The 72,089-nt window shown below is 41.2% G+C and overlaps 4 protein-coding genes across 7 annotated transcripts in view; 1 reads left to right on the plus strand and 3 right to left on the minus strand.

Moving 5' to 3' along the window:
* Positions 1 to 5,457: 5,457 nt before the first annotated feature.
* htr5ab (5-hydroxytryptamine (serotonin) receptor 5A, genome duplicate b) lies at positions 5,458 to 18,279 on the minus strand. The gene is made up of 3 exons (XM_035619810.2): positions 18,157 to 18,279; positions 10,814 to 11,595; positions 5,458 to 8,288 (listed from the first exon to the last, which is right to left on the minus strand). The coding sequence occupies exons 2-3, from the start codon at positions 11,519 to 11,521 to the stop codon at positions 7,956 to 7,958; spliced, it is 1,041 nt and encodes a 346-aa protein (XP_035475703.1). The 5' UTR covers positions 11,522 to 11,595; positions 18,157 to 18,279; the 3' UTR covers positions 5,458 to 7,955.
* Positions 18,280 to 27,667: 9,388 nt separating this feature from the next.
* LOC118291456 lies at positions 27,668 to 31,169 on the minus strand. Its single transcript, XM_035619738.2, has 7 exons — positions 30,771 to 31,169; positions 29,518 to 29,662; positions 29,103 to 29,216; positions 28,862 to 29,006; positions 28,563 to 28,711; positions 28,310 to 28,449; positions 27,668 to 28,229 (listed from the first exon to the last, which is right to left on the minus strand). Exons 1-7 carry the CDS (start codon positions 31,135 to 31,137, stop codon positions 28,060 to 28,062), a joined length of 1,230 nt encoding a protein of 409 aa, XP_035475631.1. The 5' UTR covers positions 31,138 to 31,169; the 3' UTR covers positions 27,668 to 28,059.
* Positions 31,170 to 31,311: 142 nt separating this feature from the next.
* Positions 31,312 to 34,975, minus strand: LOC118291457. Its single transcript, XM_035619739.2, has 7 exons — positions 34,647 to 34,975; positions 34,409 to 34,553; positions 33,988 to 34,101; positions 33,695 to 33,839; positions 32,437 to 32,585; positions 32,218 to 32,351; positions 31,312 to 32,108 (listed from the first exon to the last, which is right to left on the minus strand). The coding sequence occupies exons 1-7, from the start codon at positions 34,750 to 34,752 to the stop codon at positions 31,960 to 31,962; spliced, it is 942 nt and encodes a 313-aa protein (XP_035475632.1). The 5' UTR covers positions 34,753 to 34,975; the 3' UTR covers positions 31,312 to 31,959.
* A 10,361-nt stretch (positions 34,976 to 45,336) lies between these two features.
* The window catches only part of dlgap1b (discs, large (Drosophila) homolog-associated protein 1b), a 93,501-nt gene continuing 66,748 nt past the window's right edge, over positions 45,337 to 72,089 (plus strand). For 2 of the 4 annotated variants that reach the window (XM_035619575.2, XM_035619577.2), the window contains exon 1: positions 45,339 to 45,549. The gene's annotated coding sequence lies outside the window, so the exon portion shown is untranslated. Of the gene's footprint in view, positions 45,550 to 72,089 lie in introns of all 4 variants that reach the window. The other 2 variants (XM_035619578.1, XM_035619576.2) reach the window with 2 other exon arrangements.

Genomic DNA, 72,089 nt, shown 5'->3' on the forward strand with positions numbered 1-72,089 from the left:
TATACTGTATATAACACCTTAATTGAAAAGAAAATCACCAATAATCCTCTTCACAGGCTAATTGAGAAAAGAGAATTAAGTGTGTGTTTTACCTGCATTTGATTGTTCTGTTTTTAAGCCACACTATTGGCATTGCTCAAGACATGGCAATGTTGATCTGTTGGTTTGTACATTTGCAAGCTCCATTGTCTATTTTACTCTAAATGAGACCAGAATTTACTAAATGAACATCACGGAGTATTGGAGAAGACTTGAAACTAGTGATTGAACCACAAACTCCTCAGGAAAATTTGTACTGACAAAATAAATCAAGGTAGAAGTAAAGTCATTTTCTCATCAATTTCTAGACTTCTTTTTGAAACCAGGGAGTCGCCCTCTATTGTTGATTGCAGAGAATACAGGCTTCAGGCATATGCGGATTGGCTTAAAATGAAGACATTAGCATTAAACTTAAACCGCCACCTGTCCATCCAATTCTTGTTAATGCGATATTTCAGGAATGCCTGGAGGGTATTTCATTATCATAACATTGTGCAAAGACATTATTAGCCATAAATCAGGAATTTATACTTTTCAAAGTCTTCACTATGCCTGGACAGGAATGCATGAAAATTGCAACTTGACTAGTTGGCGGATCTGTACAACCACAAGGCTACGTTTTGAGGGGATTTTTAGTTTATTGTCTTTATTTATTATCACTGCAAATAAATGAGATATGCAGATCAAAATTATCAATGTATACCATAGTAATGGGTTTTATAGACAAAGTTTTGGGATAGCTTGTATTTAGAGAGAAAGACAGATACGGGTTAATATTCCCAAATACATTTCCTCTTTTCTGTTGCACCCATCAACAGAGCTCATGCATTAAAATATGAAAAAATAATCTTCAAACTCCAGCAAGACCTATCCATCCCATTTCTGTTTCAAGTCAAAGAAGGGCTTATCAGCTTGTATCTCCTCTGGAGCATTTTAGAATATCCAATTTTCCATTCTGCTACAATCACCTCTATTTTGCCTTGAGCTTGAATTAAAAGCAAGCAAGGAGTGGATGGTGAGAAATAGAGAGTGAGAGCTCATTCAGATCACACATATGCTCACTAGGATCCTCTTCTCCACAGTCCTGCTGTGCAGCTTCTATTTTGATGAAACTGAGCTGTCGCAGAATAACAAGTGGAACAACAGTAGAGTCACACCGTTGACATTGTCTCACACAGGAGGAGACTGAGCCCACTTTGTTGTGGAGATAGGACGAGGCAGTACAGGACACCTGGTCTTGTCTGGTCATTGCACTCTACACCACATGCACCTTACCTATTACTGTTCAAGTGATACCTGAGGCTATAGTGTTTGAAAACTTGGAATGTCTCTGTTGACATGTAAACTGGCAAATGTATTCCATTTCTTTGAAAGAAAAAATAACATATGTGCAGAAAGATTACAGACATGTAAATGATATTTGCTGTTCACAGTGTTAAAACATGAAATGAATATATTTCTACAGTCCTCACACGTTTCTGTATTTGGTCACATCCCAATGTAATCCAATCTGCTGTCAAATGTGTGTGAAAACACACATTTTTATATTCGACCACTGTGCCTGTGTCATGAGGTGGATTGTTGCATCTATTTCTGTAAAACTCTGTAGCTAAAGGTTTGCCTTGAAAAGGGCAGCTGGTTCTAATCCTACCTCAGGTCAGCCAAGCCACATTTTCATGCCCCGCTGTCTTCCCTGAAAACATGGATTGATGAGATTCTTTGAACAGCAGCAGGCTCTGAAATGTGCATACTGGCAGCGGCACTGCAGAGAGATAGGGCATGCCAATGCCTGCTAATAAAATGACCTCCAGTAGCTGGGAAATCATCTCATCTCATCTCCTCTTCAACCGCTTATCCGTGGTCGGGTCGCGGGGGCAGCAGCTTCAGTAGGGGGCCCCAAACTTCCCTTTCCCGGGCCACATTAACCAGGTCTGACTGGGGGATCCCGAGGCGTTCCCAGGCCAGTGTGGAGATATAATCTCTCCACCTAGTCCTGGGTCTACCCCGAGGTCTCTTCCCAGCTGGACGTGCCTGGAACACCTCCCAGGGGAGGCGCCCAGGGGGCATCCTTACCAGATGCCCGAACCACCTTAACTGGCTCCTTTCTACGCAAAGGAGCAGCGGCTCTACTCCGAGCTCCTCACGGATGACTGAGCTTCTCACCCTATCTCTAAGGGAGACCCCAGCCACCTTTCTAAGGAAACCCATTTCGGCCGCTTGTACTCGCGATCTCGTTTTTTCGGTAACGACCCATCCTTCATGACCATAGGTGAGGGTAGGAACAAAGATTGACCGGTAGATCGAGAGCTTTGCCTTCCGGCTCAGCTCCCTTTTTGTCACAACGGTGCGGCAAAGCGAGTGCAATACCGCCCCCGCTGCTCCAATTCTACGGCCAATCTCACGCTCCATTGTCCCCTCACTCGCAAACAAGACCCCGAGGTACTTAAACTCCTTTACTTGAGGTAAGGGCTCATTCCCTACCCAGAGTAGACAATCCACCGGTTTCCTGCTGAGAACCATGGCCTCAGATTTTGAGGTGCTGATTCTCATCCCAACCGCTCCACACTCGGCTGCGAACTGATCCAGTGAGTGCTGAAGATCACAGACCGATGGTGCCATCAGGACCACATCATCTGCAAAAAGCAGTGATGAGATCCCCAGGCCACCGAGCTGCAACCCCACCCCACCACGACTACGCCTCGATATCCTGTCCATGAATATCACAAACAGGATTGGTGACAAAGCGCACCCCTGGCGGAGACCAACCCCCACCGGGAACGAATCCGACTTACTGCCGAGAACCCGGACACAGCTATTGCTTTGAGTATACAGGGATTGGATGGCCCCAAGAAGTGACCCCCTCACCCCATACTCCCTCAGCACCTCCCACAGTATCTCCCGGGGGACCCGGTCATACGCCTTCTCCAAATCCACAAAGCACATGTAGACTGGATGGGCATACTCCCAGGCCCCCTCCAGGATCCTTGCAAGGGTAAAGAGCTGGTCCGTTGTTCCACGTCCAGGACGGAATCCACATTGTTCCTCTTCAATCTGAGGTTCGACTATTGGCCGAACCCTCCTTTCCAGCACCTTGGAGTAGACTTTACCCGGGAGGCTGAGAAGTGTGATACCCCTGTAATTGGCACACACTCTCTGGTCCCCCTTTTTGAACAGGGGAACCACCACCCCGGTCTGCCACTCGTTTGGCACTGTACCCGACGTCCACGCAATGTTGCAGAGACGTGTCAACCAAGACAGCCCCTCCACACCCAAAGCTTTCAACATTTCTGGGCGGATCTCATCAACCCCTGGGGCTTTGCCACTGTGAAGTTGTTTGACTACCACAGTGACCTCCGCCAGGGAAATTGACGATGATCCTCCATCAGCCTCCAGCTCTGCCTCTACCATAGAGGGCGTGTTAGTCGGATTCAGGAGTTCCTCAAAATGCTCCTTCCACCGCCCGATTACCTCCTCAGTTGAGGTCAACAGTGTCCCATCCTTACTGTACACAGCTTGGATGGTTCCCCGTTTCCCCCTCCTGAGATGTCGAATGGTTTTCCAGAAGCATCTTGGTGCCGACCTAAAGTCCTTCTCCATGACTTCTCCGAACTTCTCCCACATCCGCTGTTTTGCCTCTGACACGGCAGAGGCTGCAGCCCTTCGGGCCCGTCGGTACCTTGCAACTGCTTCCGGAGTCCTCTGGGATAACATATCCCTAAAGGACTCTTTCTTCAGTTGGACAGCTTCCCTGACCACCGGTGTCCACCACGGAGTTCGAGGGTTACCGCCCCTTGAGGCACCTAAGACCTTGAGACCACAGCTCACCGCCGCAGCTTCAGCAATGGAAGCTTTGAACATTTCCCACTCGGGTTCAATGCCCCCAACCTCCACAGGAATGCCAGAAAAGCTCCGCCGGAGGTGTGAGTTGAAAATCTCCTGGATGGGGGCCTCCTCCAGACGTTCCCAGTTCACCCGCACTACACGTTTGGGCTTACCAGGTCTATCCAGAGTCTTCCCCCACCCCCGGATCCAACTCACCACCAGATGATGATCAGTTGACAGCTCCGCCCCTCTCTTCACCCGAGTGTCCAAAACATGCGGCCTCAGATCAGATGAAACGATCACAAAATCGATCATCGACCTTTGGCCTAGGGTGCTCTGGTACCATGTACACTTATGAGCATCCTTATGTTCGAACATGGTGTTCATTATAGACAAGCCATGGCTAGCACAGAAGTCTAATAACAAACAACCACTTGGGTTCCGATCAGGGAGGCCGTTCTTCCCAATCACGCCTCTCCAGGTGTCTCCATCATTGCCCACGTGGGCGTTGAAGTCTCCCAGCAGAACAACGGAGTCCCCTACTGGGGTCCTTTGCAGGACTCCATTCAGGGTCTCCAAAAAGGCCGAATACTCTGAACTCCTGTTTGGTGCATATGCACAAACAACAGTCAGAGTTTTCCCCCCTACCACCCGAAGGCGTAGGGAGGCGACCCTTTTGTCCACCGGGGTAAACTCCAACACAGCGGCGCTCAGCCGGGGGTTTGTGAGTATCCCCACACCCGCCCGTCGCCTCTCCCCCTGGGCAACTCCAGAGAAAAAAAGAGTCCAACCCCTATCCAGGAGTACAGTTCCAGAACCGAAACTGTGCGTAGAGGTAAGCCCCACGAGATCCAACTGGTAGCGCTCCACCTCCCGCACAAGCTCCGGCTCCTTCCCCCACAGAGATGTGACGTTCCACGTCCCCAGAGCCAGCTTCTGCAGCCCAGGTCCGGTTCGTCGAGGTCCCCGACCTCCACTGCCACCCGTGTGGCAGCGCACCCGACACCAGCGGTTCTTCCTATGAGTGGTGGGCCCACAGGATGGAGAGGAGGTAGGTGCCACGTAGCTTTTTCGGGCTGTGCCCGGCCGGGCTCCGTGGCAAACCCGGCCACTAGGCGCTCGCCGACGAGCCCGCCGCCTGGGCCTAGCTCCAGACGGGGGCCCCGGGCTTCCTCCGGGCTGGGTCCCTTTTCCTCTTCCTCTGCTGTCCATGGTGTCTTTGTTGAACCATACTTAGTCTGGCCCCTCGCCTGAGACCACTCTGCCATGGGAAACCCTACCAGGAGCACTAGGCTCCAGACAACACAGCCCTCAGGTTCATAGGGACACACAAACCCCTCCACCACGGTAAGGTGATGGTTCCCGGAGAGCTGGGAAATCATAAAAATGAATACTTATTAAAACTAAAATGCTCTCCCCGAAATTCTCTCTTCACCCCTCTCTAGCCTGCATGCAGGCTTGTGTGTTTGTAAAAGTGTCTATGTCTGACTGTAGCCGACCGTCACCCAATATCTAGCAGTATGCCTGCTGGCTAATCCTCAATACATGTTACTTTCATAAGCTGTCTTGTCAAAGTGTCAAGCTTGACGCCGTGCATCAAAAATTAAGAGCTCATTTATTTTCATCTTTTATCATCCAAGGATTATGTGGAAGAAAGAATGCACACACTGAAAAAAAAACAACAGACACGGTTACACACGATGGACCATTCTAGATTCCACAACTGTTATTTTGTTTCTCAAGTTTAAATACAAGTGTGAATTTCTGAGTGCCTCTGGTGAACGTGATGGTCCACATTTATAACTCTTTTGAACATTTAAAAAAAAATGGAAACAAGGGTAAACAGCACATTTTTTCAACACTTTACATTTCCTGAGATGGGTCGTCACATTGAACAAAACCTACTGTAAGACGGTTGAAGGGTGAATAATACACTATCCTTGGGCAAGTTATAGAGCAGTAAGAAGTCATTAAATAAGTCAATCCTGCACAATGGCTCTTGTCAAACAGCAAGTCATGCGATAAATACACAATAGAGGGGCCAAGTCAATTGTTTTAACCATTTCTGACAGAGTGAGGTAACAATAATTATTGTTTCTGTCTATATTCCATGCTTTTCATTATTAACCACAAAATATTGCTAATATTCAAACAACCATTACAAAAAGTGGCCTTAATTTTCTTTTCATTTTCCTTCATTGTGATACATTACTCTTTTCAGCAGCTGAGTCTCAATTATTAATTTTCCAATTATTGAGGCAATCTCTTCCTGTACTATACATGGCAAACTCAAAAATATCAACATACAGTTAAACATCATGTAAAAGTACAAATTAAAGAAAGAGGCTGAAGTTAGGTAAAGACAATATGCAGGTTGATTATTCATTAAGCCTGAATTGGAAAATCTTGATGCATCTGTAAAGCATCAAATTCCATGAGCTACGTCAAACGCATGGCTAAACCTTTTTTTTTTTCAGATAATCGCATGTTTTTTTTTGTGCAGGGCTTTAGTGATGGCAATGTTGGTCGGTTGGTTTACTGTCAGGTATGGCAACTTGCAGTGCAGCCGATGTTGTACCCAAAATGCAGTGGGAGAAATGAACGAGTTACATTCACCTTTTTATAGCGTTGACTATTTTACTTTGCTACATTTAAAGTTGAAATTGTTATAGACTAATAACCAACGTCACATGATGAAATTATTGTTGCGTCTGGAATTGGATAATTCAGTCTGTGCACTCACATGTATTGTGGTTAGTGAAAAAAAATGAAATACAGAAACTTAAACATTCATTTTTAAGTGAATAAAGCAGCCAGCAGATATTTTGGCCGTGGTGACAATTGGTAACATTTTGCGGCCGTCATATCCTGTGAGTGCACAACGGTTGTGTTGAATTTGGGAAAACACTACCCTGTTGGAATTCATGCACTATGCCAGTGTGTATACTGACCTCACAGTGCACTGACTGAAGTGTCACTTTCGAGACACAGCATTAATCTTGTTAAATGATTTGGGATAGGATCAATAACTTGAACAATTTTTTGTTGCTTGTTTCTTCTACACCGGGTTCCCTACCTAAGACACTCTTGGATTGGGGGAGTCAGGGACCAAACCACCAACCCTGGGCACAGTGGCCACCATGCTCTATCACCACAGCCGCGGCCAGCCACAGGATTTTCTTATACAACTAGAATGTCACTTACCTGCGCCAAGGCCCAACAGTCCCCTTAAATTCAAACATGCAGCAATATGATCAGTAGTTTTTGCATAATCCTGCAGACAAACAACAAAAAAATAACTCCGGTGGCAGAGGTAATCAGTAGACGTAATCCTTCAGTTAGCTGAAGCATTCAGATTCACCAAATTTTTCACTGGAAAGCAATGATAGTTGGTTTGAACAGTTGCACAGCGGCCTCTTCTGCCTTTCAAATTCAGAAATTTTATATTTTAAGAGATTTGGGCAAAAAACTTTGATGTTGCTATGCAACTGGAACTCACTTACATATAAAACAACTATTTGCTGAGGAACCATTCCTCATGCTTGAGACTTAATGTATGAAACAAAATGATATAAGGCTCACTCACTGATTCTATGGGGGTGAAAACTTTCAGTCAAGGTTTGCAATTAGTGCAGGGAATAGGAGAGTCCACAGCTTGTTCTTAGTTTATTATATGTTAGGTTAATTTTTGTTCAGTTCTAAAATATTTTCTTCTACTTTAAAATGATTCCCAGCAGCTTCACATACGATGATGAAACTGTTTATGAGGGAGTTAACATGCTTTTCTCCCTAATAAGCCTGAAACGACAGAGAGAAAACCAACATAGACGACGTTGTATCTACTCCTGCCACAACACAAGCAATTTGTTATTCTCTTCGTAGCTACAACATCCTCAGACAGTCATTTCAGTCCAGCTGTGAGGTTACCTACGCATGGTAATAAACAAAACACCGCCTAGATAAAAATGACAGTTTTTTCTTCAGACACAGTTTATGGGTATCATTCATTCCCATTATCAATCCTTTTCTGTCTGGAGGAGTAACACTGTAGAGTGCATGCTGGTGTAGTGTGTCCGCTGAGTGTGCTGAATGTCTCAGCGCTGTCGGGAGAAGAGGTTCCTCAGAGCATTGTTGTAGTTCTTGTTAAAGGCGGTGTATATGAGTGGGTTGAAGAAGGAGTTGGAGTAGCCCAGCCACAGGAAGATGCTCTTCCAGATGGGCGGGATGTCACAGGAGCACAGCGGCACGATGAGCTCGGTGATGAAGAAGGGAATCCAACAGAGCACAAACACACCAATCAAAATGCCGACCATCAGCGCAGCCTTTTTCTCCTTCTGCTCACGCCACGTGTCACCGTCCGTCTGGAAGGTCACGGTGGCGTGGCGCACAGTGAACACCATCTGGGGCTGCTGTGTTTCCGCCTTCACCTGGGAAGCAGCCGATCGGAGAATAAATCAGTTACTCTATTGATGCATCTGTCAAACCTGGTTGGCTCTGTGATTAGAAAAAATATAAACGTATAATAAACATGTTCAATAATATAGGCCAAAGAAAATCAGTCACTGAAGTGAAAATATTGTGGCTGCTCAACAAGAGATGGATTATAGGCTGCTGAACACAAGTGTGTTCTGACTGCTGTATTTCTTTTCTCTTGTTTGTGTCCTAGCACAGATCAGGGCTGATTTAATGTTTCATTTATCTGTTGCAGTCGCCCATGTCAGTATGCTCTTCTAAGATTTTCCTCTTTTTTTTTTTACATCTCTGAATGTGCCAGAAATAAAGCATGCAGACGAATACTCTTGTGTTGTGCTCAGTATTAAAACAAGAAGCTGCACCAGGATGAAATTCAGTGCGGGACAGCATAGTGCTGTTGGGAAGTTTTCAAATTCATCGGGTGGTTTCAGACACCTCAACACTCAACACTTGAATGGTCCAGTAGCTAAAATGGGCACTTAACGTCAAATCGTCCTTCACACAGCGGATCACTGAGGTTATGATGTGCCTTCGACCTAAGAAACGGGGACTCACCTTTAACGCCTTAAAGCTAAACCTGTGGAGATATCTTATCCTCTTCCACCTGATAATCTTCTAAAACATGGTGTCTTCTTTAGAGTCGATGTACCAACACACAGGTAAAACACCATCTCTGGTCATTATTTCTGTTTCTTAGAGTGCGACTGATATAGATTTTTGGAGGCCAAGGCCAATAATGACATTAAGGAGTAAAAAATATCTGATACCAATATTTTTTCTAATTCCTAATACAAAACTATTCTTAGTCTTAGTTGGTTGTACACAAATAGAAAAAATAAAATTATGAATATTATATTCCATTCTCCTCCAAACACACTGGACCTGTGAACAAGAAAGACAAGTGTACTTAATATGTTCTAGGTCAATTAAATCAGTCGGGAAAGGTGTAGTTTGTAGTTTTAGTGTATCTAAAACATAGAGATAGGAGATAATGCATCAGCCTCTTGACAGTTTTCACATTTGCAGTGACATGAGCCATTTTTTTGAAATGATCTGATTTGTGTAACTAGGCCCAGAGTCCAAGCATCATAACTGTCCAGTGTGGCATGAGTGTGCATGTGTATATGTCTTCATGTCTTTGAGCAGGGGTTGATTGTTGAATGAGTGCAGGAGGTTTATTAATTTGAATGTTGACGCCACCAATCACATCACTGCAGACACTGTGCGGGGCTCGCAACGTCAATTCAAAGTATGCTGGGAAATGATGAGAATATACTTTGGCTGGGTAATGAGACACATAATACAACCAAAAGCTGCAGATATGTCTGTGGGAAACAACATTACTAATAAAACATATTCCATTTAATTGCTTTAGTAACAAAAGTGATTGCCTGTGTAATGTAACTTGACAGAAAAGGGTAATTCGCCGAATGGGTTGTCCTTTGCTAATTCTTCCAAATTAAACTTCATATTTTATTGGTCATGTTCAGATAATTAATATTTATGACAAAAAAACCCTACTATGTTCACACAAGTTTAGCAGTGACAGGTGTGCAAGACACGTTGCTTCATAATAAAACATATTATACATGAATATCTTGCATGTAATGCCCTGGGGACACAAATGGCACCCATTCAGCACAATGGTTCAAAAGTAATTCTTCTTAAAGCAATAAAAGACAGGGAAAATTCATCTGTCAGTTGGTCCCCCTTGATCTTGTTCTCCTAATTTAGACCGATGGATGTGACACTTGCATGACTAAGAGGTGTCTTGAGAATTTGGGGGGAACTTCAAAGTATATGCATTACTTAAAGAAAACGAAAGCCCTTCTTCCTTCTGTGGACGTTTGCCAGGTTCTCAGGATGTTCAGACTCTGAGTGATTTTTCATAAGCAGCCTTTCACAGGTGAAAGAAAAACTGTCTGCTTGAAGATGTCTAAAAGTGGTTTAATCACTATCATTAATTTGTTTTGGGAGGGTTCTCAAATTACATTTCCCACCATCAAGGCAGGTGAAAAGTGGGTGCAACCTCAATTTTCACAGTGAAATTTTTCCCGAACAAAGGATTGTCAATGCTTGCAGAATAGAGCTAGACGTTCATGTCTGCTTATTAGAGAAGTATCAAAGCCAGGAAGGTGCAGTGGCCCAATAAAGATGCTGGAGGTGTATATTTATAGCATTCAACCTTCTGCCTACGCACAGCAACAAACTGGTAGTGATGAGCAGGGTGGGTTGAATAATTCGTCCCTATACTCATAGATCAGATGCTTGTGTTTCTCTGATTAATGCTGAACAGCTCATCATCCAAAATGAAGAATAATTGTCATGTTCGTGGGTCAGGTGTATCAGCCAGTTACAGGAGGAGAAATGTTTTGCATAGGAGGGGGAGGATAATGATATTGTGAATCACAAGAATAGGTGGTTACTAGAGATTTTCTTTAAAGGATTTAAAAAAAACTAAACGAAAATGAATAATCACCTCAGCCATGGGTGTGATTGTGTTGCCTTTGCGGGAGCCAATCCGAAATTTGGCAGCCTTGTAGATCTTCCAATAAACGAACAGCACCACACAAAGAGGGAGGTAAAATGCCCCGAAGGTGGAGAAGATCGTGTAGGACGGCTCCTGGCTCACCTGGCACTTCATCCCCTCTGAGTAGGTCTCCCCCCAGCCGAAGAGAGGCGACAGGGAGATGATGGAGGACAGCAGCCATGTGAGCGCAATCATCACATTGGAAATCTTTTTGCGAGTCTTCAGTGTATACTCCAGGTGCCTGGTGATGGACCAGTAGCGGTCCAGTGCGATGGCCGTCACATTCCAGATGCTGGCTGTGCAGCAGAGTACGTCAAAGGAGATCCACACCTGGCACAGCACGCGACCCAGTTTCCACAGCCGGCCATTCAGCTCATGGACGAGACTGAGAGGCATGACCAGGGCAGCCACCATCACGTCGGAGATGGCCATTGAAGCCACAAGGTTGTGGGGGACTCGGTGGAACGTCTTCACCCTGAGGATGGTCGCCAGCACCAGCAAGTTCCAGACAAAGGTGGCTACCACCAGCATCGCCAGTAACGTAAGAGTGAGAACACTGAAAACTGAGAAGGGCCGGTAAATGTTTCCGCCAGAGTCATGGCTGTCTAAAGTTCCACTGAAGTTGGCTGTCAGTATGCTGGTGTTGGGGTAAGTCATGGTAGCAGCTCACTGCCCCGCAGCCAAGGGCCAAGACCATTCAGAGACAGTTTCTGCAGACAAGTTGATGCATTCTGCAGAAGGGAGACAGAGAAGAATGGCATTATCTTAATGTGACTGTTATATGTACCATTTTCCAGACAAAACCCTTTGTATTTATACAAAGTTATGGAATTCAATGATATATGCTCAAGGTTATTGATGTAATTCGTGCAGAAAATAGTGTCTTTTACTGTGCTAGTGCAAATGCGCTAGTGTACTGTACATCACAGTGTCATTCACAAGAGAGGTAGTTTAGTGATTTGCTCACAATAGTAAAGAGCACTTGAGTTTCTTGTTTCAGCTGTCAAGCAACCCGCCCACAACTTTCAAGTGCAATTTCATCTGCTGTTAAAAAGGCTCAGCGGCACGCTGGGACATCTCTGGGTCTGGAGAAGACCATAAATATTCAGTTTCATCATCCCACTGCTGTTCTTCGATTTCCATCAAAGTCAGGCATACACTACGAAAACATAACTGTTTTAAGTGGAGTCTTTGTTATCCACTCATTTTGGGATATCTCATTTCATATCCAATCAAGAGATCCCCCTGTTCACCGTTGTTGAGTTAGATCATTTCAAGTGGTTACGAGGAGCGGCATCTATTTACTTTCATTTGGCGAGTCTGTTGGAGAGATGTGTATTACACTGGATTGTCACAGTTTCAGACTCAGAAGAGAGAAGATTTGACACGCCAGCTCTGTCGATACATTCACCAAAGAGGCTCAGCAAGTTCCAAAGTTCACAACGTCCAACAGTGCAGATAAAATAAATCTCAAATCCCTCTCTTCCAAAGTTTGTCAACTGGATGTTTTAAGGTTTGGGGTTGATCTTTACATATTACCACTGCTGTATAGCAGTAGTGGCAAGTGGCATCATCATCTATCATATGATTCCAGCTGCCACATTAACTAAAAACTTGAAATGAAAAATATGCAAAAGCACAGAATACATTGTTATGATAATTAAGACAGCATCTGAATCATAGAAGCCTCATTTTTAGCAGCATCACTGGGGGAATTAATTATTTCATGCATCATGTTTTGGAAGTTTAACTCAAAAGGATCATATTCTTGTAGCTGTTTGGCCCCTAATGACATTACTTTTTGCTTGTTAGTGAAGCATCATTCTACCAGATGACTAAATCAATCAAATGTTTGAATTCACAATGACACGTTGATTTTTCTGCTGGAAAATCAACAGAAAAATACAGCGGGATTTCCACATGAAATTATTTATTCATGTATGTTTTTGCACCCAGTGGGTTGTGTCAGATTGATCTGCTCGTTATCAATCACTGGGCTCAATCGATGAGTCCCGACGGTTAACAACAAAACGAGTCAAATACGATGTCCATGTCAGCCGCTGTATTTAAGTAACATGTGACACAGTCTCTAAGCATCACCAACTATAACCTCTAATCAAAGGGTCCAACAAGGCACAGAGACAGGCCCTCTGCTCTCTCTTCTCCCTGTGATTATTACAAGCCTAATAGCCTTGAAATTGGACAACCGTCGTGGGGGGAACAGGCAATCAAACGTGCAGCATTCAGCAAAGCAATCCTACATTTTCTCTGTTAACATCACAGGCCAGGTGTCTGAAACGGCGGCTGCCATTCACTCTGTGGGAAAGACAGACACAATGCAGAAAAATACAATACAAATGTACAGTACTGTATATATGTATGTGTGAGAGGAGGAAAGAGGAAGACACGCTAAGAGATGCTAACAGTAATATGTATATGAACACATACATACAACACATGAACACATTTAGAGTACCCAAACAGTGCCAGATCGATTACTTTTCTGATTAAAAAAAGAACAAATTGACAGTCGACGATAGGAATGGCTTTTTTTTGTGGTTTTCTGCCCTCTGTGACGCAACATGTTGTAGCGTCAGTAATCATATTACAGTTACTAATCAAACAGTTATCTTACTGGCAACTCCTCAGTAAGGAGAGTAGCTATTGGCTGTCCTAAAAGTCGCTCGAAGTTGCTAAATGACGGCATCACCTAATTTGCATAATTGGCCATGTGCCTGTACTTGTAATGGAAGCTGTAGGAAAGAGGAAGAACGTCGTGGGAGAGACAAAAGTGGGTAAAAAAAACACCCCAAATATGTTTAGAACTACAAATTACTTTCTTCTGTCAATTCTTGTATTTTTTTATGTCACAATAAATGCAGTGATTTATTTTAGTACAGTGATTTATTTTAGACAAAGAAAATTTTACAGTTCCATCCCACCCTGACTGTAAACCAGGGCCGGATCAGCCAGCGGCACCTTCGCGCAATCATTTGCAGTCTGGACGCGGAGGTGTGAACGTCATCTCCTGCTCTGACTGCAGCTGGGAGTGACTGCTGTGCCGCGCCCGGCGAGGACTTGGCCGTCTGTGAGTGCTTTGGGACGGGGGAGGGGCCCACGGCAGCCCCTGCTGCTCATTGAGAAAGAATAAGAACTATACGTGCTTTCACGTCAGAGTCTCCAAAAGTCTCAGATAACACCAGAAAAAGTCGCTAGATTTGTCACTAGTCGCTTTTTTGAAAATCAGGCGCTAGAGGGGTCTGAATACCCGCTAAATATAGCGACAAAGTCCCTAAGCTGGCAACACTGTTGGCACTGACGGCTCAAAAATGGCAGAGTGGTCCAGGACGTCTTTTTAGGGGGGGGAAATGCACTATACTTTGAATTTGTTGCACGAAAGGACAATAAGAAAACAAAAACGTGCCAAGGCCAGAAACAACTGTCCACTGCTGCGAGCATATCACGAATCAGAATTTTATTTTGAATCATGCATAGCGTGCTGCCAATGCTGTAGCCTTGTTCACAAGTCTCAACACATTTTTCTGTGAAGTGCTGTTTGGGCTGATTTTCCCAACTTTGCTGACGGCTTTGTTGTATTAAAGGGCATAAAGATATCTTGTGCCTGTCCTCCGTATTAGAACAGGTATTTGTGCTGATTTGGGCAGATGTAAGGTTTAACTTTATATTGTACAGTTTCATTTAAAGCTACTATCGGTAGGATTTGCAAAAAATAACTTTTTTTCATATTTGCTGAAACTGTCGCTATATGCTGGTAGTAATATGTGAGATAGATCGTCTGTGACAGACTCTGGGTCACTCAGCACCCTTTACTGCCTTTAATGCCATTTGGCAGAATCCACCACGCCCAAGCAAAAATGTCCAATCACAGCCAGGGGGCGTCTCTCGCTCTGTCAGTCATCCGAGTACGAGCGACGCAGCGCTGCAGTCCCAGTGCACAGCCTCACTCGCTCCTTCACGACCACGCTCACATCTTCGCAACGAGGAGCTTGCAGCAGAAGCGGAGTTAGTTTAAAAGCACAGCGGCAGAGAAACGCCAAGCATCGAAAAAACTGCCCGGCTCCTTTGCCAGAAACTGCATATACGACAAAGAAAACGAAACAAAAAAAACGAGCTAAAAAGAAGGAAACAGATCGAGCAGAGGTAAACATCAGAGCGGCTCCACAGAAGCAACGACACCGACAGGGTTCACAAACGATGCGTTCTGCTTGACCGGTAATTATCTCTGTTTCATTTATCTTTTATTTTCCATGCTATTGTCGCACTTGTGACTGTGTGCTACTGTCCTGTTGTAATCAGGCTGCTAGTTCTGATCAGGCTGCTAGTTGCTAGGCCCACAGTGCTACGGCTAGTGGTTAGCAGTGTTTGTAGCATAATAGCGGAAAATATGTTTGTGTCCAAGCGGTCTAATCTGTTTTGAGAGTTTTCCAGATGTTTGTGTCATTGTCTGTGCTCTCGCGACCAAATGCTCCCCCATCTGTGTCGGACTGTTTAGTGAGCTTCACTATTTGATCACCAACGTAGCATCCCGTGCTATGCTAAATGCTAAGTATGTGTTGCTATTCATGTTGCTTTTCTCTACAGATGCTGACTTTGCTGGGGGAACAGCTGAGGAAGGAATATTCAACACAACTACTGTATTTTATCATGTACAAAATAAAGCTTGTCAATATTACATCATTGTGTACTTTTTTATGCCTTTCTTTGAGCTACTGCTTCAGTAGTACTGAACCAGTGAATCTGATTACCCCAAATAAATATATTTGTAATGCCTTGAACTGATTCAAAAGGTATATTGATAGTAGTAAGTAATCTTCACATTGTTATATATTTATGCAATGAGAAACCAATCACTTTCAAAACACACTTTATTGCAAAGCAAATACTGAAGTTGCATAAATATTAAAATATAACTTTGAAATAAATAAATGAAATGAAAAAAAAATATTGCACAGTATTTACATATAGCACAGTCTGAAGCTAAACCATCTTGGGATGAAACCAGTGCAGGCAAGTGGCAAGGACCAACTAGCTTATCACATGAAGATCATCTGTGTCTTTCGCTCCCAGTCGTATGCGACTCCCTCTTCTCCTCGCTCGACTGCTCGTCGAAGCAGCCGCGCTCACTTCCTCATCGGAGTCCAGTGTACCAGTCTCAAAGCTCTAATAATGTTATAAAATATAGATGAAAGCGTCAGTCATTTTGCAAAGCAACAAATGATGTATGTGAAGATAAAGCTGTTCATTTACAGGCCTACCATGTAACACTTTCGTAGCTAACGTGCTAGCTAACGTGCTAGCTAACGCTAGGTACGTACACAAGCTTATATAAACTGATTTACGGTAGCCCACATTCAAAATCACTGACGATGTTGTTTTCACAAAAGGTCACAGGTAATAATGTGAGGCAACGATAACTAAACGTCTTAGAGCCTATCAATGTGGACAGTCGTCCGTGTTAGCTTCAGGTTAGCTTCTTACCGGTGGGAACGTCATGTTACATACCTTGCCTGGCTTCGGTTGCCATGGTAGCCTGCAAGGGAGGCACGGAGGGCTGGTAGGAGCTGTGGAGGAGGAACCGAAGTGTAGCGGAGAGGGAGGGGGTGGGAGCAGGAGTCCACACTTCTCTCAATCCTACCGACAGCAGCTTTAAGTTACATCTCAGGCCATGTTACGCAGTAATGCAAAAGTCATGTAACTAGTAGTGTTACGACTTAATTTCAGCAGTGAGTAATTAAGTAAAGTAAGGCATTATTTTTTTAAGTAACTTGTAATTTTTAATACATTACTTTTTTTGAGTAACTACCCCAACACTGGTTGCTACCAAAGTTAATTGTAATGTTAACGAGGGTAACTATTTCAGTAAATAGTTCAGGAACAGAAATGAGGCACCGAAATCTGTGTTGTGGTTTGGTTTGGTGTGCACCGCCCATGTAGGAACCGGTGCCAATGGATTTCCGTACCCAACCCTATAATTCAGAGGGGGTTTTTAATAAGTAAAGTGTCAATTCTGGTCAGTTGCTTTGTTGAGACTTGCAAGTGTCAGTTGGTTAACTCAAGAACCTTGAGGGGCTTTCAGTCACCTGTTGGAAATTAAACATGGGGCAGATGGTGATGTCAACTACTGTATCTGAATGTCTTTGAGGTGACGAAGGTGACGATGACAGCTCTAACAGAGAACAGTATTCCTGTTCCTGACAGAAGAGATGCTTCCAGGCCACATGAATTACATCATATTTTTCAAAAAGAATTAAGTAACTAAACTCTAAACTAAAAAAATAAGCCACGCTGCACCAGATGCCTCAGAAATTCAGTTTCACTATTTCACGGGTGGCCACAAACTGAAATGAATGTGTTTTGCATGTTTTGAAAATGAGTTTTCTTTGTTCAAATTATTTATTCTTCTGAAGCGGAAAAAAAAGAGTAATTTGCAAGAGCGATGAATATTTTCCTTATCTTCACCTTCTTCTGTTACAAATTTTTGATACCCCCGGCCCCCACCCACATCCTCTCCCATGCAAAGAGCCTGCTGATAAAGACGATTTCCAAGAAAGCACTGAAGGTTACCAGAGGCAGAATCAGGTGAAAAACAGGGGCTTTGACATCTTAATTCCATTTCACCGTTGTATCCAAACCCACTGTCACAGCCTCCTGATTAAAACAGCAAGAGAGTGAGTGGCATTCTATTCTGTAAAAACTCCCCATTGTGAAACAGGTGTTTGCTCATTTGCAACACAATTTTCTCCAAGAGTTTTTTTTTGTTTGTTTTTTCTTTTTTTCATGAGGCTGACGGTTGGAATGTGACCTCTAAATTGGCTGATATTAAAATCATAAGGCAGCATAACGCAAAAAAAAAAAAGATTAAAAGGAGTGGTTCAGCGGTGTATTTAACTTTATCTGGGGTTTGGTGCAACATGTTATGTATGATATTCAAACCATTCGACTTTCACTCATTTAAAAAACAAAACCGCATGCACGCATGCTTTATTTGTTGAAATTCAAAAAAGAGTTTCTCCTCAGAATAATAACTTTACCATTTTAATATTTATGGTTCCCCATGGCGCTCCCTTGTCCCACGAGGGTTCCTGTCTGCTTTATAGCCATTGGTTACAGAAGAGAATCATCCGAGACAATTGTTGCACAGCATCTAAGAAACACAAGTCTTCACTTTTAAAATCCCAATCTACAGAAGAAGAAGAACCCCCCCCCCCCCCCCCAGCTATGTCTCGTCTGCTAATTTAACTCGTTCGTCTCATCATCCGGAATGAACTCACCCCGGTAACGGCTGGAAGCGAAGCATGTCCTGCACCAGAAGATCACCTCTCCATCGCTGCTCTGCCAGTGACGGAGGCGCGGTGATGGGAGCAGAAACCCACAACGCACGGAGGATACCGAGGGGCTGGAATGAACCACACACCGGTCGGAAGGGAGGGGGGGGGCTGAGACCAATACAGACGATTCTATAAACACTGCGTTTTGTTTGCACGTGGGGATGCGTTGGCTTCGAGTTGTCTGTGCGTTATTTATTGCGTGAGCAGCAGTTCTCCCGCCGGAGGTGCGCAGCGGGGCAGCGGACGATGCCCCCTTGCCTCTACAGACTCCTCGTGTCGCTCAGGGAAACGTCGCCTTGTAACGAGTCTCATTCTGCAGTGATGATGAGGGGTTTGCTCGAGGAGGCACGGCGTGGTGGGTGATCCATCCACGCCACCACCTATATGAAACCCCCCTGGTATTCATCCCATCTCCCGCCAACGCAATTAACCCGTGTGTTTTTGCGCGAAAAGCCTCATTCAAGTCTCATTTGTTTTTCTTTAATATGCCCAACTTGTGATCGAGTTTCCTCCGAGATTGAATGGCCAGTGGGAGACCCCCTTTGTCATGAGAAAATCTCCCACGTGTGCAATCACTTGGATTAAACCATCATCTGCACCGTCCTGCAGTGTGACTGGAACACTCTGTGACTGCTTAGCAAACCTTCTGTCCATTAAGGATTGGCTTTAAATATGTTCTGATTTTGAAAAACAAAATGATCTAGCCTATGAATGTCAATTACCCTCACCGTCAACAGACTTGTTGCTGTATAAAGAGCAGGAATGGACTCAGTGGAGGCTTTATAATGCCAGGCACTTGCTGTGAAGGTAATGGCATCCTGTTGTCCTATAATACAGGCTAATGCAGCACCACTGCCCTGATTGATCACAGACGCACCATGAGTCCAGTGATTGTAAATGGGAACCCATGTACCAGTAGCTGTTTCAGCTCCACAGTCAACACCACAGGAGACTTGTTCTTTACCATTAGGAAACAATGAGAGGAAATCCTGTATGTGTTGGAGCACATCCTGCATTGAGTCCCATGTTAACGCCCTCTGCATGCACTTGGATTTCAGCCGCGACTGCAGTGTCAATGTCACAACACACACCAGCCAACCCCTTTACTTTGGCAACCTTGGAGATTGCCAGGAGTCTCTATCCAACTGTTGCAGGTGCTAATACTTACCTCCTCCTAATCCATGGGATTTGTTTGAAACGTCTGCATAAGGGCGCTGAGTGCAGCTTAGTGAGTTACCATGAAATATGCAGCTGCACGCATCTTTGAATTTATCACATCATCCGACCGCTCAAGAAAAGCGTTTGAGTAGCTGTTGTCCTCTTAACCTCTCTCCCAAACCCTCCCATGATTATTTCTCCTCCCCCTTCCTCAAACAGGTAATGCCCATGCACAGCATCATATTAGATTAGCAGTTGCCTGTGCAGTCGCTGCTGAATAACCTGCTTTGCAAAAACAGTTTCTCGCTAATTATACGGCTACAAAGGCATTAATGCATCCAAATTGAAGTGTCAGTGCTCCTGATTAAAACAGATGACATACTTGCACCTCCAGCTATACAGCAAGTCTTCAGCGCTGATGAAAATACACTGCAGCATGCTCAGATGAAAGCAATGGAATTGTGTAGGGGTGTGTGTGTGTGAGAGCACTATCAGGTTAGCGTTTAACTCCAGAAATATCACTCTGTGATGTTCTGAGCACATGCACCCTGCTCAAACTATATGTAAGCATCATACATCCTCCCCTCTGTTCCCTTTTCCTTGGCAAAGCGGTCTGTTATTCTCACTCTAACTCTACACATATCTGTAAATCCCATCTCTGACCTTGTCTCGCCAGACTGGTTTCATCCCCATAAATAGCCAGTCATCAATTATTCCTATTACAACCAGAATTTAACACTGTCAGCAACTATAACCTTACATCACGGGTCATAGAAAATGACCAGAGAGAAAACAAAAAGTGGTTCAGGGACGTCTGGCTGGTAAGCCTGCCACATAAATTCAGCGGCGTGCCTGTGGGTCTGGCTAGCAGTGATTTTGCAACAATTGGTCGATTATTGAACACAGAGAAACATGCTGTCGCACATTAGGGCACTTTCTGTTTGCTCTACGATCCCACAAGGTCCCACATGTGAGTCACATGTCTAAATGTGTGCAAATCATGATAAAAACCCGGACTTCCCCGGTGGAGCAGTGGCATGATTTGTTGACTCTTTCAGAGACTTGATCGGTCCACTTCTTCAGAATATAATATACAAGTGCAGCTTGCCACTACTTACTGTACTGTAGTGTTGTCGTCGCTGTTTATTGGCAGCTCATTATTATTTTCTAAACCACGTGTGTTTTTCTACACACGTGGTTTGGAAAATAATAATAATAAGAAGAAAACAAATAATATATAAATCAGCGAACTTAAACCACACATTATGTCTCTGTGCTGCAGATAAGTTTGACACTGTCAAGCTCTACTGTCACTTGTCCTTGAACGCTTATACCTCTCTGCACTGTACCAGCCACACCTAATTATAGCATCACACTGTGTCAAGGAAGGAGTATGTTCCAACAGGCAAGGTGCTAGGGTGTGATGTGCTGAGGCAAGCAGAACTGGCCCTGGACATGAAAGGAACGTGTAGTGATTCAATGACTTGTGAAGATGGAGAAGTGGAGGTCCTGCTTGACGGGAGTAAACAGGGGGCAGACATTCCTAAAAAAAGAACACTGCTCCAAAATTGTACAGTATGTGCAGAACAGATATATTCTTAAGGTTGAATCAAGGTGACAACATAATGCATGCCAAAGACTGCAGCACAGCTTCTACACCAAAAGCTTATTCTCGTACCTGCAAACACAACAGCCTTTATTTAGAATACTGGCATATGTGGGCGAACACCATAGACTGTATATAAACAGGCAGACACCTGACAATATGATGCATTCTAATAAATGTTTTTGTCCTGACTGTAGTACTATTTTCATATGCACACTGGAATTAATTATAGCGCTGAAAGAGTGAGTTATGACACCTATAACTCCCGTTTGGTGTGAACGCACCAAAGTTACCTCTTTATTTCCTCTCTTCAGTTGTTGCTGAAGCACCAACTGGATGTCTTTCCTTGCACCATGGCAATCTCCCCTGTAGCAGTCTGAAGAATCTCAAGGTTCTGTAAATGACAGAATCAGGTCTTTTTTTCAGAGAAATACAGGAAGGTTAAGTTGTTAAATTGTTTGTGCAAGGCCATATGATGTGTCGTTGTCAACACGACCGAGAGTATACAACACTTTTACTTCCAGCGTTTACTCCTCACACAAACTAACTGCCTGGATGAAACTGAGAGATGCATTTATCCTACAAAGTTTCAAGACATTTAACCTTCTCTTTAAGTGCTATTTTATAACAATTTATATGTGGATTTTAAAACCTAAAAATATATATTGTATATCATTCAGGGAAGGATTTTCTTGTCTCTTTCTTGAATTTTGAATAACCACAATGCAGATGAAATATTCAGTCTTATTCATACCTTTATACATTGAGTGCAAACCATTTTAAAACACAATGAGTCAGTGGATGAATTGGTCATTTAACTCTGGGAGTGAAAGGCATTGTAGATGTCATTCGAAGCAAGAATCCACATTTATTCTATCCTAAAATGAACAAAGTTCCAATCCTCTGATTTTGCCAGATAATTTTGTCATCTTCTTGGATAAGGCTTTTGATTCAAGTCGCTGATCTGTGTAACACACTTTTCAAAGCATTTCGTCGTCACCATTATACAAGGATTATTCTTCACGATCATATCCTCCATCTTCATTCATCACTTTGAAGTGTCCTTAAAGCTAAGCTTATATGTGGAACAGATGCAGTTATTTCCACTTTTAATGTTGAAATAATTCTGACGTGACTGAGCGTTAACCCAACCTCAACCCCTGTCACTTAATACCTTAAATAATTATAATTTTTTCGCATAATTGAAAAGAATAACCTACACAAACGCTAATTTGATCATTGTAATTTTAATTATTCTTCAACAAGAAATTATAATTGAAATAGTTAATGAACTGTTGAAGTCTTTTTAGCTGGAAATTGTCTAATTTCAGATCTTATGCCTCAAGTGATCCCCCAACTCATTTTTTTAGGTGAGTAGCCCGAGGTATTGCCCTAAAAAAGAAAGGAAATTAATAAAGCACTCAAGGTCATTTGCCAGGAAACTCCGAGAGGAGCCATCAATTTACTGCTCCGAGGGACCGGCCAAGGTAAAACAAGCTGAAGCTTCATATTTCTTTAAAATGAAATTAGCATTTTCAAGTGCAACAATGAAGAAGTGTCGCTTTGAATTGTAATAACTCATCCAACATGGCTCTGCTTGCAGCCAGGAAACTTTAACATTTACACCATGAGCTTGTTTGTCAACATCTGTGTACCAGTCGCTGACACGGGTGCGTGTGCAGTTTTTACTGTCATGTGTTTACCTCCTTTTCATGCGTCTGACAGCTTGGCTGATTTCCTCCGATCCTCATCTCGATTCTTGCCTCTTGCCTCATTCAATGAAAGGTAAAAAAGTGCAGGGAAGCAAAAGAGCCCACTGGCCCCACAGATAACACAAACGCACGCATGCAGGCACACACGTCACATGTCTTCTCAGACACCAGACAGTGTGTCGGGAGCACTTGTGCAACTGTATGAAGGGCCCTTTAATCTGTAATTTGCTGCAATCAGAGACCCTGGACCTTTGGGGTACAGTGAGTCAGATACTTGAAATTGAGCCCCTGCCGGACACCATTATATATAGTATATACTGTCGTATTTTCTGTGTCTGAGCTCCTCCGGTTGTCCTGTTGGAAGGCTTAATACGAAGTCACCAGTGACACGTCCAATTTAGAAAGGTTCCTCCTGAGTCTCACTCGTGGACTCAAGCTGAAGTATTGATCCTTGAAATGTCTACAAGTCTATAGTTGCTCTTCCTTCATTGTTATGCCCATTTGATGTTTTATGAACTACGGTCACCACCACACCAAACTGACACAAATTGCGGTGCTATTTCAAAACAACTTTCACTTATACAAAGTTAAATTTACCATATTATTCTGCCCAAAAACTGATTCCATGCCGTAGCAATATTTTCCTAAACATTGAAATTCATTTTAAACATGTAAATCTTATTGAGCATTCAGTGGAAGAGAATTTTTACTCAGTTCAAAATTCTCAAAATTCTTATCATGATTTAGTTACTCCGGTGTCTCTCTAAGGTGGTTTCCTTCACAACACATTAGACATTCAAAAACTGCCTGTGAACATAATTTGGGCATAATGCTGTTGTGATATTTATTAACAACAAACAGCATGGATAAGGAATTGGTATGTGGATTTGTGAGAACGGAATGAACAAGCTCATAAAGTACTGATTTTAATATTTTATTCTTTGATACTGAACAATAGTACATCGGTAGATAGATACACTTTTAATAGAGTCTGAAAACTCTTGATCATTCACCAGCTTTTCATCTCTTGAGACTGATTGTTAACATGTCGCATTTATATCTGTATCTTTTTGAAGTAATTTACAGATTGCTACAGAACCGTGTTCTCCGTAATTACCAATCTCTTAATTATAACTGTAAATTAAAGTCTGTTTCTTTTGATTAACATCAACAGGTTCCTTGTTGGTTTGTCTGTGTCGTAGAAAAATACATCTGGCAAGAAAAAAAAGTCCAACTAATTAGTCAGATCTAGTCTTTAAGAAATCATCCGTTTAAATTGATAATTATTCTCACGGATTTCGGTCTTTGGTGTCTGCTGTCCCCGTATCTGGACCGAGTGGGGTTTTCTTAAATATGGAGCAATAGGAGTTGGGGATTACTTGCTAATTAGTGTTCCTGTATCATGGGATTAATTAATTCAAAGCATTTACATATATTCTAATTGTCTTGCCAAGCTAATTCGCATCACTGTGCCACTGATGTATTATTTTAGGATTGGTGAAGTTTGTTGAAAGTCAGTATGTCACACGTCACCACATTGTTGTTGTTGTTGTCGTTGTTGGTGTCGGTGGTGGTGGTGCTGCTGCTATTTAATATGTTGAAGCAGTGAAATAGAAATTCATGTATTCAAAACTCATTTGTTATTTAAAGTAGTGCCTTGACTCTCCTATTACCTGTGTTGTATTATCTTACTGTTATATAAGTTGTGAGATTCTATACTGCTGAGAAACAAGAAAATCTATTGTCTTATTGTCATATCTGGTAGGATCACTTACAAATAAAACCTGACTCATTAGACACCTATTCTTAGCGAAAAATCTTTAAAATGTAATGTGTTTATTTAGAAATTAGGGTTAATTGAACAAGCTGTTACTTTCACAAGTAAAACAATTCATATAAGACAAGGTTGGTTCAAATTTTTGCAGTTCTAATTTAAGAAATATTTTTGCCAATTACGTTAGTTTTGTCATTTTATAAATTAATCCTGCAAACTGAGACTCTTGGCCAACAATCGGGTTCTAGCTTCAGCAAATGCATTCATTTTCATTTGTTTGCCAAGTTTTGAAATTCACTTCTAAATTTAAAGGAGCATAAAACCAAAACTTCCGCCAAAACAGAGTGAAAGAAAAAATAATAGAGAAGAATTGGCCTTGAGTGATTTCACAAGTTGAATAGTAGTTTCTTCGTGATGGTCGTAACAAGGCCGTCTCCCAGCAGAGCCGATGAAGCATAAATCATGCTTGGAGAACCCAACCAGCAATTAGCACAGTGAAATTCAATAACATAACTGTCAGTGCAAAGTTGTTTTTTGAATTAAAACATTAAATTAAACTCATTCATGTTTATGAATTTAGTCACTCCTTTAAACCTCTGCTTATTGATTACCACCATCAACTGACTGTTTGTTGATTTCAAAATGCTGAGGACCACTCATTAAAATGTTAGAGATAATTGATTCTCATCTGTGTAGCCGAGCATGCTTCGAAATTCCAAGTTAATTTAGCTGTACCCTGCAGAGTGAGGGGGCTTGAGTGGGAGGACGAGTTGGCACAAGGTAAGACTTATTTTCCAAACCAATCTCTTTCCTTTGCATAATTATATGAATTAAATTAATTGGGAATGCACATTTGCATATCTAGGTTATTTCTCTTATGGAGAAAAAAAGTCTTTGGAGAGTATAGAAACAATTACTAGGCTGCCAGACAGTAAAACACCCCAATTTCTTCCTTCGTGTTTGCCATTTGCCCCCCAGTGTTTCACTCCAGGGAGGATTTAGCCTCAGTACTCTGGAGGAATGATTTGATAACACCACAGTCCAATATGTGCAGGAGTCACACCCATGAAGCAATTTAATGGATTTTGCAGCTGCTTTTAAAACACAGAATCACCTGATATCTTTAAATTACTCTGAACACTTGAAGTTATTTATAATATATTGAGTAGGGAGGGGATTTTTCAAGGGAGGGAAAAGTAGAAATTAAATTCTAAAATAAATGTGATTAGACCTGTGTAATCTGATACAGGCTAATAAATGGTGTGGGGGAATCTCATTTTCTGCTCCTGTCAAAGACTTTTTTTCACTGCTGCATTGTAGGATTACTCTGCTTGATCGGTTATAAAGTCAGTTCTATTTTTGACCTACTAAGCTATAACATTACGTGGTCAACTCAACTGGAAGTTGCTTAATATAAGTAATTAGTAGTAGTTTATTTATTTTATTTTTCATTGAAAACTATTCCAGTTTAAGTCTAGGAAAATTGTTTTGAAATTTACTCTCAATATCAGCTGTAACATACACGTGTGCTCTTCCAGTTCATTACTATGTTGTCTTTTACAACAGTAAAGGTCTCCGAAGTGAGATAGAAAAATACTTTTATAAATGTTCATAAAACAACAATACCATAACCCCTGGTGACATGTTTTGGTTATGAAACCCAAAGATATTGAATTTGCTATCATAGACAACCAACAAAGCTAACAAATATTTCAAATTAAAAATATAACTGGAAACAGCTGTTTTTGTAGCTGATTTTATTTGCCAAGCTTGGGATATAAGGCAGGATATTTTGTTTAAGACTGAGTTTTACAGGTGGCTGTGGCTCACATAGTGGAGTGTCCTCTAACCACAAGGTTGGTGGTTGGATTCCCAGCTCCTCCAGTCTGCATGCCAAAGTGTCCTTGGGCAAGGTACTGAACCCCGGGAATTGTGTGTAATAGTAAAAATGCTGTGTATAGAAGCATGTGTAGTGTAAACCGCTTGGAGAGGTCAATATGACTAGAAAAGTGCTATGTAGATACAGTCCTTTTAGTTCTTTTTAATACAATCTGTAATTTTTTATTAAATTAAATTTGAACACTCAAACTGTACCTTTCGGTGTCTTGTAAACCCACAAGCATTGGGCAAAACTTTCTCACAGATATTCTTATGATTGCAAAAAGGTTTAAATTAAACTTAAATGGAAAATCCTCCTATTTGGGCCACACACTGCAGGCAGCTCTGTGATTTCTGCATTTGTAATATTACAAATAGTGTAATATTTTATCAAAATGGATATTTATGGAAGCAAAATTACTAACTCAAACATGCACATGAAACTAAATTACAGTGAGTGGATTCGTAATTAGTAATTTTCCACTCCCATGTGTTCTACGTTGACCTCGTTTGGGGATGACCCTGAAGGCAAATCAGTTCTGCATTATGAAGCTTGAGATAATAACATTTTGCAGAGTTTTCTCCAAATGAGGCAGTCAAATGAATTGCCGATGTGAGTTTAAAATCGTGGGTCACAGACATGCAATTTTTGCAATTTATTGTCTGTGAACACCAAAGTAACACTATATACCAACAGCAGGGAAAAGGGGGAAAAATAGGTTTTCATGTAGAGAGTTAAAATTAATCATGATTTCTGAAAATGTCTGAAGAACATGCTGGGTCTGAAAATGTGGAAATAACTAACCAGTTACCATTTAGCATTTCATTTCCTTAATTTGTGCTACAGATGGACACCAATTTGCCCAGATGCACAGTTAGCATGTCCATACAAGGACACATTAATTGCATCCCTATTTTAATTTTTTCCCACCGCTGCTTTCATCTGATATTCAGTTCCATTCAGCTCAGTGTCCTCATCAAAGGTCGCGCTGTGCTTTCTGCACAGCCAACAGGCTTGTTTGATATTCCATTCTTTAAGCCGCATCAAGAAAGAGGGCACTTATGAGCAGCAAGTGTAATAATCTCAGCGGCATCGGGAATGGGAGAGTGTATAGAGGTCAAGAAGCTTTTTAAGTTCATCAATAAAGACATTTTACTTTAAAAAAACACATTGATGCTATTGTTGTTGTTGTTTCTTTTCTTGTGCCCTTGATATGATTTTGGATTTTCATTTTTATTTAGCATGTTCTTTTGAAGAGAGATTAATTACACACAAAACACAAATAATATGAACCACACTGAATAATATTGTTTTTATCTGTTAAGGTCATTTTGGATTTTTTTTTTTTTAATGGATGAGATTCAGTTTTGAAATATCTGCTGTTCAATAATATGATTTGAGTAGTTTTCATATAGAATTGTTTTAATGCTGGATTTTCCATATGAATGCTTGAACCACTGCGTCATCTACTGGTGCTGCAGGGTTATCTTTTGTCACGTAACACTCTCAGTGTGAAGTGAGTATTTGCTGCCCCCTTTTGGTTTTTAATGTAACGTGTACACTTGCAAACACATTCACAATCCGATGTGGTAATTACGTCCCAAGGTCCTCTTGTTGTGAAATACATTTTTAAATCTTTGATACATGAATTCATTTAATTGATTGTGGGTTTTTTTCACCGGATCCATCTTGATTTTTGAGAGGGTTCTTGGTGATGTTAGTGCTGAAAGATTTGCTTGATCTTCCCTTCTGGTTGGCACACCGTCTTACATCCCTCAGCTTTCAGGCAGGGCTCCATTGCAAGAGGCTTTCCTGACTCATCCGTGTACAGACATGCGGAGATCAAATGGATCAGACTCATGATGGTCATCAGGAGCATGAGAAACCCTAAAGATCATAAAAATCTACAATAAAAGACAAATCTGGCTGTTATTTGTGCATTTTACCACTCCCTTATAGGATCTTACCGCAGTAGATTGTGTTTGCAGAGAGGTCATGGACACGATAGCTTCTGGTGAACATTGTCCCCAAGCCCAGAATGAGAATGGGGTAAACGCTGAACGTACAGCACAAGTACCTCCTTAACAGGAAGTTCTCAAGAATGAACCTGAGGGGAGCAACATGCATTTTCAGTCATATCATCACATAATTTTTCCTTACAACCACAAGGCAAAAAACAATGCAAGACATTCCTTTACATCTGTAGTATTTTGTCCTTACCAGGTTATAGTGCACAAGGAGACGATGGTGAGCACGATGGTGCTAGCCAGTGGGTCTGGCACACCTGCTTTGTACTTGAGCACTATGCCAAGACCCACCACGGCGTTTAAGAGAGACCACCAAGCAAACACTGCCAGCCCGTTCTGGGTCTGAAGATAAAGCATATGCATTGTTGTAGAGAAATTTTGAAATTCTCCAAATTAGTGATGATGGAACGGTAAATTTGATCAAGTATTCCAATACATTTTCCATATATTACCGGATGCAAATTAAATGTAGACGTTTTAGTTTAACCTCACCAGGTATCGTGTCCACAAGATCCCACTAGGGTTGTTAATGGCCAGCCAGGCTTTGTGTTTGTGGAGGATAGAGTAGGACATGTAGAGCATGTAGAAGCTGAGGACTGGTAGACTCCATCTGAGCACGACAACTCCAACTATATCGCTGTGGAAATGAACAGCATGTGAATATTGACGAACATATTTCTGTGTGATTTTTATTGTAGCCGTAGACGTGTGTGTGCTACAGTACATCACTTACTGTCTGTCCCACAGAGACATGCTGCATATTCTTGTAAAATGAATGATGGTCCACAGGAGGTAAAATACTGGAGGGTGGATTTCTGGATTGCAAGACTGAGGACCGAGGACATTTCTACAGATGAAACAAAAAAATTAGCAAATTACCTTTCTTTGTGACAGATTTCATCAGAAATTCCCACTTATGCATGCATATAATATGAGTTAGTTTGTTTTCACTGTTACACTAGTCATCATTTTGTTGTATTTATGACAAATTAGTTGCTAAGGTGTGTTTGCTGCCCACAGAATTGTAGTTACAAGTGCAGTGTGACCACAGGTGTTGTCCAATCAAACAGGACAGAAATCTTAAGGGTTTTAACTTAAATAGCCACAGAGGCCCTGTTAAACCATACCAAAAACAAAACCATTGCTACCTTTTAAAAAGTCTGACCACTGCTTCCACAAGCCAAGCCTTTGACCAAAGGTCAACCACGATCCAGTAAGTTTCTGACCACCAGTCCATAGTCACCTCTAGGGCGAAGGTCTCGGACACATCCCTGGATGAGGTCTGAAACAGAGCTGAAGGCCAAGAAGATAATGACTAATCCTTGGTTAGTGGGCATGATAAATGTCCAGAAAGTGACACAACTTAAATGGGCAGTAAGCAGTTTTGGAGAAAGATTGTTTTTTGTAAAAGTTTTGACTGCATTGGTCGGGACGGGAAATGAATGCACTTACCACTAGGCCAAAACCCCTAAGTCATAGCATGTGACGCTAGCACGTCTCTTAATGTGTCAGGGAGTGATGTTCACAAACTACACACAATCGCACCACTTTTATCACAGTTTTCAATTTACAGAGTCAGGGCTGCCCCTGTTTTTTTCGGTGCACGCACAGAACCGACAGCTAGGGAACATTTTACAAAAAGTGTATTGGATTAAAATAGTTTGCTGACCCTTTAACTGGGGTTTTAAGAGCACAATACATCTGCAATCAGTATTTTGATTTGTCCACTTAAAATATACACTCTCCATTTTATGTGACAGTCTAAGCTGCAAGAGTAGATGCTTGTTACCTCCACCAGGGGGATGTGTTTTCACCGCTTCAGTGTCAGACATTTAAGATTGCAACATTGAGCTTTTTTCCCCCATTTTCACCTTGATGAAAACAAAATCTGGCATATTTATGGGACTGATATCTATCAATTTGTGCAATTTGGTGCGGCTAAATTCAATTTAAGGTAAGTGTTGGGCCTTAGTGGAGGTAAAGTATGCATTCTGCCGAGTGCCATTCTAGGTTTTATGCGGCCTAGTTTCTTTGGCTTCCAACCAGATCGATTGCTTGCAGAAATGGCATGAAATGACTGTCAGGGCAAAGGTCTGTCGGTAAGAAGTGCAATAAAATTTCCTTTTTTATGAGTTTGAAACATGCTGTCCTCTGAAAACTTGGTATCAAGTCTCAGTATTTTTCTCTAACACTCAATATTCAAGGTATGCCCAAATCAAAGCTGGAAAATATTTTAGTTTAGTGTAGTATCTTTTTAAACACTTTCTGTTAAAAGGATTTCTTTTACACACATAAACATATCGACATGAAGACAAGAGCGTCTTAATAAAACCACCATATTCAGTCCTCTCAAGCTCTGTGTGCGACCTTCTGATTATTCAGTGGAAGTCGAGTCACTCACCATTGGGCACACTGTCGTCCATGGCCAGAACAAAGAAGATGTCAGAGGTCACCTGACTGATGACAGCCAGGGCAATGCTCCACGCATGTATCACAAAGTGGTTTGTCACTGAGAGGAGAAACATCTTGCATCTCTCCAGGGCGTCTGACTGCAGCTCAGAGGGCTGCAAGACACAACTTTTGTCTAGTACGTTGGACTTTGATTCGTTGTATATCACTTTGATTAACCTTTTGATAAGCCCTTTAATTGCTGTCATTATGATAATTAGCAAGAGCTGTGTGTGTGGGTGTGTGTTCTGATTCAAGATATCTCTTAATGTGACACAAAGGGTTAAATTACTGACTTTCAAATACATTACTTTTTGCATCTCATTCACCCATTTACAGAATGTCACACCCTCATCGTAGTGCCTTCCCACGTGAGGTGCTCATCAGTCCATTAAACAACGGCTCAGTTTCTTAGCCTGGGGACATTTTGAACTCGTGGACAGGAGGAGCTGGAGAATGTCCTGCCAATCCGGTAGTTAGAGGTCAACTGTACACAGCTGCACCCTGTTACAGGGCTAGGTTAAGGCTGAGACATTTAGTTCATCATTCAAAAGTAACAATTACGATAATTAATGAATTTGTCAAGCAAAGATGCCAGGCTCTAAGATATAAGTTTTTTTTTCGTTTGATCGTGTTTTATATAGCAAAGCTGGTTTCCAAAAAAAAAAGAAGTGACTTATCATGGTTTACCTTATCCCTATACTTGATTAGAGAAGAGCTATATAAATATACAATCCATTTACCATTTACATCTTTTGGCATTATTCAGGTTTACAATTATTAATAACTTTATTTATTTATTTGTACCTTTATTTACATTTGAAACCTTAACATTTGATCAGTTCTTTCTTTTCTAATTCCATGACATTTATCCACGTATTTTCTTGCAGCAAAAACACGACATTTAGATATTAATAATCCTTACAAATGTAGAGTTTATGGCTTTTCATTCATTTGTCTATTTATTAGTTAAAAAGCTGTGCACTTATTTGTATGTGAGTATTAATGCATCTTGTTGCAGTATTAACATTTATTAAAATTGACTGCAGTATTTATTGTATTGTAACGTTTTACATTTGGAATCAACTGACATTCCCCGTCAACAAAATACTGCAATTGCAAAAATAATTCAAAGCTAATATTCATAGAAAGAGTTTTCTCTGTGTCAAGGCAATTTCTACTGGTGACATACTGGGCCCACTGTCTTTGTAGAGCGGTCGTTTGTGGTGCTTCCATGTGACCAGGGCCATGTGAGCCACAAACAAGATGCAGGAAATAGCCAGGATTGAAGCTGAAGAAGAGATCAAATGTATGTATTAATTCAAAGTGTGAAGTTACAGAGAAATTAAGTTGATCACAGAGACCAAACCTGAGAAAGGTGCTAAAGTGTCACACAGTACCTGCAAAAATGTAAATGGGGCTTTCGGGAGAGCTGGAGTTATTCAGGATGCCTGTCAACCACAGGATTACCACGGGGTAGATGGTCACAATATAACGTACATGCTCATCAAAGTAAAAGTTCTCCAAGAGAAACCTGGGAAACAAAGACAAAAGATTTTTTTTGGGGGGGGGGGCACCTTGAAGGTTTATGACATAACCCAGCAGTGAGTCAGGCTCACCAGGCCAACAGCTCCATGAGAAGCAGCAGCAGTGACAGCATCGCACAGTCGCATCGAGATGTTCCTGTCTGATGCTGCAAGTACATCGTCAGGTCGAGGAGAGTGGAGAGGGTCCCCCATGTTGCATACACTGCCATTCCATTCTGCACCTGATTCAACACAATGAGAGATGCAGATGTCTGCTGAGGCATATCATTATTCTCACCTCCATGTCTGAACCAAGATTGTACATTGTTAAAAGATTATTTTGTGACAATCATTTTCATTCATCGTTGGATTATTTTTAAGTCTCTAAAGTCTCATACAATATTTAGAAATGTTCCTGGATGTTTCAACTTTAAAAAAAAAAAAAGTTGAAACAAAAAATTTGAAAGCCGGGACCAGCTTCTGTGTTGTCTGGCATTTTTCTGATCCTGAAGCTTACACAGATTCTCCGTAAGCGTCAAACACAGGAAGCTGTTACGTACGCGGCCATATCCAGCACCTCTTCTTCAAAGTCAAGGGAGGCAAGGAGGGACTGGGATGTTTGCTGTGGCCTAATTCAGATGCTTCTATAGCCTCCTAATCTCACTCCACAGTCGCCTTACTGTCAGACTTTGTAGAGCCTGTAGGACTGATCGTTATGGTGAGGATTTGCTCTTTAGAAATGGATGATGGAGCTGCCAGCGGCTTTGGAACCTTATAGTTTAACAGCAGTGTGCAGTGGGACTTAACAAACAGCTGCATAAAAGGAGTGATTTGACATTTAGTAGATGAGAAGATCATCACCACTTACACATTAATATTAATATTAATATCATCACTAATAATAACAACAACATAATTGTATTTTTTAATTATAAGTATCAGTCTGGTAGAGATTACAGCGGCGGTTGTACAACTGTCCTCTCTCTCTCTCTCTTCTCTCCTACTGTCTCCCACCCTCTTTCTGCCCACCTCTCCTCTCTTCCTCCTCTCTCTCCTCACCCCAACCGGTCGAGACAGATGACCGCCCACAACTGAGTCTGGTTCTGTCAGAGATTTCTTCCTGTTAAAAGGGAGTTTTTTCTCTCCACCGTCGCCAAGTGCTTTGCTCATTGTGGGATTTGTTGGGTTTTCCCTGTAATATTGTAATACTGACCTCACTATGTAAAGTGCCTTGAGACAATGTATGTTGTGATATGGCGCTATACAAATAACATTGAATTGAATTGAATTCATATATGTATAGTGAATATGAAGCTACAACCAGGAGATGGTTGGCTTAGTTTAATTTTACCAATATTCTGATAAGCCAGAGGTCTATGTTGTGATATTTGTTCAACCAGGCTCCGTAGATCTTCAGTCCATGACAGGAGAAGAATAGTATTATATAATCGGTGAGCGTCATTAGTGCTGAGATTATCAGCACTGGCAGCAGCAACCTAAACACACACACACACACACACACACACACACACACACACAGAAAAGCAGACATTTAAGCTTCTGTGAATGACAGCAAAAAGAAACTGCAACTTTTTAGACATAGAGGAATTTGTGTGGGTGGCAAACCTGAACTCGCACACTCACTCTCTGTCAAACAAAAACAACCATGTAATGTTCAAGCAAACGTTGATGATAATAGAGACATGAAATCCATAGGGTAGCACTGCAGGCGTGGTGTACAACCAGTCATAAGCAGTCCTGCAGGGAGCAAGGACAATATTGTTAGCGGGAGGAGAAATACATCACAGCAAACAATCCTCCCCCTTTGGGGAAATAATCTGACTCTTTCATAAAATGCCAGAGCAATCTACAACGTGTAAAGAGAAAATGGCTGCAGAGAGGAAGATTTAATTGCCGCTGGACAAGATAAAGTGATTTCCCACATGCAATTATACAAGATGACGAGATAAAAGTATGAAGAAATAGACGGTTCTTCAGTGTGATGCAGTTATTAAGCATTAACTTTTGTATGTATGAAATACGAGGAATAATGCAAGGAGCCTACCTTCTACAGAGTCCCACTAAAAAATATATAAACATGGCAAAAATCCAAACATATGTGAAATCCCAGACAAACAGAGCCCATGGTGCAGGAGTAAACGGTGTTGTATACTTGAGTGTCACATCTTCTGTGCTTTGCGCGAAAACACCTGAACCGAGACAAGCACATTCTGTTATTACTCCACACATACCCTATTTTACATTGCCTTTTAAGTGATTTAGTTAATCTGTCATATATTCACCTGATTTCGCACCAAATCCTGACAGAGAGTTTAATGTGATTGCGGCTAAAAATAAAAGCAATCCAAGAAACATGAGCACAACGCGGGCTGGGTTGTGGTTTACCATGGTGATGGACTGAGGGTCAAAGTCCACGGGAGGTTAAAATGCCTCCTGAGACAAAATCAGCAATGATAACAATAAAGAATAGTCTCCATTCTTAAAAAGAAAAGTAACGAAAAAAGCGATGAACCTCGATGCTCAGGAATATCTTCTCAGGCTTTCTGGTTCTTCAGACAAATTGTAGACCGATGTCTGCAGGTCTGAGAGGACAGTACGTGTCATAGCCTCACCTGGGATGATAGATTAGAGCTATATAATGTGTCATCCTTTTTTATGGTCTTGCACTATCTTCCCCTGCTATAATCAACATGTTGCTTAGTTGTTACAACCAGACTAAAGAGTTAGCACCAGCGTATGAAAAGAAAATCAGGACACAATAAACGAAAGTTTACTAATCAGCAAGGTACAGCATTTTCTGCAAAGCCTAAATTATAGATGCACTGAGAGAAAACATCATCAAGTCATTAAATTTGAAGTCCCCTCTTTGCTGCCATTTGGTTTGAGCATGTTTATGTATTGTATTATGAGTATGACACTTGCAGAAATAACATTCACAGGCTAAGGGAATGACATGCACTAAAAGGCCCAGGCCTGATTAAACCATAGCACTAAGGACAAAGGAGCTTCTGCGAGATGGAAATTTATTAAAAGTAATATATTAAAGACATAAAAATTCTGAAATTAAAATGATATTAAAATGACATTTAAAAGACATTAAAAGAAAAACAAAAAATAAATAGGTCAAGATTAAAAAGAGATTACGCATGTAATTTATTGGTATGCTGCAGCAAACAATACACTTTTAAGCCCTGATTTTAATGCTCAGACACTTGTGGCAGACCTTTGTTATTCAGGAAGCTTTTTCCACGGGTGGGGAGTAAATTCTGCTTCTGGCACCATGAGTTAACCTGCCCCAGGCGACCTGAGTAGTCAGGATGCTTTGTAGCATGCAAGTAAATATGAGATATATTTGAGCCCTTCTGGAGGAAATAATTGCAATGACTGGTGATGTTTGTGAGGACTCTGGCTGCCGCATTCTGGATTAGCTTCAGCTGTCAGTGGATTTTTTACTCAAACATGTAAAGACACTGTTGCCTGCCGACACATGAACAAGTTTTTAGACAGAGATCCTTCGTCCTCTTCAAGATCTATGAGGTGATAGTATATTGATTTTTGTAAATGTGGCTGTTTAAATTTCGGTCAGTGTCCATGAATACACAAAGATTTATGGCTTGATTTATTGTTAGCACTGACTTTTATTCTGTTCTCTTTGCGGCCAAATACATTTATTTCTGGAATTTTTTTTTTCTCCGTGTGTAGTTGCAGTTGTATTTGTTCAATTCACAGATTCAGAGAATGTAAGGGACTCTAGTCACACTGTGTGTCATGTGTCATCTGCGGAATTATGGTATGTAGTTGAAGAGGCCCTAGAATGGATCCTTGAGGAACTCCACATTGATTTTCAGGTTCCACTGCGCAATTTCCGCAGATTTATAATTACAAAGTAGTCCCTGTCTTGTAAATATGATTGGAATCGATTTAGGACAGAACAAGAAAGACCTGTCCACTATTCCAGTTTGTCAAGCAGTGTCTTATGGTCAAAGCAGTGAGATCCTGAAAATCGTTGTTTTTACTCTGCATATTTGCGTCTTTGGCTTTAGGTGAAAGTGTAGGTGTTTAATTAATATAATTTAATCCTGATTTATACTATGAAATACACTTTTAAAATAAGTCACTGCAGATCTTGTGTGTGCAGCTATCTTCAACACAGTGGCAGATCTTGTGGGTGCAGCTATCTTCAACACAGTGGCAGATCTTGTGGGTGCAGCTATCTTCCACACAGTGGCACCATCACATTACAGTGTGGTAGTGAGGCATTATCAGAGTGTATAGTATCAGCATAGTGCACTTTAAATTAGTTGACACTGAATCACTTGGAGCTTTTCATGTGAGGATATGCAACTACATAGAGACACTTTCCACACACCATATATTCTAGATTCAAAGTCTCACACAGTTAAACTATGGTGAAATCAGTCCTTTAATCACTCAGTTTTTTACACCTGTACATCTCCTCTGACTAAAGATACATGACAAATCTTCAATAAAGTATTTGTTGATTTGTTTTTATTCTTTCATACTGTTTAATGTAAATATTGCAAATATTATTACACAAAATCTCATTTTACCAATATAATGACGCTCCAAGAGTTAAAGGCACAGAAAAACATGCATTTTGAGTCTGTGTGTCATAATCCATATGATCCAATTATTCTACTTCATGAGGACTGAGTTTGTTGGCGGGCAGGCTGTGACATGGCAGCACAGCTGAGGTTCAACCTTTTCTAAAGGGAGAACTCGACCCAGGGAACCTCCCCCGCCAGGTTCCTCATCCGGAACCAGATGATGCTTTCTGGTGTGTTGTACTTCATGCTCAGCAATAATTAATCCAGAGGTCCTCTAGGAGATCTGAGATGAAAGACAGTATGGACTCTTGCACACAAATATCCAGGATATATGCACAGGTATGCAATTCCTATCAGAAAACACACATATACTACATGTGAGTCACAACACCTGATGCATGTGGGAGGCAATAAAAGCTCTGTATTGATGCTCATGAATACTAGCAGTACCATAACCATCAAGTCAACAAGCTTTCCCTAGTGTATGAAACTAGACTTGCTGCAAGAACACTTAACAGGATTGTTGACTTTACAGCAACATCCAGATCAGTATTTAGCTTCACATTGTGACTGAATGAATCTTTCCATGTTGACTGACTGATTGCTGCGACCCGTACTGCTGGCAGAGGACAAGGCCCAATTTGTCGGCTGCTAATGAATGAAATCAGATCCAATTACACACCCGCCATCTTTGATCCCGTACATTTATGAGAGATTTGTGCATGATAGGTATTATGAAAGATCACATCGGTAATACATGATTCACTTGATGACTCATGTAGCTCTTGGCAACAAGGGATTCTCATGGGATTTCTGCATCGAACAGTGATTACATCCAAACACTGTTAAAAAGTAAGATACTGTCAACATTTAATTTTGGATGACGGACAAAAAACAAATTACCTTGAACTAACCGAGGCCTGTAGATAGATAGGAAACAGTTTGTGGTTTGAAATCTTGATCAAGAGAGAAAATATTTGTGGAAATCTTAAATTTAAAGACTGCTGAATGCCAGCAGCTTCCCTGGCATAATTTCTGTATAGACAGCATTGGACAATTGGAACATTCCAACATGAACCATTTAGTAATTAGGGAGCGTGACTAACATGCTCTGTGCATTTAGACTGTTTATTTCCTCGCAGCCCAGGGTATGTGACTTTCACGCTGTATTTGTGGACGACATTTGTGGATCCCTGTGGAATCGAGTCACCTCCTAATTGTGGTGGCTGTGCCAACTAGATTACAAATGAGGATGGCAAAGGACAGCAAAAGTGAGAGTGGAGGATAATAGCCTCTAAATGCAATCAAGAGTCTATAATTATTCAGACTTTTATTACTAGAAAACCATTGAAATTGTGCAGCCTGCAAAATCAAGCATTTATATATGACACATATTCATTTGTCAAGATTAAAGCATCAGAATGTGTTGTTGCTTTGTTCTTTTGACCACCATCAGATTTTCTGCTCTGACGGAAGCTTCACATGCGTCACATCAAATCTCACTCCTTTGCCCGCCTCTTCACATCCGACATGCCATCGCAGGAGATAAATCTCCACATATGAAACCACTTTGGTTCGTAAGAGGCTGTCAAAATAATATTTTCATTCCTCCAAAGGACCCTGCTAACAACTTCTGTCTGCTGTTGTGCCGTATTATCGCTGAGCATCAAGTTTGGGCACAACACAGGAATTTTTTTTTTTTAACAGTCACTACTTTACTGTCACTGACACCCTGGGTGCTGTCAGAGGTGTGTGATGGCTTAAGGTGTGGGATCACAGACCCTTCTGACACAGCAAGTGATGTTGGACTAAATCTGACTTTGAGGTTTCAGAGGCCTGGGGGCCACATTTTGTCAACAACACGCAGAACTGCTATCATCACTCCAGCTCAGACTCACTGCTGTGAGAAAGTAACAGATCACCGTCATACAAAATGTGCGACTATGCAAAAATGAAAAGCCCTTTGTTGTTGTTTTGACAGCTTGGTGGCATGCTCAAGGAGACTTCTTTATATTTTACATCTGGTGTTTTCAAAGTCGTGTGCAAATGACTTATTGTTTATGACTGATATGTGATTATTCATGATTAGTCTGCTCCTCTAGCCTTTTACATTTCAGTTGTATGCTTAGATATATAATTTTTGATCTCATACACAGTGATATGCAGGTAGTTCCACTTCATGTTGTTGATTTTGAACCTGCACCACAGCATCCATCACTTGGTACAGAGATTTGTATTGCTTGAAATCAGCCAGTTCTAAAAATGATGCAAAGCTGAAACAGACAGAGAGTTAAATGGAGGTAAATCAAATGTTTACTATGCAGGACACAAATGGCTGCCACACAACGATGACAAGCAGATGACAAGCAGGGAGACTGATGTCAAGATTAATTAGACTGTGTGCCCTGCCGTAGCTTTGCCCTTCTGGTCTGTGTACAGATTAGTTCTTCTATTATAAGAGGAAGTATCTCATTAAGATACATGTACTGTAACTGTGCTGTTGGATGTAGAGTAATGATCCCTCCCTGATATCCCCTTGCCTAAGCTTTCCTTCTGCCATCCAACATTTAACAGCACACGTCCGCCCATACCAGCATATCTCTCATTCTCAAGCTTTCTTTTTCTTTCCATCCTCCGTGATTTACTTTCATATCCCCCCACTCTTGCTCTTTCATCGCTGAATCCAATGGTGTCAGTGCTGTAAACTCCCAGCAGCAAGTACGCAGTGATTTAGTGGCATTGTTAGAGTGTCTGAAACGCAGAATTGCTTGATTCCAGGGAAGGTTTGCATGGTTTCGCTTTTCACAAAGACATTTTTTTCCTGAAACTACCTTTAGGAAATTTCTATTCTCAGGTGGTTTTACATTGTCCAATGTAACCAGGCCATTTCTAATGCTGTTATAGAAAAACACATTTTCCCTTCTGAGAAATGTTGTAAGGAGATTTTTTCCTGTAATTTATTCTCCCTTCATGGCGTTAATTGACACTGGTCGACAGTTAGAGGAGTGTGACAGCCTTTTGTAACGAAACTATATCATTATACCTTATTATAAAAACCTGAATATGTGGTAAACCCTTTTTCTATTTCACCTTCAATTTTCAGCTCCACTTGCATTAATAGTAATAAGTAATTACTTCAATTCCTGCTTTTTTGCTTTTTTGCTTTGAAGAGCAGAGAGATGTCTTGATGAATGTGAATGAGTTTCAGTCTTTTTCAAGGTCAAAGACTTTAGTCAGTGTGAGAGCAGCCCTTCTGACACCTGTCACTTTTGTTGGGACATGGTGAATAAAGGGGTTCACAGAATGAGAACGTCAGAGAAAAGGGGGAAGGGAGAAGGCAAAGGGCAAGAAAAGCAACGAGAAAGCAGTGCAGTGAGGCAAAGATAATGTAGTTACTGTTTGGTTTTCTGTGCACCTTCTACCTGTCAGTGAATGGTTCAAGCTGGAACTGCCCTTGCCTGTCTCTGCCTAAAGTACATGGCAGCTACAGAATGACAACATGGTAACAGAAGGTAACAACACAATGCCAGCAGTGGCATTATGAGCAGTTCATTCCCAGGGGCGGGAGTTCTATCTCAGAAATTCAGAGCTCTGGTGTAATGAAAGCCTGCTGGAATGTGTAAAGCACATATTGTCAAGGTTGCACAGTGGTTATTACTGTCCCAAGCCGTCCCCATAACTGGAGAGTCATCGCTTCGATTTGTGAAGCAGCAAGGTTTTCATCTGCAGCCATGTGTCGTGTCAGAATGTTTGTGAACAAGAAACCATGCCTCAGCTTGCGTCTGTTCGAACAGCCTGAGAGACACTTCAGTACATATTGACAGGGACTTTAAAGTAGATCTTGGCTCTTTGTAAACCAGTAAACGCCAATCACCAATCCTCAGAGATTGAATGAGTGGGAGAAGCCAGGGAGAGAAATGACACTGTAAAGATGAGGAAAAACTCATATTTAGGGGACTGATATCCATGAGTGTGCGCAATTCGGTTTGGCTTGATTGCATTTAAGGGGACTGGTTTTAAGGGTCTGTCATTTTCCCTTAATCGCGAATCTTGTTCTGTTTTACTCACCCACTGTACGGACAGTCGGCCGCTGTAACGCTCTCACTTGGGCTGTTCAATATTTCATGTTTCCATATGAATTTCTGTTGTAAAGTTTAGGGAAGTGTTAAAGCAAAGTCCCTAAGAGAGAGGAAGGGGCAGGAGGGCAGGACTGCCTGTACTGTTCAGCAAGATGAATGGGTGAACAGAGCTGCCACCGACCCATTCCCGTCTGCACGGTCCACATGGTCGACATTAAAACACAAGACTTTACACTGAACTGCGTGTAGAGCAAATGGAAAGTGCACCTTAGCTTCTCACGGATGAGCTGACAGCTTTTATAAACTGCAGATAACTTACTGATGTGTGACGACTATCTCTATGTAATTTCTTGAAACACTGTCACTCGTCTGTTATTCATCTATAAATCCATTAAGTACGGTGGCCCTGAGAGCTCACAGCACTGCAACTTAAGAAAACACATGCAAATAGACAAAACACAAGCACATTAAGAAAACATCCTCATCAATTTGACAACAGATGCGTAGAATTTAGAAAACGCGCTGCAAAGACCGCAACACAACACATTAAGAAAAGCGATGCAAAGACCACAACACATAAAGAAAAATCGCTGCAAATAGATCGGAACACAATGGAAGTGTTTCCAGAGGACACTTTTTTTGTTGTTGTTTTTTTGTTTTTGTTTCCAGAGGTGTTGGAAAATGAGTCAAAAAGTACGTGTTTTTGATTTATTTTAACCAGACGTGAAAAAAAGGGTCCTCTGGAAACACTTCCGTTGTGTTGCGGCCTATTTGCAGCGCTTTTTCTTAATGTGTTGTGTTGTGGTCTTTGCAGCGCATTTTTTAAATCCTACGCATGTGTTGTCAAATTGATGAAGATGTTTTCATAATTTGCTTGTGTTTTGTCTATTTGCATGTGTTTTCTTAAGTTGCAGTGCTGTGAGCTCTCAGGGCCACCGTAATTAAGTGTATTTCAATGAGCTCGATCCACAGAGGACGTTAATGTGATTAGCTAGTCCTTGCGCAAAGTGTCTCTCGGCCCTTTTGTGACTATAGGCAATGGCGGTACACGCATGCTCAGGAAACGAAAATGTCAACACACAAACACAAATAAAACACACAAACAGATTCTTCACTGAGGGCAATGTACTGTTATGATATCAGCATTTTTAAGGCTTGGAATTTGTTTAAGGCTCAAGGAAAAACTCATTGTGTATTCCACCCCCTGAATCTGAATTATTCAGCTTCAATTCCATTTCTATTCTTGATGCTTTTACTAGTGTTTGGATGGCAGAACAAGAAACCTCGGTATACAGTGAACAACATACATGCTCTACAGAATATAAGCAAATCTTCCAACTGCATTATTTAGTTTGGTTCTTTCTTTTGAATAATGTGATTAAGAAGGTTCAGATATGAGTTAGGATTTTCCTGGGCTAGACGACGTGCAAGATTGACTGAGCAATTACAAAACGCAATGAGTTTAATTCCCCATATTAAGACCAGCATGCCCAACACCATCACACCATCTGCGATTAATGTGCATGTATTAAAAATGTGCAGAGAAACTGCACTTTTTCAGGCTGGAGTTAATTTGCTTCAAGACAAAAAGGCCTGAATCAAATCAAGTCGAAAAAGCAATAGAGTCTTCAGTCAAACATCAAAGGTTTGCAGACGTCCCTCTGGGCCGTTTCATGAGCATCGATCGAAAATGCTGGGTGGGAGCAGTGCTTTTATTCCCCCATCCAGTGAAACTGATGTCATCCCGCCACGCCTTGTGGCTGAGATCCTCTCATCTCTCCAGTCAGAAATTGTTCTGAGGGAAGCAACAGGAGATGAGAAGGTTGAGTGGCAGTCGAGGAGGGGATGGGAAGGTAGCGCTGAAACTGGGTGACATCTGTTGCATACTACTGTATGCAGTAGTATGCAACAGATATGCTGCCACAAATAAAAAAAATATGCTTCTGTTTTTCTCTCAGATGTCGTGCAAAATATGCTTAATCTAGATTCCTTGTTGTTATTCTCCATGCAACCTTCAAACAAGCAAAAATGTTATTTGATGTTTTGCTCTAATTTTAGAAATACTCATCAAGCTCTTCACTGGTACAGGACGGTCACTGCTATGGCAGCATCAGCATATTTTTTATGATGTATGATGATTAATAATTTACATGGCTCGTGATTCATTTGTCAGCATCATAAATTTAATTACTCAAGTAAATTGCACTGTAATAAACCCCAAGGCTAATCAGTCAACAGAGTCAATGCTTGTTAACCCTTGTTGTAAAATATATTTGTCCTGTGAGGAAGTCATACAGAATAATGGCTTCTTTTCTGAGGTTTTTGTTTGAGACCTGAATCATCAAAATGTGATATATTGGTAATTCTGGCAACAAAGTTATCTATTAGTCACTTTGCACTCTCTGTGTCATCTTTCATGTGTTTGCAACCACCTCCTTTAGTATGAATTATTGATAAATTGCTGGCTGTTGCACGCTGAGGTGGAGAGAGCGGTAAAATACGGACTGGATTCGGCAAAAGACAGGATCCACAAACGTCTCGGCCACATGCATACAGTCAATAACCTTTATTCTTAAATTTAAAATGTGTTCAAACATAGCTGCTTTCATGGATTTATAGTGTCCTTTTTTTCCAGTTTGACTTTTCAAAAAAAATAAACATAGATCATGTAAAACCGCAAGGATCTTACTGTTTATTTTATTTCCGGCGAGTATGTTTTCTGCTTTCAGCCCTAAAGATGGATTATGAGGAAAGCGATCCATGTAGCACAGTTAGATGCATTGGCTAGAATCATGGCTGTTATGTACTTGCAGGATGCTGTGACGCAAACAAGATCACACATGCTTCCTCCAGGGGCTCCCTGCATCACCACAAGTCCCCTGAAAGCCACCACGCACAGAACACAATCTTGAATTTGAATATAAGCAAAACACTTAGCACACTGTACACACACTCCCTCCTTGTTGAAGCCTCAGGAAGTGCTTGTTCACTGCAGAGCTTCGGGTGACAATTAGCTTTCCCCCAAGAAAAAAATCACTTATCACAATGGAATCAGGCAGGAGTAAAAAATTACACTGACAATTAAAGTCAAAATCAAAAATCTATGAGCACATTTTGGTAAGGCTAGTACAAATCTATTTCTACCGGGCCATTCATAATGCTTCACTGGCATTATTATGGCTCATTACAGCTCTGGTTATATTTTTTCTCTCCCTCCCCCTCTTTCTCTTTCTCTGTCTCTCTCTCAGGGTGTGTTTTGCCATGCGGGAATATTGATTTCACTGACACTTTCAGGGAACGCCTTTATTGACTGACTGACACCAATAAATTGTTGATTGCTGTTTGACGAAAAGGCTTCGGGCCCTGTGAATCCCCAGATAACGTCTCAATGCAGACATTTCCTTATGCGGTGTCATATCCAAACCAGAGCCGTGTATTATATCCTGAATTGAATTCTTGTTGCACGAGGTACTCGGTTAAAACCCAGATCATGCGAAGTCCATATTAATACACACCAATAGCCCACAGCAAGTTCAGCCTTTGCTGTTGTTGCCAGGGTTATGCCACTGAAGTATGCAACCTTGTTATTAGATCCAGGCTGCCCGTCGGGCACAGAGCAAAGGCCGGCCTGGTTTGCTGGTTCTTGCTCTCTCACAGCAGAGTGGCCTCCAGTCACTCTGCTGTGAGAGAGACACAAAGAGTGATGGGAGAAGTCTTTGTGCAAGGCCTGTTCACACTGTGTTAGAAAACTGTCTCTATTTTGGAGTGTGTGTGTCATCTTAGGCAACAAAATTGCAAACCACTGGCCGCCTCGTTGGCCCCCCCTGGCAAGTAGTTGCAGTAGCATATACATTATACGCTACGTGGTGCTAAAATGCTTCTATCTGATGTTTTACATTGGGTACTATTCATTTAAATCAATAAAGTATATATTTTTATAATAGTTAAATAGTATAGGTCTAAGTACAACAATAAATAAAAACAAATGCAGCCAACCAGCCCAGCAGCTGTAGGTGAACTTAATTTTATTGTATTTGATTTATCCAAGAGCAGCAGAATTACGGTCAATTCTGCTTTTGAAGATCACATAACTGACTGAGCCTATCATCTTGAGCAATTAGTCTCAATCTCTAAACGAGTTCATGTATGATGAATTTGATGCACATGTAGTCCGTATTACAGGGTGGCTTTATTCCCCTTTGCTGTTGTATAAGTTTGTAGCACGTCTTGTCTTCGAGTCCGACCTGTTTGGACCTTTTCCACCGATGGTTGATCCACACAGTTGACTCCATGTCGCGCTTTCCCTCCCTCCGTTCATGTGCAGCGCTGTTTCGTACGTCCAGTGATGCCTCCGCAGCGCACAGTCGGAGCGACACAGGAAGACACTACAGTGCACGGGACCCTGTTGTCCAAGTGGCGTCCCACATGATCAATTCCGACTTGGTGACAATCGCCAGGCAAAAGAAGCAAATATCAGCCCCATTCAGAGGATTACTCTCCAGGCGATTACCGGGCGGCCAGTCCACTGTGTTGACAAGGTAGGGGGGGGGGGGGGGCAAATGCGCCAATTGTTTGCTCGTTTCATTCATTCTGCGGTTTGCACTTGTTTTCTGCTCCAATCGATCTCTCTTTTATTATTGTGTTCCGTCAGCAGCGCGCGCTCCTTTGCGCGCGTTATCAGATTTCGCACGAGAGACTTCGTCAGTGGTGTAAATTTCCATAACTTTCCAATAAACCAGGACCAATGCAGAGGGGGATTATAAAAAGGTGATTTGGTTAGACAAAGTTGATAAGACTGCATTTCCCCCGAGGCACGTTGACAGACCTCTCTACCACTTGTCTATAAGTGCTAATGTGGCAAGAGTAAAATAAATTATCCGTGCGCTTTTGACGGAGCAGCCGCGTCTGCGGCATTTTCTCCGATGAGAATACGATTATGAATTCTGTCCTCTTAGCAAGATAAACCTAGCCTTTATATTAATGTCCTTCTTTTGAACAGTAAAAGCTGTGGGTAGAGGATGGAGTGATGGTCAGCAGGGCATGTGGCATCATGTCCGTCTCTGTGGACAAGGCTTTGAGGTGTTAATCTGGCCACATCTTCCTTCCATCATAGACCCTGAAGCCCTGCAGGCTTTACGCACTCCATCGATGGGCACCGGGGCACCGTGCCTCATTCCCACAGCAATCTGTCTGCTCTTTGGATTTATTTAGGCTCTCTGGTTCAGTCAGCCTCCTTGGAAATTGGCCCGGTGCTGCATGTAGGTCCGCACAGACGGCACTGCTCCAGACCGAACGTGCGATTCCCGTCATTACTTAATACTGCCACGAGAAGTGAGCCAGTGAAATTCAGCCGACACAAACATCTGTATGTTACTCTCCAGCTGCGGTGTGAATGGATCCCTTGTCTGATGCAAATGCACAACCAGTTCATGTACAAGAAGCTGTAGTAATGGCTCCTGGTGTGGAGGAAAATGATATGCTATTACAACAGACTGCAATTATTGTGTGTGGGGGGGGGCACTGACACAGGCACTGAGGGAAGAAGGGGCACTGGGCCAACTTGGGGGGGTGGGTTTGCACTTGTTGTTTTGACTTGAAGAGGCAGTGAGATTCAAAGAGGACAGGAGGGGATCAAGGCTAAGAGGCCAATCGAGTATGAAGGAGTTGAAGCTCACCATAATGAATTAAGCACAGAAATTATTTAGACATGATGCTGAAGCTGCACCTCACACAGATCCTACAGATTTGAGGTAATGTGCTGGAGAATAACAGACATTTTTAATGCCCTGCCCCCCCCCCCCTTATTCTTTATCTTCTTTTTATTGCCTACTCTAAGTGAAAAGCATTGCAAGCCAGACGTTTGTTGCGAGCACATTCTCTTATCTCAGAGGAGCAGCGAACAGTCCCACGATCTGCTCATCTTCTCTCAGTGCTTGTGTCACTTCCTTAAACCATAAACGTGCATCCTTTCCATGTTGAACACAGGGCCCCGTCATGTGCTTCCCCCCTCCTGTCCCCCATGGATTGCCGGAGTGATCATTAGCTGCCTTTCCTCTTTTGCCTTCAGATAATGATGGACTCTGTGCTGAACTCTCAACCCTGAGCCCGTACCTCATTAGCTTCCTTTTCGTCTTGATACAGTTATCAGCTGTCGTAGCTTCCTCCTGTATCATTTCCATATATCTCAGCCACCTCACAGGTGATGAGAACATAGTCATCCGCTGGCTTGAAGGATCTTATGTGACTGCCTTATTTTATTCCCGTGTCAACTAGCGGAGGGCTTATCCTGCTCCAGTCTGCGCTGTTAAAACACCAAGAGATCTGCTCTGCTCCGCTACAAAATACCTGTGTACTGTGCCTCTGCCACTGCGTTCCACATGCTACCAATGGAATGTTAATGAAGCTTTCAAGAGGAGATGAAGGTTATTTGATATTTTAAAATCGCTGTATATTTTTCGCACTTCTTCCATATCCAGCAAGTCTGTCTAAACCGGGCAATTATGCAGATAAGTCCTTCAGGATGTAAATGTGTCACCACAGTCAGTCTGTGTTTGCTGTTCCTGTTTCCAGGTTTTCTTTGAAGCCGCGGAACCCTGACAATTATAATTAAATTATAAAAGGGCCATCAGATTTGAACAGCCTGAAGGGCAGAGAGGAGGTTAGACTAGTAGTGGCACAAATATTGCTTTCTAACACCCCGAGGGTTTATGATAAAAATAAGGGATGATGACGGCAAAGGAGAGTTTGCAATGCACAGCGATGATGACATAGCTGTTGCGCATAGCTTGTCCCCCTCAAGTTTTAATGGGAAGGCCAGCAGTCACAGTCGTGATGTAATGATGGCTGTGGATGACGGCAATGATGAGTCAGCTATAGCAGTAATCTCTGATGTGCTGTAGTTCCAGGCTGTGGAATTTTCTTTGCCTAATTTTAATTACACTGCACTCTTCTACTGAGCAGAGCCCCGTCTGGTGCCACTACATGTTGTTACTTTTCATTGGTTCACTTATGAGAACAGGACATCTTCTGGCTCCATCGCACCAGTAAGACTCACTTGAGGGGACTCTTCAAGCGCTCCTGCACTAGTCCTGTAATCTCAGCCTGCTCACTCAAGTGCTCTGATTGGTCATATGGGAGCTGTCGGCATGCCAGTTTAATTCCTTCAGCCTTCCTTCTTTGGATTTTTTTTTACCTCAGGGAGGTAGCACACAGCTCAGGGTTTAGATAGCTGGACTTCTTTATAAATCCTATATTCAGCGAAGACTGAGGGTCTCATGAGGAGCGTGTGTGCCACTGCTTATAAAACGGGCCTTAATGTACCCAGGCAGATTGTTACACGCACTGAATGAACATCGAATAAATGTACTAATCCTGCTCTTCTGAGATTATCTGCCTTTTGAGGAGTTTTAGGCTGGAAAAAAAAAATCACTTTCTGCTTCCTAGAATTTATTAAAAAAAATTTTTTTTAAAAAGTCTGATCAGGAATCACCATAGCGTATTCATTTAGCTCAGACAGTTACCCAGTTGTCAAATATAATTCATTCAGGGGTCAGACCCTGATTTCGGGCTACAACTGAGGCATGAGGCAAAGTACATTACACTTTAGATGAAGTCACTTTGCATATAGCACTCCACTAAAATATTTGTATGTTCAGCAGCGTTTAAGTCACAGTTATTGAATGGCTGATGAGGAGCAGTGTTTACAATTTCCCTTCATACCTTCTCATGCCTGCAAGTCTTCCTGCAGTCAATGCCTCAGGCTGGCTCTCCATCTCTGTGTAGATAGTGTGTGTATCTCTAAACACACAGTTTACAGTGTATGTCATTATTTCTCCACAACCTAGTCAGGCCTTCTTTCCAGCTTTAAATACTGAGATGTCACTATATATGACAATGGGTCCTGTTCCACGTGTGATGCCATTGCTGATGCTGAAATGCTTTGGTGTGCTCTTTTATTTGCCTTTCACCAGGAACTAGGGCCCTGATTTGTTGATATAAAGACATACCTTAGTCCTGCATTTGCCAGGGGACAATGTCAATTCTGGTGGGAGAGCAGAGGAAAGGGGAAGACAGGCATGTTTGTATGCCTTCCAGCTATTTGAACATGCTCCGACTGTGAAAGGCCAGGTCCATTGTTGGATAACATAATCCACCAGGGAGGCCTTCGGCCGGACACTGGAGAGAACTGCCTATACACTCGTTCTCTCTCTATCATTAGTGATGCATATCCACTTCTGTGCTGGAAGCAGCTGCTGAATGCGCACACATCCCATTGTTGCAATTCTAAACACAAAGGCTCTGCTTGTTTAAACAGTCTTATTGATAGCTGTACATTCTGGTATCCTCCACTGATGGAGAGACAAGGACCTTGATGGAGTAATGACGATACACAAATGCGTCCTCTAGTAACAATTAACTTCAGCGATAATACTTCAGTACATACTTAGGGCATTTTCACACTTGAAAGTCCGGACTAAGGTAGACCGATGTCTGAACCAACGCTCGTGTTTTTGTTACATTGTCTACATTTGATCCTGTTAGTTTTGGTTTCACATTGCAATTTTGTGATTGTCAAATCTTTACATTCCTCCCACAGTCCAAAGACATGCAGAATGGGGTAAGGTAAATTGGAGACTCTAAATTGGCCGTAGGTGTGAATGTGAGAGTGAATGGTTGTCCCTCTCTATTAATAGATGGGATTGGCTCCAGCCCCCCCATGACCCTTAAATGGATAAAGCGGAAGACGATGGATGGAAGATCTTTACATGACATACCTACGTCATGTTTTTATCACCTCTATGGGCTGTGTTTCCCTATACTTGACTATGATTGGTTGTAGACGGGCGTGCGTCTGACATCGGAGTGTTGTTAATTCGACAGGTAGCCTTTTTCTGTTTTCGCTCTGCTCTCATATCTTCTCTCTCTCATCTTCTTATAGATAAGTTATACATTTCTAATCTAGGCAGATGTAGGAGCTACGTACTTGCACATGGGTACCCGCACATCCAAAAATAGCACAGATGCACACACAGTAGATAGACATATCATGTACTGTACCTGAAACTGACTGCTTGATGTGCAAAAACGCTTTATGTTTCCTTTAGAACTGCAGCAAATAGTCGATTAACTAGTGGTGGCAGCTATTTTTTTTAAGAACAAATCCGCAAAATCTTCTGAGCCCAGCATCACCAATGTGTAAATTCAGTAGTTTAATTAGTCTACTTTGGGAATTAATAGCTGCATTTTCACCATATTAATTCATAATCAATAATGAGTATAAACATTAGCTGCAGCCCCAGTTTCCTTCATTTTTGTATTATTGCAATGCTTATTTTGTTAAGCCTGGTGTAATTATAAGAAAAACAAGATTCAATAATTACTATTTTAATTGTAGCTTCATCATGACTGAATTCCAAAATTTTGAATTTAGAATTAAGTTTATTTACCAAGTATGCTTGCACAAGCGATGAAGTGACAAACCAAGATACCGAAAGTATGCAATTATAACGACGGAAACACATACAGATGGATTGTCATCCACAGAGTTTATATAGTGTATGTATATATACTGCTATGTACTGATCTGATTGATAACTTTGTATAAGATGTGCGAATGCACCATCATCTATATTAAAATGATTAACAGGGTTTTAATGAAAATTATTGGACAATCTGGTGTCAAAATGGTTTGTTTTTGTTCTTGTTGGGCATTTTAGTTTGTGCATTTTAGTTTATGATTTCAAGATCACAATGTTTACATCACTAAAAGACAAGGTGTAGATAATGAATAAATAAATAGGCAGCTTAACATGAAAATAAAATCAAGAAATTGTAAAAGATGTATATATATTTGGTATAATAAATCTGTCCCTGAGTATAAATTTAGATTCAAAGGAATTGCTGAACCAAATGTTCACCCATACTTCAAATACCACCAGCATGGCTTGGCTATGGTACTTTCTCATATAAAAGAGTAAAGTTCTTCCTCATCTATTTCTAACTATCACAAATTACATTAGGAGTCAAATAGCAGTATAAAAGGTTCACTTTTATCGCATACAATTTTATCTTCTGTGTTTGAAAAGTTCCTTGCACCTAAGTGAAGTCCCTCATTGCTGCAATTGGCATAGTTCTTGTTAAATTTGTATGGAATAATACAAATTTTCTGGCATATATGAAAAGCATGAATCCATCGTAAAGCAGCAACTGAAAATTTGATTTATAGCCAAATCTAAGATATCTCTGGAAAGCCAGTGGCAGAGTTGATGTTAATTTATTTTTACCAGTCTGTTAGCATGTGTAAACAGACACTGATTAACATGCAGACTGAAGCTTGAGGAAAGTCTCGATGGCTTGTCAACTGATTGACAGTGATGAGAGGAGACAGCTGAGTCTTCATTTTACAAGATTTTGACAAGATATTTTTGTCTTTGCAGGAGGCACTAAAGAATACTGTATCAATGGAGCAGTGTGAGGTAATCATGATTATTGTGAATAATCTTGTTCAGCATACAATAAGCACACAGAGCCTATTTAACACAATTTATATTTTGTCAAGCTTGTCAACCAAATACTAGTCTTTTTTTCATCTCCAAAGAGTGACAGACAAAAACGTTTCGTAACACAAACAGTTTTTTATTGAACAGATAGACACTTGTGACTTTTATAGCCTGGCAATAGTGAAGACAGCCTAATAAGTCCTGATGTCATTACCACATTTTAAAAAGAGGTTTTTAATGTGTGTCCTGCTCCTTTGACGTCCAGATGAGTTATTTCATCGAGAATAATATCTTTAGCAGCAAATCATCAGACCTTGGCCACCCAGATGGGATGATCAGTGGAACAGGAAATGGCGACATTCAGTGTCATGTCAATCCATTTAACCTTCCACATGAGCACAAGTGTCACAGCCTGTGATACCAAATTAAGGTGACATTTTCACCATTCCCTGATACTGATGAGGGATTTTGCAATTGAGCCAAGATGCTAGAGAACACCCTTAATCGTAGTTCGGGTTATTGGCCAGTTTGGCATATATGCAAGCGATTAATAATTTGAAGTACGAGCGAGAGAGGCACATCCAGTAATCTGTCAGGGGGTCATTGGTGTTTTATCCCTCCATTTTTTGGGGGGGAGGTCCTTGACCAAAACAAACTGGAGGTATGGAGTTTTTAAAATTGTGCCTTTAAGAGGCTCCGGGCATGGAATGAAAGACCCCGTAAATTAGGCCTACAGAATGGAAAATGTCAGTGAGACCGACACATATTGGGGATTTGAAGTCAGATTATCTTGGCCTCTGCTTTAAAAAAATCTATTTCCAAGTCCCTAAACTTTATTGAAGTGCAATAGGCTACTAGATTCCTGGAATAGTACTTTAAAGGTGCTATGTGGAAGTATCCTCCTGTGCCCAAGATGGTGCATGGTGATGATGGTAGTGATTTATTTCCATTGTTGCGTTTATAATACAAGAAGTTAGCCCACTCCCTAAGGACTACTTGTTCAGGGCAGACTGGATACTACAGTGATGAGATGGGCCGGGGCTAGCTGATTAGCGTGCTATCTTCAGCAGAGGCAAAAATGTGATAGAAATGGAAAGAAAACAAGAGTTACATGGGTGCTGATTCCCTCTGCTTGAGACAGCTCTTGGCCAGCAAAGCGGTGAAGTTTAATGCTAGATTCATGATGTCCCTGCTAGATTGGAAAGTAAACAGCTGGTAATGCTAACGTTGGCTATGTGGCATTAGCAATAATGTACAAATAGCTCCTTTAACTTGCTCCTGTAGAGCTGTTCAGTGACTGTCTCTGAGAAGAACGGAGAGGATGCAGGAAATCATGTTATTGGGACTAAACATTAAATAGAAATAGAAAAGCTACATATCTTTTAAAAGAAAATGTAGCATTTTTCGTCAAGGCTTGTTTTTTTCCTTACTTTCAGTATTGCTGTAATTTCTTTATTTTTTTTTTCAAGGACAAGTCTCACTGAGGAAATAAAAATCATTTCTCTTTTCTGATTATTTTAATGGCACTGTGGCTGGTTAGTCTTGTGCCATTGCTTTTGCAAAAATTAAAACTGATCTACTGTCCCCCCCAAAAAATATGATAATGATGTATTTTTGTGGATGCCTTTTTGATGAACATCCACAAAACCTTTTCAATGAATGTTCCACAAAAAGGCCATCTCATATTTTGCTGCTATGGTTTTTATTGGCAGGAACCTAAAACAGGTCTGATACAGCCATAGGAAAGTTGACAGTAAACAGTGAGGCTGATATTAATGAGATAAAATTACAAACTCTAACGCTGGATTCCAGGTTGCACAGTTTTTTTGAACGCCGCGTGCATGTGAAGGCAACTTGAATCCCTTGAGAGAATGGCAGACTCTAACGAAGAAAAAAATACAATATAGAGAGAAAATAAGAGAATATAATGAATGTTGTTGAATATTGGCACTGACCATGAGTAGAAGTAAAAACAGGGATTAATGTCATGATATTCTGAAGGACTATAATCCCACTTTATTCTATTTACTCGAGTCAATTTGGTGAAGACTGGCTTGGTGGAGCCGTAAGGGGGGGTTCTCTTGACCTGCCAGCATCCCATCATGCCAGAGCCTTCTGCAGTGCCCTGTAGCAGCTGCCCCTGGCTGCCTCTCAGTGGTTATGACAGGAGAAGGAGGTTGTTGATGAATCAGGGGAATGACGAAGATCTCCCCAGCACTGAGTCCTCTCTTAAACGCCAGGCACGGTCACGCAGTGCGAGAACATGTTATCACAGTTACATTCCGCCACAGAAAGTGTGGTTCCACAAAGCTGGCGCACATTACTGATCCACAGTGCCATGCTTTATACGTTTCTTACTGTTCTAAAGAATATTTTGCAATATGCTAATAATATTGTTCTATTGAAATAAATAAAAATTTAATGAACTCCCTATTCATTGGTATTTCTTAAAGGAACTAAAACACTTTTCTATACTAACAACTGCTACTTTTAGCAAAGAATATACCATTGTTGGCATCAGCATGTCACATGCTTGTCAATGTCTCCCTGGGAGGTCCAGACAATCATGTAACACAACTTTGAGGAAAGCCTTCGTGAGCATTGCTAATGTCTATTTAAAGCGAGGAGATTTATTTAAGAGCCCGTTACACAAGATAAGCTGCAAAAGGTAGAGCTCTAAATGGAATAGAAGAGGCTATTTGTAAATGTCCGCAACTGCCTGGCTTTAAGTACCTGACTGAGAGATGAATAGAAGCGATAAGCAAGAGAGGGTCATTTCAACAATAGGGATTTTGAAAGGTGTATATTTTATGATGACAGCGTTTAATTGATCTCATCACTTTTGAATAGCGTATATAATATGGGGAGTTTATTGAGCTCATGTAAATGCTGACACCACTCTGTCAGATCAGAGGAAGCAATGGTTAGAAAGGATGGCTTGTGTGGCCCAAATATCGGAGCAGTGGTTGAATTTTCTCCCTCCTCAGCTTTACATGCACAGTGCACAGGCTTACTTTCATCACTGACTATAAAAGCCCACAAGGAATGGTGTTAGGCGGCAGCGACAGAGCCTGGGACTGTTGACACAGTTGTTTTGGTTCCAAAATGGCGCTGGTGCAAACTGAAACCCCCTTCAAACGCTTGACTTTAATTGAAAGAGCCACTCAAGCGTATTGAGTACCTTCCCAGCAGAGGAAACCCTACAGATAACTTTTCATGTAGTGAAATGTTGACAACATTTCACTACAACAACAACTCGTCGTCCTTCTGTGCCAGTGTACAGTCACAGCTCTTCTCTCTTTTCCTGATTTGAGAGAATATCAGCCATTATTCTTTTAACAACACAAGTCATATGACTGACTTCTGAGTTCTTGGATATGAAGCTTAGATATGCAGTGTACTTGTCCTATAATGTGTATACAGTAGATGCACACAACATGCAGTAATCCTGATATGGTTGCATGACCCATAGGATTAGTTTGGATTAGCCAAGAGAACCAATTTCAAATGACGGCAATGATAATCTGTTTAACTAATAATAGTAATCATGTTGGGAAAATATTTATTCTCACTGCAACACTTCTGTCCTGACACTTAAATAATTGATAAAGAAAGGAGGCAGGGGACCTAGATGTAATCATAACATGAATTGGAGTTTTTTATAGGGCCCATGTACTGTGGAATGTCCATGGGAGGAAAGGCAGGGTCCTAAAACTCTTGCCAGATTCCATTTCACGCTCTGCAGAGCACAGCCTCAGAGACGGTGACATTTACATGGCCCTCTATACCACCGCCAGTTGCTGCAGGCCCAAGGCACTGGCTAAATCAGGCACAAGGGCCAATGAATGAGGAGGCAATGCGAGCGGGAGAACAAGGAGGAGATGGCTAATGTGCTGTGCGGAGGAAACGCACAAGAGCACATGTGCTTATGCTGAAAACATCACAGCCATCATTAGTGAAAAGGCATGTCTTAACAAGGAACAGATAAATATAAATAAGGCAGTGATAACTTTATCATGTATTCTCCCTAGATAACTTTGCAAATGATTATGGCTGCTTTGTGCAGCACACATGCAAAGCCATGAGCTCCCACAAACATATCAAAACAGGTAATTTAGGGGAAAATCCATATTACAAATAGAAATGTATGTGCAGCAGCAATGTAAACTATTTGTGGGGGGGGGGGGCACCATTGTTCCGCCAGTAAAACCATCTTTTCCAAGGATTATGTACACCAAAGACTAACAGGTCATCACCAAAGCAAAAGGTCATCAAGGTAGTTTGAATGCTAGTTAACCCCCGTGCCCAACTGCAACATACTCACTCTATCCCTCGCTAATCTGATCGGGTCTCCACCGCCAGTGGCTTACTGCTTCACCACAGCCAGCCTGAGCTCTATATCGGCTTTTTCTTGTTTTTGATGGCGTTTCCCCCGGGACGCTTCCCAGTAGGTTGAAATAAACATGCAGAGCAGCTGCACACACTAAAATGTTTCTGGCTGCATTCAAAATAAACCTTTTGGCAATAGGATAATGTTTCTTCCTCTGGAATCATTGTAGGCTGTTTTCACAGGTTTCCCAGTAAGCTTCTGAAATAGCAAAAATAAGAGAATGAACATTTGCCGTATATAATCAATAAAAAAAGAGCAACTTGGGCATCATCTCCTCATGCTGCATCCTCAGAGCATTCTGCTGCGGAGCCATTTTGGCTCAAATTCTCTCTCTGTGTGTTAGTTTCCTGGCAAATCCTTTTACTATGATATTCTTTTCCCCAGGTGGTGTGAAACTATTTAGCTCTCTGTGTGTAAACACATCAGTCAGTGTGTAGCAGGAGCCTGGATCCTGTTCAACTCAGAAAGCTGTGGAGTTGTACATGATAGTCTTTCATTGTCCACAAACATGTTTTATTCAGGTTACAGCATGTTTCAGTAAAATGTTGAGCCATAACTATTACCGTGGTATTATCAGACATAGAAGGGAAAGAGGCAGATGGGCATGATGACGACAGTGGCTTGGGAGCAGGTGGAGGTCAGCGACACAACCACGAGGTCTCAACTGGTCCGTTCGTCACGGTGCAGTGAATCAATAGGGCCGTCAAGCAGATGAGTCGGCACTGCTTGTCCATTACAAAGTGGTAAATCAGCATCCGGGCTTACTAACTGCCATAATCAGGTGGTAACCAAGTTATAGAACCATTAGGGAGCATGTGTCTGTGCAGGAATGAGGGAAGGCGAACTTGGGGAGGACACAGCACGACAGATGGCGACTGTGTGTGTCAGAATGTGTGAATGAGTGAACGCTTGGTGCCGTGCTCAGGGTTGTTTTTGCACAGAGAGAAGGATCAAATACGGTATTCAGCTTGTATATTAATGTTAGGTAGCAGAGCCTTAAAGTTATTGTATGTATCTATCCTGTCGGAAAAGTGGTTTTATCCATTCAAATATATTTTCATTATCCTGCACAATCTGGCATAGTTTATATTGTTTTCCTTCAATCAATTCTTTGTTAGATTTCAGAGCAGTCATAATTCATCTGGGACAATAATTCAAATGGAACTAAACCAAATGTTGTGTTTGCATTAATTCCTGGATTATCTCTCGGTTTATCCAGACAATCATTTGTCAAATTAAGTCTATAAGGATTACAGAAGCCAGGAAACCAATAGGCTCTCATCGGCATTGTTTGAGCATCCCATGATTTCACACAAAAACTGGAACCAATAGCCTGTAAAGCACATCACAGAGGTGGTGTAAAATATACACAGCTCCTTGTGTGGCGTTTTTAAGTTCAGCCATAAATCACTGTGTTGCTTGTTGGCTGCAAGGGAGAGTAGGGGAAAAAGGAGAGTGGGGCAGAGGAGGAAGGGGCTGAATCTGTGGTACAAATCCAAAACACGACCGGTGCCAAGGTAGCTGGCATGGAAGAGATGGGAGGGAGAGAGAAGATGAGAGGGAAAAACCTTCTCAATTTCATAAGCAGCATGAATGGATAGTGACAGACAGAACCGTATTCATGGCTTATCATCTGGATTGCCCTCTATTTATTTATTTTAACAGCTAGCATAGTCAGAGGTATTGGGGCTTGGTTTATTTTTTCTACTTCCACAAGAGGATATTATCTTCCATTTATTTTTGCACATACAGTCTTGAAAATGTTTTGAACTACATAACAGACCACAATAAGTACGTTGAGGTACTTAATTTTCATACATCAAGCACCGTAGCTCACAGTGTCACTCCACACCCTCGGGAAGAAGACGAAATTGGCCACATCAATTTTTGTTTTCTTTGCAAAAAGATTTACTTTTTTAAATAATTATAAATCACAAAAGTGTGAAATTTTTACTATTGCTTAAATAGCTTTCTCCCCTCTCCTTAAGATCCTCTTGACACTTTACAAGCTCAAATTGTCCTGGCATACTGCAGTGACAGTGAATATTGCCCTGCTCCCAATTGCCCACCTGCAGAGGATCCAGGAGGGGAATGAATCAGCAGACACCTCCATCCATGTCGCATTCATTCCATCTCTGCGTTTCTCTTGACCTCTACACCCACTCTTTGGTGACAGAAAAGTTTAGTGTCCAGATTTATTAGTAATTAAATTAGCGAGGAGGAAAAGGTCACTGGCACTGAGATCTTTGCACATGTGCGATAGAGAGTTCTTTGCTAATTGAGCACAAAATGGACAGACAGCTGGAGGTCGGGCATCAGTCCGGACCTGTGCACTGATAGATGTGTTTGGCTGTGGAATTAGCTGGCTTCTCGTCTTGTTATTGCTCGCCACTTTTTTGGGTCATCAGTTATGCCTGGATTCTCACTGAGCCTTTTCAGGGACACGCCATTTTTAGTATAGATAATCTAGATATACATAATAAAAGTGGTTTTTGGGTTGAATTCAGGAGAGCAGATTTGCAGGGAGATCAAAATATATTTTTTGGCTGAAACTAAGTGATTGTGTGTGTGTTTGTGTGTGTGTGTGCCTGCGTGCATGTGTGTGCATGCATGCGTGCGTGCGTGCCTGCTGTGTGTGTGTGACAGAGAGAATGAGAGAAAGATGAATGAATGCCCCTCACTGAGAGCAAGCTACTGCAGCATGGGGAAATGACTTCAGCACCACGGACAGCGTCTCATGCTTCTTGCATATCATAATGCTCTTTTATCTGTATCGCTACACTCCATCTGTTACCACGAACACACACACACACACACACACACACACACACACACACACAGATTCAAAAGCAAATGTTTGTTTATAGATTAATGAACATGGCAGAGCTGCAAAGATCTGAGGAGAAAGTTTCTATGACAAGCTCACCAAACACAATTTTGCAGCCGAGGGAAAGAACTGAGCTTAATTTAGCATGACTTTTTTATTTTATCTGCTTATTTTCATTCCTGGCTTTGACTCCTCACAAATTTAAAGAAATGTATTTCTTTAAATTAGCCTCTTGGATAAAAGTTTCCCTTAAAAAATATCACAAAATTACTGTTTTCAGTTTATTTTAATTACTCAGGCGTATATAGATATTATCTGAATATCTAAGGTTTCATAACCCTCAATATGAAAGGAGGTTTGTCTTATTTAAATCTCTATTGTGTCTTGGCTGCAAGTGTTTTTGCAACATTTTGTTTTAAAAATGATGCCTGCATGAGTTTGAGTGATGTCCACCATCAGCTCTCTTTTCATAGATGAGATGTAAATGACTGAACCGCTCACACAACAGACAGTGCGGAGAGGATCATTTGACAGGCATCTCATTGAATCCTAGGTTACATTTTTGTCTTGTTTTCATATTTGCCACATCAAAAAGAAGTGGAAAAATGCAAACAGGGATACAACAGACATACAACCAATTTACCCACTAATTTGAGATGAGAAAGTCCAATTGTCCCATTTTTTTGGTTTGAGATGTATCCAGGGCATAACGGACATGCAAGCAAGCCTTTGTAGAGTAATTAGTAAGTTGTCGAGAAGACGATTCTGTTTTAATTCTTTGCTTTCCGCATTGCCAGGTGGACAGACAGTGAGAGCCTGCGTGTCGAAAGCATGAAATACTGGCATCTGTGAGGACACCCAAATCTCCCTGGCGGTTCTGGCAGATAGAGAGGCTGGTGCAGAGGCAGCAGAAAATGGCTAAGTCAGGGTCATCACTAACCAATAGCTTTGGATAGCTGTGACAAGCCAGGGCATTTTCTCAGGCTCCAATAAGCTAAGAACGAAAAGATCTTCCTGACGCTGTGTTGCCAACAGACTCTTTTCTCACGGTCTTTGTCTGCCATAATTATCATACGTTTTATGTTGTGTCGAAAGTGACATCTACAGACATTTTGATTTCAGATTTCTGTGCCACAGCAGAGACTACAACTACGGATCTGTTTGTTAAAAAATAGTAAGAAGTAACGAGTACAGTATATTTATTTCGGTTTCATGACAGCGCCTCCTGTTGCATGTATTGGTGAGAGGACAGTTCTGCAGAGACATGTGACATGACACAAAACGAGCCTTGGAATTTGAATTTGAAGCCAATTTAGCTAGTTAGCCCCCCGCACATGCTTAAAAATGTCATGATTCCTCCGTTTAGTCAGTTTGTTATGCTCCAGTGTCTACCCCTTCACTCAGAGGCTTTTTATTTCCAGTCCTTAAAAGATACATGCGTTTATCAAAACACTTTTCAAACGCTTAAAGACAATTTTGTACTTCAAAAAAAGTCAGGCTTAAAAAGCTTTTGTCCTATGGAATTTTGTTTTGTTTTCTTTATTTGAAATAATACAGTTGCCAAACAGAATTGCCCGTGATTCAGTATATTGTATCCCACATGCACTGCTGTCTGGTCTGTTTGCCATACATAAATCCCTGTAACCTGCTAGAATGTAATCATAAATCCTGATTAAATGTTTGTCATCATATGCGAACAGCCACAGCAGGGGGGGGCAGTATATGACTGAAGTCACGCTACCCCTGTCTGCTGATGCACAGTGAAATTGTTCTTCGCATGTATGTTCTTGTGTGCATCGCCCTTTTTACCGGAGATGCATATTTGGAAGTTCAGTGGCCAGCAGAACAACAGACCTTATTCCTGTGTTGACAGGCATGTCTCTAAAGCTGCTGATTGATTTTGCATTATGATGTTTTTTTTTATAACAGACTTTTTGTTTGTTACATCATGATCCTTTAATTCTATTGTTTTTTGAAAGCTTTTGAAGGCCCAAGTATACACAAATGCACAAACTGTACACAGAGCAAGTACTGTGGTGAAAAAAACAGCCATGCATTTACACACACACTTGATGATGTCATATGTATAATCTGATGAGATCTGAGCCAGCGTTGACGAGGCGACAGCCGACGGGATGAGAAGTCTCTGTCATAATAATTTGGTGCGTGGGAGGGGAGGTATGGAGGAAAGAGGAGTGCTTTTTTGTATTGGGGAGAGGTGTCACCTAACGGACGCAATTCTCTTGCAATAATTCCGTTTTATTTTTCTGCTTCATATGCAGGGTACAACAAACCAGATGTACTGATGCGTGAGTCATTATACCTCGTATTGTTGTAATTTATGCTGTCACTTAAATTAAAACAAAGTGGTTCTGCTCCATGTGCACAATTAAGCCATTAGTCACTTATGTTTGCCATATCTGAACAGCTAAAGTAAGGAACACGTGTGAAGGAAAGCAGAAAGAAAAAAGTGGAGTAAATGCTTTTAGTAACTTGTCACTTTTACACACAACTGTAATAAATGGCAGTTTTCCCTCAGATTTAAACTCATTCAGTAATTAAGCCTGTACTTGTCCTTTAAACATTAGCATTACTTTTGGAATCTCTCATGTTTCCAAATGCCAGACAACTTGAAGGCGTCATCACTGCACGGGTTTGATGAAAAAAAGTTGCATTTGGTCGCAAGCCATGCAATAAATTCTTGGAACAAACCCTATACAAATCACACGAGGCGTTTAGTCTCATAATTGAGTTTTTGCTTTGCCAAACATTAGTTACGATACTTGAATAGTCATGATAGAGGCACATTGAATAAGTGAGTTGAACGCGGCACATAAAGTCACTGATGCATGTAAATAATTAACACACTAAACGCCTCACTGTGCTCATCAAAAACTATAACCACAACTATATATAACATTTTTTTCACAGTGACTCGTGAAAACTGTGCCTGCAGCAATGCAGCTAGAGTAAAAGGATAGCTGATAATCAATATGTGTCTATTGATTTATACCCAGGCCCAATACAAACTAGACCACACCTTAGTGATGTGTCAACATACTCTGATTGCCCCAAAGCAAACATCAATAGGAGTGATTAACTCACTGCTGTAGTACAGTACAGGACAGAGCCACGAAAGTGTTGTTGCCTATTGCTAGTTACAACACCTCTCAGGGTAAAACTTATTGTTCTTTGTGATGTTTTCAAGTTCCGTGGTCATTTGTTATTTCAGCTTGTATATTGATATCGTACTTGTGATTAACGTAATCAATGTAATCCCAATTCTTTTCTCATAAAGGTAGATCAGTTCCGTGGTCGCCTCGAATACTGTAACTGATCTCTCACTGATCTCTGTGTGTGACGTGAAGTAATAGAGGTCTTCCATTTGCTCTGCATCTAGGTGTTAATATATTTGTGTCCTTCATTGAGTTACTGTACAGCGGAGTGGGCTGCAGCCACCCAGTGAACAAACATTTCAGTCCATTCGTCTTCTTTCGTGTCTCCACTTTACAGCATGAATTGCTAAAAGTCTTTTTTAATTTTGTGGTTTCGCGTGGACGTCGAATTGTTTGCACAAATGTTTGCGTGGCTCTGCAAGAATCTGTATCAAGCCAAGTGCTTATTGTTTTTCTGCCACACATATGCTCGCACGGCTGTGTGTTTGTATGTATTTGTGGTGTCGGATGTATGCAATTGGGCATTACACACGTTTCATGTCAGTTTCTGTGTGGTGCTGCTGGCATCAGATTCTCCTGAGGTGATGACGCTTTACTATAGGTCCTGGCTGATGATGTAACTGCCGCACTTGGACTGCCAACTATAACAAACACATGATACAATCAGACTCTTAACTCTCAGTTCTTCTGGCACAGCCTTTCATGTGCAGAGAGGACAATGTAGAGAGGACTTGGACACTCTTCATATCCAAATACATCTGTGTTAGAATGTTATAAAAAGATACTTCAGGCCTGCAGAAGTTTCACTAGTGGATTGCTTTGCAAACTCTGGGACTTTAATTCGTTTTTGTCATTCATCTGAGGACATTTGTTGCATGTTATCCTCTCCCTATCTCCCTACTCGAGGCAAAACGCCAAAATGAAAAACATCAATACAAACCGTATCAATGGTGTCTTGAGACGTTGCATCATTAAAAGGTTGAGTTATGATTCTGGACTTACAGGTTCATTAGGTTAAAAAGTAAAAAATATATATATATATATATATATATATATATATATATATATATATATATATATATATATATATATATATTATCTGCTTTGGAGCAGTGGTGAGAATCGACATCAGACACAGAGAGACAGAGACATTAACCCCAACCTCCGTAGACACTTGCAGTTGTCTTGCACGCAGGACGTGCTGCTACAGCCAGCCCTGTCTTTCTACACTGATCTTGCCATGAATAATGGCCATCAGAGTATTTTGTAATCTGATAACTTCCCCCTCCAGATGAGCACAGTGGCCAAATTATTAACTACTCTGGCACCCAACAAACAGCCGACAAAATTGATTGTGTCATGGTTTGCATGAGGGTGACTTGAGTCAAATTCTCGGCCTGAGTTAATGGTCAGTCCACCCCTGCGTTTAGGTGTGTGTGTGTGTGTGTGTGTGTGTGTGTGTGTGTGTGTGTGTGTGTGTGTGTGTGTGTGTGTGTGTGTGTGTGTGTGTGTGTGTGTGTGTGTGTGTGTGTGTGTGTGTGTGTGTGTGTGTGTGTGTGTGTGTGTGCGTGTTTGTGCACACACAGTAAGATCGTGCAGTTTTCTGTCTAAGCCTTATTTTGTTCAGCGTGTGTAATCCCCTTAAACTTCCCACTGATAGACTGAATACCTTCACTTCAGATTAACTGAGGTAGGAATCAAGGAGCGCTCTCCTCATCGGTATGTATGACGACACGGAGGGGACCTATTACAAAAACTAGTTCCATGAAAGATAATGCCATGGATTCAAATACTTCATGACAATCAGTGCACAGTCTGTGCAGAAAATAAAATGCATATGGTGTGGGATGTAATGTATGTAATCCTTCTTTGCAGTCACGAACCCATTGCCGTTGATGATTCTAACCACAGGCATCTGTTCAGCATTCATGCATGCAAACATTTCACACATAATACCACTTAACATAATGCACTTGATTTATTGTCTCACATAGGTAGTGTATGATCTTCATAGAAATATATGAATGTCATATAGGCCTCAGAAACAGGAATCTATCTCTTTAAGGGACCCAAGCTCCATTCTTGTTGATGAGATATACTTTTTTTCTATCCAATTGGCCCTCTTCTCACGCAAGTGCATTCCCACACTGCATTCATTGTGTAACCCACAGACTGTTGTGAATACATTACACACTAGGTAACAAGTTAATGGGAGACAGCATATACTGTGTACACGCTGATTTAATGACTTTATGTGCTCCTTATGGGATCGCCTGAGAGCGCTCGCTAGTGCCAGCCAGATGGAGGGGTGAGTGTTAAGTCTGTGCATCTTTGCATCTGTATCTGCATGCAAATGAATGTGTATATCGTTTCCCCTGCCCATGTTTGCAATGGACAACATCTTTTATTCATCTGCTCAGACTGTTGGATAAAAAAAAATGTTCTGGAGCTGTCAACTCAATGAATTTAAAAAATAAAAAAAAACCATCAAGAAAGAGGGGGTTTGGTGTAATGAGGCTCTGCAAGAGTGGAGCATTACAGGCACTTCCCATGACCTCTGAAGTCTCTGTAGAATTATCACAACCCTGTAGCATTTGAATTATGCCGTTGACCAAGGTGGATTTGGTACAGATGCACATTAAAGACAAGCACTGCAGTACTGCAAGCTGAGGTACAGTTGAAAGTAACAGCAGTAATAGGAAGCCATAAAAGAAAGTTTTTTTTCTTCTTTTGCATCATTTATATTTATAAGAGCTGAACGGTGTCTGTGAGTACATAAGCTCTTTGAATTGAACAAATGGTTCAATGAATTGAACAAATGGTTCAATTCAAACATCTAAAATAAATCTGTGAAATTATTAATTTGGGGAAATATTTGATTTAATTTCTTGGCTGTCTTGCTAAGAAAGCAACGAGTGTTATTTTGAGAAGATGGATACCACTCGTGTGGGTGTGTTTACTATGGAACTACAGCCCCGGAGGCAGAAGGATAAAAGCAGGTGGAAACAGATGCCTGGATCTCTCAAAACCAACACGACGCCAACTGTCAAATTTACACTGATGTTTGCATATGGATTTAGCTAATATGATACAACAGGTTTATTACTGAGCTTTAAAAGGATATTTTCCTTTTTACCTTCGGAGAGAGACAGACTAGCTGTGTTGGCTTGCACCCAGCCTGCTGAGCTAATCACCTCCTGGCTCTAGTTCCACAGTTAATAAAGGGACTCGAGAGTGGGATCAGCCTCCTCATCTCTCTTTGTAACAGAGGGACTCACCATATTTCTCATCTATTATTCCTCAACTATTTCTTTCACCAAATTAACCTGCAAACTATGCAGGTTAATTTGTTTATGGGAATAATATTCAAATAAACAAATCCTGGAGTTGTTCTGTTTATGGGAATAATATTCCCATAAACAGAATGTTAGCGTCCTTTGCCATCCACCATAACTCTAGAAAGAACTGCACTTTTGTGTTGACTCAGTGTGTGTGTCCGAGTACGGCACAGTAAACAGTACAGTAGGAGCCGGGATGGCGATTGTCCAGTGGTGCATTGGAACAGAATTAAATGAAGGTTCAACTGAATTGAATGGAACAGAAGAAGTGACTTGTATGACCGTTATGGAGAAGGAGCATGAAGATGGTGCCTGAGGCCAAATGAGCTACTGTACAAGGACATGTGCAGAGTTGTGCAAAATCATACGCACAGGTTGCATAATAATGACACCGCGAGAGAATAGAAACCTATGTTTTATTAATCTGCACACTTGACAGTAGTGTGATGTGCACTTTTAAACCTCTCCTCTCTCTTATCCAATCAACGTCGACACACCTCTCCACCGACGCCTCATCTCCCTAATGTCCTCGTAACTCACATCATTACTAAATCCTGATTACTCTCATATTATCACACAGTTTAGCAGGGCTGTTCCAACACAGCTTCTAACCACATTTCAAAACCGACTGAACACTGTTCTCCGTTAAGGTCAGGGAACAGTGCAAAAAGCTTTACGCACTGCATTTTACAGATTTACTTGATTATTATTGTCTTTATGAGAAAAGAGTCCATACAATGGTTTGTGAGACACATTTTAAGATATTAAAGTTAATGAAGTACATTTTTTCTCTAATATGAAATATTTTATATACACAAACCTATGTTTAACTTTTAACATTTTTTAAGCCGATTTGCCGATAGATAATTTCATTTTAAAATGTTCTAATTTGGCTCCGATGCAGTCGCTGTCACTACTCTTTCAACTTCAGCAATGTCCCGTCCATGTTTGTTTGGTCAACTTCATTATAATGCTGCTGATAGCTGCCTGCACTTTGTGTGTTAAGGTCATGTTGAAAGCATTGTCGCAAAGTGCGCTTATTATAAGCTACTTTGTCTGGGGTTTTTTTGTAAAGTCGCTTACAAATATTGGTAGTCGCGGGTTGCATTTTTTTGGGCTTGTGTAGTGTAGTTGCTTATTTGGGCTTGCTCTCTCTCTCGCTCCCTCTCTCTACTGAAATGAAGTTTGTCCCACACTACAGCTACCGTCAACAACTCCAGGATGACAACGCATGCATGACCCGCCCTACAAACATATTGTTATTGCATATCTGGTACATATGTGCATATACAAACATGTACATACATTTATATACAGTGGTGCATGTCATTGTTATAGAAGTCATAGGTTATCTAGTTTGTAATAGGTGTATCATGAAATGTTTGGACAATTGCTGTAAAAGGTCATTAATAACCAACCGAATGCCTGAAATATTAAAAACAACAACATTAGAATAGAAGGACCTATAATCTGCATCTCATGGCCAGAGAGTACGTGAAGATTATTGTTGAATCTCTTAAGGCTTGTGTGTTGTGTAATGTGTTTGTGATAACAGCATAAAGACTGAATGCTTGTCAGTATTCTTGTAATATTATTTTGTTCTTACAGCAGGAGGGTTTGAGTATGTTTTGGTTTATAAGGTTTTGATGAGGGAAAGAAGAGAAACAATATAGCACTGGAGCATTTTCTACTTTATCAGCTGTCAGAGGAATGTAATTATGTGCTACTGAGTACTTAAGCCTAACAAAACTGTAGGTACTGTTCAGGTCCTTTTTTCACCTTTCTGTCATGACTTAAAAAAAAAAAAACAGCATGTACCTGTATTTATGCATTCCCTTGTTTTTGGAAAACACACATTATTATCCTCTGTCATTTGTCTTTTCTTCTTTCAATTGTGTTAAAGATTAGAGAGAGTCTGGCCTTCTAAAAAAAATCTGGTCTACATCATCGTCTCCTGTGAATTTCACACTGTCCTCAATTTGTCTCTCCTTTTTTATTCTAATCTGTTCCTCTGTTGGTCCTCTGAGCTGTAAGATGCTTCTGTCTCTCAGCTGTAACTCATCCAAGTGGCGTTCTAGATGCTCTTTCAGTCCCACACTACTCTGTGTGACTGACATGAGGGTTGTTCTCTCTCTCTCTCTCTGCCCCCTCTACAGGGTTTAACGGTGTATGCTATGCTGCATTACACTGTAGATGGAGCTTACCACACTTTACTGACTCAGTAATGGCATATCTGCTTCCTATACTTAATTATGCACACACAAATTTCTTTTAATTTATTCAAAACCACTAAAACCTTGAGATACATAACCTTAAAAACATTCCTTGTCAAAAAAATATATTATGCTTCCCAAGAGGATGTTGCGGTTATGCAAGCAGTTTTATGAATTCAAGGGATTTAGTGTTTTCCAAATAACTGTTCTGTTTAGATACAAGTTCGGAGTTTAAAGGAAAAAATACATCAGAGAAGTCACAGTTCAATAAACAGCCTCTGGCAATGAGGCACATTTTGTTCTCTGGTGCTGTGTTGCTGTAGATAACCTAGCCTGGCAAAGACATCCCACAATTAACTTTCAATTTGTCCAGGGTCCAGGGTGTACTAGCACTTAAAGACTACAACATAACATGGACATTTAAATTTATCAAATTCTAGCATCTTGAGAGTTTGCAATCATAAAGTATAATAAATGTAAAATCATTCTTGTTTCTATATCAAGATAACCAAACTGTCAAGAGTATAGCATCGCATTCACATCTGTTGTACACATTCACTGTTCGGTCCAGTATGAACTGATTCACAGTTCTCAATTAAAATCGTACAGCAAAAGCCAAGCTGATTAAGTGTTTTCTGGCTGTAGGTGAGAATAAATTACTTCCAGGGTGGAAAATAAAAATATCTGCAATCTTAACACACCAGTTAAAGGTTTTTTTTTTCATTCCTTAAGTGACAGGGAGATGGAATATACAGGTTCCGTCCTGCTTCAGTATCTACTGTTTGGTATGAGGATGGTGACATTTAATTGTCAATAAATCTCATACAATGACCAAAGCAAACTATGAATTGATTCTACAGGTGTAATAAAATGTCTTGTCTGTGTCCTCTGTGGCTGAGGTCTGCATTGTTGTCCAAAAAATAATGAAACGCATAAACATTGAAAATATTGAGCGGTAAACTAACACATTGTTGGTTTTGAACTTTCCATTGGATATATTGAAATATATATTGACGACGGAAAGAAAGAATATTCACCCTCAGCTCTGTGCTTTAATGTGACTCGCTGTTGATGTGGTGGTGTGCATGTGACAGCCGGAACTGAATGCATATACTATTTATGCTGCAACTGTTAACCGATTAGTAACTGACAACTAAATTAATCGCCAGCTATTTTGATAATTAATTAAACGGTTCATGTAGTTTTTAGGGGGGGGAAAAGTCAAAATTCTATGATATCAGTTTCTTAAATGTAAATATTTTCTGGTTTCTTTGCTAAATATATTTGGTGTATGGGCAAAACTAAACATGTTGAGGTTTGTGAAACACGATTGACATGTTTCACCATTTTATGACATTTTATGGACCAGACACCTAGTCGATTCATCGAGAAAATAATCGTCAGATTAATCGCTGATGAAAATAATTGTCAATTGCAGCCCTATACACTATGTACATTTTTTTAAGATGCAGCGAAACTTACCATAACACTGGAAATGAGAGAGGGACTAAAAGTGGGGCTATCATAGAGGGATAGAAGAGATGAAAAATTGAGGCTAATAAGTGTGAAGCGAAAATATCATCAACCATCTTGCTCACTGCCGGCCTTCCCATTTCCTCCTCCCGGCTGGATGCCATTCATCATCTCTTCAAAGCACTGTAGAACATTGAGCTATGGGGCAGATACATCGAAACACTTTATGTCTGACCCACAATCAATGTAGCCTTGAATGCCAAGAGCTGTGTCTGTTAAAAGAAAAAGAAAAAATCTCTTGTAGCTGCAGGCTGTAGTTTGCCTGGCTTGTGTCCAGGATTTTCAATCAATCCTTCCACAGCGAGAACTCCGAAAGAAATGTAATTAGGTCTTGGGCGTTGAACCACGCTTTCTTAATTGACAGGATTAGTTCACATTGATTCGGTCTGATTGGAGTCGCTAGCTAGTGTTTTCACTTAATCAATGAGCACACCCTTCTCTTGAACTAACCATGATTTGCATGCACCCTTCCCCACCCGTCCCAGAGCCCATGGCAACCATAGGAATTTGCATGAAATCACTGGCCTGGACTGTTGCAGCTTTACTATCACTGTGTGTACTGCTGTAGCACATACTGTATTCTATACTTTGGTTTCTTGGTGTTCTTATTACAACAGTGTCTTGGTACAGTATAGCAAAAGGCTGATGCTCTGTCAGCTACAGAAAATTGCCCTCTGGTTACAGAAAATGTTCTGATAGAGCAATGGCTGTTATTCTGACTGAGCGCTGGAGAGCGAGGTAGTGAGAGGAGAAGCCATGGAGAGATGGAAAGAGATAAATAAAGTGAAGACAGGAGAGAACACAGATTATACATGAAAGAGAACAAAAGAGTGGAAGAGAGCAAAAAGTATCACAAATAAGGTTGTGGGAGCAATATGCTGGGAAAGGGAGCAGGAGAATGAAGATAAGGGAGACAGTTATGAATGGAGAGGGAGACAGGACTGGAGATGGACTGAAGCTGTGACAAGACTTTCTATTAAAAGTGGGCTCTCTACTTCTGCCTCTCAAAGCCCAGACCTTGAAAACAAGCATCCCCAAAGGACTGGATTCATTAGGCTACAGTGGCAAGAAAACGTATTACCTCCATGTCTGCATAAATTTGACTTATAATTTGGTCAGATCGTCATCAAAATTTATAATTATGAACACTCTATTTTAACTAATGACACAGAGCGCTTTCTATTGTTCCTCTTCATATTGAAAACATCAGTCAAACATTCACAGCATAGGTTGAATAGTGTATATGAGCCCCACGACTGAAGACAACAACAACAGCTGGCGTGAGACTAAGAAAATCTGCATTTTGGAGATGTCCAGTCAGAGCCCCTGACCTAAACCAAGCAGAGGTGCTGTGGAATGACTTCAAGAGCTCACTGGCTTGTGCACTTTGCACATGCATTCAAGAGGTGTCCTCTAGTCAGTGACATGATTGGATCTGATTAAAGGCTCTCACTGCTACTGTTGCACATTTCTAGCTGGGTAAAGTCACATTGCAAAACCTGTCTCACACAGGCCAAACTGATCACACACAGAGAAAAATGTTGGTGGTTTAAAATGTCTCAATTCAATCCGAATTGCCAAAGGGAGGCCAAGACAGGAATTCATTCGGGGGAAATTATAATTATTTGGTTGATGCTTGTTTGCTAGGTCAACTGTATGTAATTTATTGGTTAATGGTGAAGATAGCTTTGGCTAACTGAAGGGCGCGTGAGATGAAGTAGGAAGCATCAGTCAGCCAGTAGGAGGGCTTATCTCAGCCCTCAGCGTCTACTGAGTCGGTCTGCGAGGTGTAGAACTGATACAGAATGATTGCTGAGATTCTTATTATGGTTCTTTCATTATTATTCATTTTATTTTCAAACTCTGTTACATTCACACAGTCAGACATAATGTGCCATATGTCTGCTTTACTCTTCCGCTACATTCACACCACAGGCCTCCTTGCTGAGTGCCAACTTTGCTGATCATATCTGATGGTGCTGGATGCTGTTCATATGTATTCCAACACACAACCCATATCCTGTTCCAACATGAACTGACAAAGACAAATGTGCATACAGAGACGGTGACAAAAGGTATCACATCTCTTTTTGTCCCTTCAGTATGCTTCTCCTGCTTTGTGCAAAGGTTAGCCATTTGCTATCACTGAAGGCCCAATATAGTGCTTCGTCAGCACATTACCTAAACACTCCATTGCATTCTTTTCATTGCTGTTCAGTCTGGCCCCCCAGGTTGAGAATTTATTGGTGGTGATCAACTTTGAGCAGAGGGTGTGAAAGGTGCTGGTGGGAAGCTCCAACATCAGCCACATTATATTCGGCAGCATACTGTAGGTCAAGTCCATTTCTTTACAGTATATATATATATATATATATATATATATATATATATATATATATATATATATATATATATATATATATATATTTATCCCAGAATCACAAGTTTGTGAAAGCAGGGCTTTGCAATCTGTGACATACAGCACCCTCTATCCTCAAATGCTCAAGTCTGATGACGAATATGTCTGAATCAGCTGAGAACTCTGAAATCCAATGAGTTAGACCCACTTTGAAAGGAACTATCACCAGAGTTAATGCGTCCAACTTAGCTTGTTTGTTCTGAACGGACACAACTAAAATATTAGCAGCCTGATTTTACAGTGCAGTCAATTCTTCTTCTTAAACAGATTCAAAACTGCACACAGTGTCTCCACACATGTTCTATGTATATATCTATATATATATATATATATATATATATATATATATATATATATATATACATACACACACACACACACACACACACACACATACACACACAAACACCTGGTTCTTAATAAATGACTAGCTGTCATCAGTGTGTGGTTCTCGCATTACAGCACTGTGAATTCATTAAGTGTGCCCTCTGGAAGTCTAACCAGCCAGGCGGGGTGCTGTCTGAATCATGCCCTGCATTTCAATTGCAATTACTGTACACATCTCAGTGCCCTTGTAAAAATCCCCTCAGCACACGCATCACTACACTCAGACAAACACACACAACACATTTATAGACACAACTTGCATTCTAGTATTTTTGTGGCTTTTTTTTTAGCTATGC

This window comes from Scophthalmus maximus, chromosome 21 (assembly GCF_022379125.1).
Source record: "Scophthalmus maximus strain ysfricsl-2021 chromosome 21, ASM2237912v1, whole genome shotgun sequence".
NCBI lineage: Eukaryota > Metazoa > Chordata > Actinopteri > Pleuronectiformes > Scophthalmidae > Scophthalmus > Scophthalmus maximus.

What these genes read in the sequence shown, in the direction of transcription:
- htr5ab (XM_035619810.2), bottom strand. Translation starts at nt 11,521, where the DNA reads ATGACTTACCCCAACACCAGCATACTGACAGCCAACTTCAGTGGAACT. An exon ending in CAATCACACCCATGGCTGAG is followed by an intron (nt 8,289 to 10,813) that starts GTGATTATTCAT and finishes GCTGCTTCCCAG; the next exon opens with GTGAAGGCGGAAACACAGCA.
- LOC118291456 (XM_035619738.2), bottom strand. Translation starts at nt 31,137, where the DNA reads ATGCAAAAAGTAATGTATTTGAAAGTCAGTAATTTAACCCTTTGTGTC. An exon ending in GTGGTCAGACTTTTTAAAAG is followed by an intron (nt 29,217 to 29,517) that starts GTAGCAATGGTT and finishes TTTCATCTGTAG; the next exon opens with AAATGTCCTCGGTCCTCAGT. An exon ending in ATGTCTCTGTGGGACAGACA is followed by an intron (nt 29,007 to 29,102) that starts GTAAGTGATGTA and finishes TCATTTCCACAG; the next exon opens with CGATATAGTTGGAGTTGTCG.
- LOC118291457 (XM_035619739.2), bottom strand. Translation starts at nt 34,752, where the DNA reads ATGGTAAACCACAACCCAGCCCGCGTTGTGCTCATGTTTCTTGGATTG. An exon ending in AGGATTTGGTGCGAAATCAG is followed by an intron (nt 34,554 to 34,646) that starts GTGAATATATGA and finishes GTCTCGGTTCAG; the next exon opens with GTGTTTTCGCGCAAAGCACA. An exon ending in CTCATGGAGCTGTTGGCCTG is followed by an intron (nt 32,352 to 32,436) that starts GTGAGCCTGACT and finishes TTTGTTTCCCAG; the next exon opens with GTTTCTCTTGGAGAACTTTT.